The sequence below is a fragment of the Bidens hawaiensis genome, unplaced genomic scaffold (genome assembly GCF_021521415.1).
Source record: "Bidens hawaiensis isolate Kalapana, Puna unplaced genomic scaffold, B.hawaiensis_p1.1 tig00009662_1, whole genome shotgun sequence".
Lineage (NCBI taxonomy): Eukaryota > Viridiplantae > Streptophyta > Magnoliopsida > Asterales > Asteraceae > Bidens > Bidens hawaiensis.
In genome coordinates this window covers 250,713-313,942 of record NW_027491725.1, presented here as the reverse complement: position 1 = coordinate 313,942, position 63,230 = coordinate 250,713, and the positions used below count along the sequence as shown (strand labels likewise).

The 63,230-nt window shown below is 36.6% G+C and overlaps 5 protein-coding genes across 5 annotated transcripts; all 5 read right to left on the bottom strand.

Moving 5' to 3' along the window:
- Positions 1-19,744: 19,744 nt before the first annotated feature.
- On the bottom strand, positions 19,745-23,176 carry LOC143533354 (exopolygalacturonase-like). The gene is made up of 4 exons (XM_077028174.1): positions 22,641-23,176; positions 21,767-22,066; positions 20,687-21,196; positions 19,745-20,148 (listed from the first exon to the last, which is right to left on the bottom strand). The coding sequence occupies exons 1-4, from the start codon at positions 22,782-22,784 to the stop codon at positions 19,906-19,908; spliced, it is 1,197 nt and encodes a 398-aa protein (XP_076884289.1). The 5' UTR covers positions 22,785-23,176; the 3' UTR covers positions 19,745-19,905.
- A 1,960-nt stretch (positions 23,177-25,136) lies between these two features.
- Positions 25,137-26,895, bottom strand: LOC143533355 (cytochrome b561 and DOMON domain-containing protein At4g17280-like). The gene is made up of 3 exons (XM_077028175.1): positions 26,240-26,895; positions 25,699-25,953; positions 25,137-25,455 (listed from the first exon to the last, which is right to left on the bottom strand). Exons 1-3 carry the CDS (start codon positions 26,858-26,860, stop codon positions 25,159-25,161), a joined length of 1,173 nt encoding a protein of 390 aa, XP_076884290.1. The 5' UTR covers positions 26,861-26,895; the 3' UTR covers positions 25,137-25,158.
- A 3,045-nt stretch (positions 26,896-29,940) lies between these two features.
- On the bottom strand, positions 29,941-33,280 carry LOC143533353 (uncharacterized). Its single transcript, XM_077028173.1, has 4 exons — positions 33,122-33,280; positions 31,549-31,748; positions 31,356-31,455; positions 29,941-30,294 (listed from the first exon to the last, which is right to left on the bottom strand). The coding sequence occupies exons 2-4, from the start codon at positions 31,726-31,728 to the stop codon at positions 30,038-30,040; spliced, it is 537 nt and encodes a 178-aa protein (XP_076884288.1). The 5' UTR covers positions 31,729-31,748; positions 33,122-33,280; the 3' UTR covers positions 29,941-30,037.
- A 2,401-nt stretch (positions 33,281-35,681) lies between these two features.
- Positions 35,682-38,524, bottom strand: LOC143533378 (heterogeneous nuclear ribonucleoprotein 1-like). Its single transcript, XM_077028191.1, has 2 exons — positions 37,832-38,524; positions 35,682-36,935 (listed from the first exon to the last, which is right to left on the bottom strand). The coding sequence occupies exons 1-2, from the start codon at positions 38,051-38,053 to the stop codon at positions 35,682-35,684; spliced, it is 1,476 nt and encodes a 491-aa protein (XP_076884306.1). The 5' UTR covers positions 38,054-38,524.
- Positions 38,525-58,177: 19,653 nt separating this feature from the next.
- LOC143533320 (putative serine/threonine-protein kinase WNK11) lies at positions 58,178-60,042 on the bottom strand. Its single transcript, XM_077028143.1, has 2 exons — positions 59,539-60,042; positions 58,178-58,688 (listed from the first exon to the last, which is right to left on the bottom strand). Exons 1-2 carry the CDS (start codon positions 60,040-60,042, stop codon positions 58,302-58,304), a joined length of 891 nt encoding a protein of 296 aa, XP_076884258.1. The 3' UTR covers positions 58,178-58,301.
- Positions 60,043-63,230: the final 3,188 nt, after the last annotated feature.

Sequence of the window (63,230 nt, the reverse complement as noted above, 5' to 3'; positions counted from 1 at the left end):
TAAACGAACCGGACATGCACACAAAAATTTCGTTCGGTAAGCTTAACGGACCAACACGGACAAGGGCCAAGTCCGTTCGATAGTGTTCGTGAACGTCCGGTAACGTTTGTCCGATTACGTCCGGTAATGTCTGACAGGTATCGTTAGTGTTTATATCAATCCAGCATTGTAATTTAACTGCGGAATTTCTAGTGTTATTAATAACACTTTTATATTACTACACATGTTTGATGTCTCTTATATTATAGGGATCCACTTTATGTTAATATATTAAGTGTTAAGTATATCTGAATGTTATATGGTGTAATTCCTAATTTGTATGTGAAGTTGTTTAGATATATGCTTGGTGTTAATATGTAACCGTTTATATTTGTCCATTAGTATTCGTTGTCCATTAATGTTCACATGTTTGTTTGTCCATTAATGTCCATTAGTGTCCGTTTGCCCATTATTGTCCGTTAACGTCCATTTAAAATATTAACGGACGGACACGGACAAACTCGATTTCTTAATGGACGGACACGGACATGAATTTTCGTTCGGTGGAGTGTTCGTGAACCGTCCGTTTGTCCGCCAAAAGCTTAACGGACGGACACGGACATGCTCTCGTCCGGTTCGGTCCGGTCCGTGTACACCCCTAATTAAACCTTATTCAACACTTGGTACCAGGGGCGGGCCCACATAGGTTCCATCGAGGTCCTGGGACACCAATATTTTTTAAATATTCTTTAGAGGTGGTATAATAAATTTTGTAAAGACCTCGTAAAAATTAATACTTGGAACCCATAATATTAAACACTAAATTGATTTAGTGGAAAATTCCTTTGTTTTACCTTTGAGAGGTTGTGGGTTCTCAAGCCTTATTGAACTTACTTGCACATGGTAGCCTTAATAACTATGATCATACGCCCCACTTTGCATTCAGGACCATGTTGTTATGAGTGGAAAAATGTCTCATTATCCAAGTACGTTGGTGCACAATCCCAACTGAAAAGGAACTTACTTGCACGATTATTACACTTGTCTCAGGAAATTGTATGATTTTTATGTATTTATATAAAACTGTGTGAACTCACCAACTAATAAGTTAGTTGACATTATTTAATACATATGTTACATGTACCATTATTAGAGGATGGCATGGATGAAGACACTAGAATTTAGGTTACTTAAATAATAAACAAAGTTGATGTTCGTTTTATTTCCTTCCTTTGTCATTTTTTATTTGAACAACTTGTATACTTGAGATTAGAATGAATAATGATAATATTATCACTTAATAGTGTCACATGTGTTTTGAGCAATCTGTACGTCACACCCGGGCGTTTCCGCTTAAGCCAGGGTGTTACAGATTGATATCAGATCCGTGACTATAAGATAGAATATTAGACGTAGTGTTAATATTAGTTATTTAGTTATGGTATTGATGCCTTTCGTTAGTTTCTCTCATGTAGTCATTATATATCAACATGCAACATATATAATGACAACATGGGTTTTGCATATTCCTTTATTATTTATCTTGTTTATGCATATTAAATTAATTGTTTCTTTGTGTTATATAGACTTATAGTTAGTTTTTCATGTTGTGGTTTTGTATGTGCGACTATATATATAGCTTACGTTTATGTTTTTCGGGTATGAATTAAAATAAATTAAAAGTCTATGTTCTATCTAGTTTCTAATTTGGATTCTTTCTATTTTCTCGTTTTGAATGACACTGTATTTTTGTGTATTATATTATGTTTCTCACCTCGATCCGACCCGAACAACGACCGACCCAAAAATTTTGTAAACGGAAAAAAGGGACCCTATTGGCAAAAAATCCTGGGTCCGCCGTTACTTGGCACTACTAAGCCGAAGGTCCTTTGATAAATCAATTAAACTTATCTGACTTGCAATCTTCAGTTGACCCGAATCCACGATCGATGACCCATTAGTTTAAGTCATCTTCAATACCCTCACGTAATTAACACTCTTTTACTCCTATCATGTAACCAAAAAAAATCAAACTTTACACAAGAGAGGGCGTTGGTGAGTACATCTCTACTGCTTGTACATGTGTACTACAATACTAGATCTTAATTGATCGCTCCTAATATAAAATGATACCTTAGCTCTATATGCTTTGAACGATTATGCATCATGAAAATCTTACATAAGTATGCTCCATTTTCATACAAGCGGTCATAAAAGTTTCCTGACGAGTCCTTATCGGTTTTGTTCGGGTCAGAAAAAAACTAACAACGATAGTTCTTTAATTTTTTTCCTGAAATAAAAGAACAGAAGAAAAAAACAATGAAAAATAATTAGACTGGACCGAATTCTTTGCTCTCTAAAAGGTGTTAGCAATCCAATGTTTTCCACTTCTGTTGTGAAGCCCAATCCATATGCGAACCATTAATCCATTATAGTCATATGGCCCAATCCAGTGAAATAAGGATCGCGGCTTGTATCGTATTGCGCCCGATATTTATTGTTAATTTGTTATACCAACTTTTTAGTGCGTGTATTTAATTACTTTTTAGTAGTATAAAATATTGTTAGTTTGTTAGTTTGTTACCGTTGGATGTTGGGTATAAAATTGTCTTTTAGGTACATCCTAGATTGCATAATATATTGGTCATGCAAACTTCAAACTAAAAAACTTATGACTAAGATGAGGACGAGCTGAATTTTACTATTTATAGAAAGAATTATTTTCAAACTTGGCATAACACTTTGAATTCGTTATGAGAATCCAAAATCACACCCGAACAACCACCAACCATGCACGGGAGTAAATGCTCAATATCCAATCGGCTTCTCAAATGCATCCTTCGTCGATCCTATAAATACCTAAGCATCAGACTTGTTCATCAAATAGAAACATAAACTTCTCTTATTTGAAATATGAAGATCAGATCATCAGTGGCGGACCCAGGATTTTTTGACAATGGGGTCCCATTATTTTCGCCGTTCAAATTTTTTTGGTCGGTCATTGTTTGGGTGGGGTCGGCCGAGAAACATAATAAAAAACAATATCATTACAATAAAACACACAAAATACGATGCCATTCGAAACGATAAGAGAAAACATTACAAATTCTGTTTGTGTGAAGTTTCTCAATAAAAAAACTGGGCTATATCATTCAAAACAGTAAAGATACTCGTTAAAGATACTCAACATGTAAATAGCTAGACCATCTAAGTTATGCTTATTTAACTTATGTTTTTCTTTCATAAAACAACTCAATTCAACAAGAGTCTAGAGGTCAAAGCCAGTTTCGACCCGAACAAAATTAAAATAAAATAAAAAATCGTTTTGACCCGACCAAAATTGAAACATTCTTAAAATGAACCGTTTTTTGCATGATCAACCCGTGCTACTCTCCTCAAACCCTAACTCCATAGCATGGCTCATCTCTAAATCTATAAACAATACCCCCATCTTCAAACCTTTTCCCCATTCTTTTCAATGATTCTTGCATAATTAACTCTAAAAGTCAAGTTTTTAACATAGCAAAGTCACAATCTAACAATAATATACAACATACAATTGCCAATCCAAGTATATAATTGCATAAAAATCAATATAAAATCAATCAATTGGACATTTTTATATGGAGTAAGTTTTTTTAGCCCTAAAATTACCTGAGAGTTGAGGCAAAATAAGAAAGCAGTGACGACAGAGGAGTGCCGAGAGGGTGGCTGGAGGCGGAAAAGCGCGGCAGCGGCAGGGGTGGGCCGGTGGAGGCTTGAGCAGTGTTGAGGAGTTGAGGCAGCAACGTTCTTTTACGTTTCTGTTTCTACTAGTATGATGAACTTAAAAAACCCTAATTACTATATTGACTAGTTGACTAAAAATTAGAAAAAAAAAGGAATAAGCAAAACCGGTGTTCAGGAGCCTCGAACCTGGGACACTCCAGAGATAAAACCGGGTTTCTTCCAGCCAGAATAGATATATAATTTGTATATGGGTTACAAATGCTAATTTATATGGGGTCCTTCAAATTTTTTCTATATCGCTTCTAAAGAAATTTTAAAAAACATTGGTGTCCCGGGACCCCGACGGCCACTATGTAGGTCCGCCCCTGCAGATCATTTACACTTGTATGCGTTCTATTTGCGCTTGTTCTTCTGGTCTCATCGACTTCAGAGCTCGAAACATCTAAGGATGAAAGATATGGTGAGTCTTAGTTGTTTATGAGATCATTTTTGTAGTATTTAATGAATTAGTTAATGGTGTGTGTATACAATCTAATAATGTTTTCATGGTTGTAGAGCAAAACGCTCCAGATGAATATCATGTGAACCAAGGGTATGGTAGTGGTGGTGGCGGTTGGGTGGCTACGGTGGTGGTGGATATGGAGGTCCTGGTGGTGGTGGTGGATGGGGTGGGCATGATGGAGGATCAGGTGGTGGTGGCTGGGGTGGGCCTGGTGGTGGCAGTGGATGGGGTGGACGTGGAGGAGGATCAGGTGGCGGTGGTTGGGGTGGGCCTGGTGGTGGCGGTGGATGGGGTGGACATAGAGGAGGATCAGGTGGTGGTGGTGGTTGGGGTGGGCCTGGTGGTGGGGGGGGGGGGGTGGTCGTTGGGGCTGTAGATTTGGGTGTTGTGGACGTTGGTACCGTTATAGAGGATGCAGTCAGTGTTGTCGCTCTCTTACCGAAGCAATAGCCTTTAACGAAAACGAAGCAACTCCTTAAGATGGCAAAACCATAGTTATAGAAATAAATATATGCATATCACATATATGGTAACAACACAATCATCCATGTTTAATGTTTTCGTGTAATAATGGTTTTACGATGTGAAATAAAGTCATGGATGTTTTATCTTTTATGGTTGTAAAGTGTTATCTTTGAATAAATTTTAATCACCTTTTGTTCTTCATTTATATTGATTTAGAATTGTATTACTTTGATCTTGTACATTTATTAGACGAAAGATTTATGGTTTGTGTTTAGTAATAAGAGATTTAATATTTCTAACAAGTTTCTAATTCACATATAGTTTTAATTCTATAGTTCCAGATGCACAAGTTATGCCTTCATTTTTGACTGACCATAATCTAAAATCGCTTGTACCATTCTTAAATTTTGATTGAAACAACTAAAACAATTGCTAAATGTGAACTAGCGAAAATGAAACACCTCGAACACCAAAGAGCAACATATCAAAGAATCAAGCATAATGTGTTCGCCAACATTACGAATCCTATTAATCCCATAGAATTGAATTTGAGAACAAAAAGATTGTTACAATCGAACACAAACGTTAACTTGAATTATCTTCTAACCGTTGCATACTTCTGTCTAGCTAGGAACCAAACGGTTACAATAAACTTAATGGCCAGAATCTTACTATTACACTTTGATAGGAAACACCAACTATTAAAGTCTTTATTCTTAACATCCTCGGTAGCCAGTAGCGAACTCCAACATCCCGCGCGGTAGCATTTGTACACAGTCAATAATTTTTCTACAATCCTACCTACCATCTCAGTTGACTAATTGTTGAGTCTGACTATATTCCAGTAGTTTAAACCGAGGATACGACATACAAAGATGAGGATTCCTAGGTTACATATATTTGTAATATTTTATATTCCAACATATCTTATACAAACAAAAATATATGGAGACCATAAATAGCAAGATTGGATTCGGAGACTGAGGAAAGAATTCCTAGTTATAATCACTGTTGCAAAATTCCCGACTTAGCGTCGGTTAATCCCCGATTAATCGCTAGTCCTTACTTCACTGATTAGTTGGGCTAATCGGCCAATGGTCAAATCCGGCCAAAATCGACGATTTCTGGCGAGATTCCGACCAAAATTAACATTTTCCGACGATATTCCGACTAAATAAGCGGTTTCCGGCGAGATTCCATAAAAAACTAGCGGTTTCATGCGAGATTCAAGCCGATTTCCGGCCAAAATTTGTTTATGTAAGTATAAAACTGAAAATTATATATAAAAATGTGTGCATGTATATATAAACTTTGAATTTATACATTAAAGTCCCATCCGATTAATCGTTAATCCCCACCTCACCGCCCGACTAGCGATTTTTACAACACTAGTTATACTCATCAAATGGAAATGATAGATCAAAACTATGCTATTATGATTTAGCAAGAATCATATAAAAAATCTCACCGGATTATATTCAGCGAAGGATTACCGTAAAAAATTTCGTAGGTAAAGTATAGCTTCCCACACCAAAAAAACTTAATGAGACTTTTGTTGTCCTAGCCAATGTCACTAAATCGATGGAATACCCGAAATCTGTTTTCTAAACACTTTTATTTTATTTGTTTTTTTTTATTTTGTTGTTATTGGCATCTGTCGATAATTGCCAACTGGACGTGGCCGTTGGAAACCATTTGTCTTTGATGCTAATTTGTTAATTTGTTTAGCAGTGATTATAAATTTATATATATATTAAAAAGCATTATGTTGTCAGTTTCACAGTATATTAGACCATCTCCAACAATGGTTTTTGTTTGGTTCAAACCAACCCAAAAACCAAGTAAACCATTGGAGTGTTTGGCTTAAACCAAAAACCAAGACTTCAAGTTTGATATTTCAAACCACCAAAAACCAACTATTGTGGGCCCAAGCATCACATCTTTCACCCCACATATATATATACCCATATTTATATTTATAAAATATATTTTAATTATACATATATACATATTTTCTTATATTTATTTCAAAACTATATATTTTTTGTTTGTCTATTTTTTACGCAACGGCTAGTTTTTTTAACAATTTTATTATCTATTTTACAACGCTTAATTCGAATAAAAAAAATATTACAAAAAGTCCTAGAAAAAAAACGTTATAAGAAGTCCTAGAAAAAAAACGTTACAAGAAGTCCTATAAAAAGGTTACAAGAAGTCCTAGACATTACAAAAGGTCTTAGAAAAAAAACCTTATAAGAAGTCCTAGCAAAAAAACGTACGTGGAACGGTTCAGGGATTTACATAGCAATGAAGCTAACCATGAATTTCGGAATGATTTAATGGAACATTTGTGAACGGTTAAGAATAATAATAATAATAATAATAATAATAATAATAATAATAATAATAATAATAATAATAATAATTCATAGGATTTTATTATTAGTCAAAAGTTTCAATATATCTCTCCTTATTTTAACCTCACACTATATCTATAATATATATAAACGAAGATATAAAATCTTATGTGTCGCGATGTGGTCGCTCTCCATTTTTTTGGAGTCACCATATTTGCTTGATTTTTAAATAAAGGCTTCTCATGCATTTGACCCAAATTTATGGGTATGGGTCTTACCAAACCCAGATATTCCTTAAACGGGTTATAACATCTCATTAAATTAAAAATTATTCTCACCAAATTATTGATGTAAAAATCATATAAAATAGGATATAATAAAAATTAATATATGATTTATTTTAAAAAGACATATATATTATTTAAATTAAAAAACTAATTTGATAGTAAGATATTCCTTAAACGGGTTACAACATCTCATTAAATTAAAAATTATTTTCACCAAATTATTGATGTAAAAATCCTATAAAATAGGATATAATAAAAATTAATATATGATTTATTTTAAAAAAGATATTTATATTATTTAAATTAAAAAACCAATTTGATAGTAAAAAAAATAAACAGGTCTTGGGTCTCATCAAACCATACGTATATTATTAACTTTCAAAAATATTATTTATAATTAAAAAACCAATTTTATAGTAAAAAATATAAACGGGTCTTGGGTCTCACCAAAACCATATAGCTTTTAAACCGGGTTATAACATTTCATTATTTGTGAAATAATTTATTATCAAACCATAAGTATATTATTAACTTTCATACAATAAAAAAATATGAATTCAAAAAATAATTAAATATTAGAACAAACAATATAAAACAACCTCGTAATACGAGGGTTAAAAACTAGTATATATATATATATATATTATCTATTTGCTATATTTTAGTTAATCTATTTTTTACTAAATTTTAATTATATTGCTATTTATTTAAATAAAAATTATAAAAATTAAATATTTTATAGTATTGTGAGATTCTTATTTAAAATAAATGTAAAAGTAATTGATGATGTGGAAATGTAAAGATGGTTTGAGAATGTGTATTGTTGGAGAAAAAAATGTGGTTTTTAAGAAAGCTGATGTGGCAGTGATGTGGCTGGTTTGAACCAAAAACTGCTGGAGATGATCTTACTATTCATGAAATTGCTTCACCTCAACCACACATATTTTTCTATCTTTTTTTACAGCCACACATCACTGTTGGGTATAATCGTGATGTTATGGGTCGAGTACGGTTCAAGTCGGGTAATGAAGCGGATACGTGTCGAAGATCTGAAATAGGTTAGCAAGAAAATGGGTTACCCATGTCAGTTTAGTGGGTTTGTGGAAGATTTAGTCTTTGTTTGACCGAGTTTATTGGGGGCTAAAGAACGTTAGTTTGTTGCTGATTTAAGGGAATCGTGGACTAAGCTTTTGGCATGTGCCTTATTTAGTTTTTTTACAAATAGGAGTAGCTCTTGTATTTTTTTAGTACCTTCTTCTTTAATATTATAACAGAAGCTTTCTTCAACCTTTTGCATTTTTGTTTTCTCATACTACATATATATATACATACGTGAATTATTGTGTGTAGCTTGGGGCCTGAACCAACACATCACACATTTGCTGATCTTCACGAGACTTCATCTTCTCTCTCTCTCTCTCTCTCTCTCTCTCTCTCAGCCTTATTTCGGCGATGCCTGTATAATCATGTCTCTGACACCATATGTAGTCGGAACCCTTGGTAGCGATGGAAGAGTGGTTGCAAACACTTTATGGCGATGTGGTGGTTCGCTGGCCGTCATTGTGGCCGACTTCGTCTTTGTTCTATAAACTCTGAATCGCGCCATTTCCGGATTTCGATTCGGAACCTTGGTGGTGGCCGCATGGCGGTGATGTATCGAAGACATGTGATAAATCTTCACTTTATTCTCGAATATCATATATTTACTATTACTTTGGTTAATTTTGTGGGTTAAGCTTGGGTTTTTCATCTTTCTGTCTAATGTTCAATAGGTAGAATTTGTTGCATGTCATTTTAGTTTTGGCATCTTATTATTTAGTGTTGCTTCATTTGATTTTTATCTCAATTGCTCTTACACAATTTTAGTGTAGTTACAGTAGTTGTAGTTGAGATTAGTTTAGAGTACCAATTTTTATAATGCTTCTGCTGTGTAGATTTATCACTTTATGTTATGTTGTTTGACTTATCAACAGCTTTATTTTTTTGTTAGTTTGATTGACAAAGAAAAAAAAATTGGTAACCAGGAGTGGTCATTGATGTTCAGGTATTCTTTTACTATCCATTTATGTAAGACTTATTTAGAAGTATGTCTATGTGTTGCATTCATGTTAACCATTATGCGTCATTGTTTATTACCTTGCAGTAGAGATTCATATTTGCTACCATCAAGTGATGCTCATATTAAGGTAATTTGTTTGGTCATTTACTTCATAAATTCAGCTGTCTTATGAGGTGGAACGCCTATGTTTTGGTCTTAAGACTAAAAACGATGGTACTTATCACCTATAAAGAACAACAATATTAAGGAGGAGCTTTTTTTTTTTTTTTTACTTCTGAGACATGACCCATATGCCAATAATTAATAATTTTTTTTGATGACTTAATTAGATCAGCATCTTGATATCAACAACAAAACTCAATGCAAGGTTTTATGAAACTTTAAGCTACGTTGAAGACAACCCTACTGCGCCACACACAAAGTACATTTTTCTATATTCCCTTTTTTGTTGCAGTGGTTATATGGTGTATGTTTATACCCATAGACGCGTTCATGTCGGGACATGTTTGATTCAGGGTTATACCTATCAGTGCACAACCTGAACCTGAAATGAACCCGCACACGACCTGCTTGACTTGCCAAGTTTTTTTTTTTGAGGTGTTAATAGTTGGGGTGTTAAAACAGGTTGCGCTTGCTGGTTAGCGAGTCCAACTAGACATGAACTCTAAAACATGAATTGATTCCGAACATGACCTGAACATGTATGTTTATGCCTATGTACGTGTTCGTGTCATGACAGGTTCGTGTCGTGCTGGGTTAAGTTTTGTAAATGTGAACAGGTCGATCTGGGTTAGATTTTATTTCTAACATGAAATTTGACCCGCTAGCAAAACTCAAAATCGATAAAAAGTTATGTTTGGGTCAGAACAAACTAATTGCATGTCTTAAAAGCCTAATAAAATGAATCTCGATGCCAAAATTTGATTACAAGGAAAAATCCAAACGGATATTCGGATACTCCTGTGAAAACGATTGTAGTGAAAATACATTAGTCGGTAGAAGTTGCGGATGGCCTGCCCTGTCTTAGATTCAACCAACACTATTGATTACTGCCAAAATATGTAGCTTGACTTTCATAATTTATGCTGAAATTTTATGCATGCATGTTTACAATTTGTTGGCAATGTAAATAAAAATCATGGAAGGTAATATGCGGAAACAATATTAAATTCATATTCAGTAATTTATGACTACTAATCTTAACGACTAGAACATAACCTGTTGGGTTTCAACGGTGGTTCGGAACGAAAACGGTTAAGTTATTTTAACCCGTTTTAGTTAATTATTTTCGTTTCAATAAATATTAATCAATATTAATATATATGTTTAAACGAACTATAAAACGCAGCGGAAAGTTAAACGATTAAACGAACCAAAACCCAAAACCAGGATCCAATTACAACTATGTACGAGCACCAATAATAAATAATAAACAACCATAGATCTCGATTATCGATATACCTCGGTTATCGAAACCGGGAAGACACCGAGGGCTAACGAGATGAGCTAGAGATTGACACAATCAAAGAACCGACAGAAGATCCGGCGAGATCTGCAGACAACGGCAGCTGACGGCGGTCGGCGGAGGCTTCCGGCGACAGCGGCAGCAGCTGATGGTGGCGGAAGACGGCGGCGGACAGCAGCAGTAACATACAGAACAGCAACAGCAGTGGAGAACAGCAAGCTGTGGTGGTCCGGTGGCTGCCACGGTTTTCCGGCGGTTCTCCGGCAGCAACAAACAGCAGTAGCGGCTGCAGACAGACGGACAAGAAGCAGCACCAGCGACCTATGAGTGGCTGAGATGGTGGTGTGTGATGTCCAAAGACCGGAGAAGATGGCGGCGCGAATTTCCGGTGGCCGGAAAAACGTCCGGCGGCCAGAGATGGTGTAAGGAAGGTGGCTAGGGTTTTGTTGAATAATCTCTCTGCTAATAATAATATCTCATATTATGTATATAGTAATATTATTAGGGTTTAATCAAATTAAACCAATTGGGCTTGAGTCCAATTAAACAAATAAAGTCTTTATCCATCATCCGGTCAATCTAATTGATTGTGTCGGGCCCAATTAACATTTAAGTGGGTTTATATTTCGTTTCCCCCGGTGTAACTCATACCGGGTTATATTCGGGTCGGTCCGCGTTGACTTGACCCGAACCGACCACAAAATCCAACATAACCAACTATTATTTTGCCTAGGTACAGATTCACAATGGTTATCTTTCTGCTTCCTTCGAATCCTATCAATAATTTGAATTCAACGTGGCAACTATGCATATTCAGTATCATCATCATCATCGTACTCAGTATATCCCACCAATAGCAAAGCTATGGTAGGGTCTGAGGAGGGTAAGATGTAGGCAGCCTTACCTCTACCCCATAGGGATAGAGAGGCTGCTTCCGGTGAGACCCCCCGGCTCGATAGTAGTTTTGCATCAAGCCTTAGACATAAGGCACATAGCACTCAATCATCGGGACACCGGCTGATCGGTGCATGTACCCTTATCTTTCAGCTATCAACGCCACTACATGATGCCTGATTAACCGTTCGTCACTTTTAACGTTATTTTCACGAGATTAGTAAAATAACGTCAAAATTAGTGCAATTTCACTTTTGCCCACCCGAGGGTTCACACATATATACATCATATATACGTTATTTTCACGAGATTAGTAAAATAACGTCAAAATTAGTGCAATTTCACTTTTGCCCACCCAAGATTAGTAAAATAACGTCAAAATTAGTGCAATTTCACTTTTGCCCACCCGATGGTTCACACATATATACATCATATATACAGTATCTTGGGTCACAAATCATTAGTTTGTAATTCGTTTTCAAACAATGGTTGTAACTACTAAACTCAATATGCAGTAAATTACTTCCTTGTAAATTTGTGACACCCTCATAGTAGTAACACCAAGATCTACAACACGCAGCAACGCGCGGGTCATAACCCTTGTTGTATAATTAAAAACAAAGTTAAAACTTTTTACTCCATTATAAAACTTTAAGATACATTGTTGTAATATATATTTATTTCAAGTTAGAATACGTTATTCCTAAACAAAAAACATGGTCATATTAATTTCAAACCCGGCCAGTGTAAAAACTATTTGCCATATGTAGTCTGGTACGACTTATATGTACGTGTTGGAGCGGGCATAATATTATTATTCGGGTTTTGTGTTTCAAGTTTCAACGACTCCACATTGCTGGGTCAATCAAATCAAGTTTATTCTTCCACCCCAAAACCTTCTACATGATCCGACAAACAACAAATGTATTAGGTGATTCATCACGAGAACATGCAAGGGATGTTTTTGTCCTTTTGTTTTTCTGTGACCGGCCGTGTCCCTTTGTCACCCTAGGAATCATGTCGGATTATCAAAAGTCAACACAAAAGTTTACAGTTCTATAATTAGACATAAGCTTGAATACAAAATAATTTGTTAATTTTTTCATAAAAACAACACTGAAAATTGAAAAATAAACGGATTAAAATATGTTATAGTAAGTTTTAGTTAAGGCACTACAATACGTATGAGAAAAGTCAGGAACGATGCAAATATAACAGTGACGTTGAGAATAAAACTTGAGACCGTCCATCAATTTATATATTTTTTTAATAAATTTAAATGTGTAAAGCAATTCATGCAATGAGTTGGACCGACAGACCAACCAACTGAATACTTTGACTTAAGACCCGGATATCAAATTATACATACTTGTTTTGGTTCTTAGTCTTAATATATATGTGGATATGACTTTGATCTTACTCGGCTAAAAACTGAAATATGAAACATCTTAGCATAACGGAATGATATTGAGTCCCTTGTCCAACCGACATTCAACCACACAAATGTATCGGTCCAATTTTCCATTTTTGTTTTCGATAAATTTCTATTTGTGTTTGAATTGGTAGTCCGGCTTCAACTCTATACACACCGGCATACAGACACAAAGTTAAAATTTAATTTTCTATATTTCCTAAAACTAATAAAAAATTTAGCAAAACACGTTTATTCATGCATGTATATATGTTGACAATTTTACCCAAATTTAAGCATGTTAGGAAGCTTAAAAGTAATAACGTGGAATAGAAAATGTTACCCACGTTTATTGGTGCATGTTCACATGTATACATATATTTATTTGTTCAACAATACAATTTGATGTTTTCTTGTCGCGGCAATCAAATTCCTTTATATATAGAAAATTAAGAGCAATCTCGTGCGTTGCAATGGCTAGAACTCGATCAGTTTCATACACTCATTATAATAAACGAAAAGGAAGACTCCTTGTCTTATATTCAACCACTCATAAACATAAAAGCATTCTCATCCTATCCATTATATATATTTTATGAGTATAGTTTTTATAATTTAATGAGTGGTTTCTGTATATGTTTGAAAAGTAAATGCAGCTAATATTTTTTAAAAGTGGTTATGAATAAAGGAGTATAAAAATATAACGATGTAACGTATAAAAAATATTATTTAATTATAAATACGAGAGAAAAGTTAATGATTTTTTAACTTAACTTTGGATTTGAAGATAGTTTTAAAGCCAATTACAAAAATAAACAAATAAAGAATCATTAATATTGAATTAAGGGCACCACAATTTTAATCCCCTTATATCATGATGCAAAATAATAAAAGGTACGAATAAACGATCAGCGTCCCTTTTAAATACCCTTTTTTACAAGAAACAATGACCATCTTCTTAGGAACCTTCTCTCTCAAAGTGTATGTATATATATATTGCTAACTTGACTCTAAATCATGAAGATGGGATACTTCTGTTTGCAAGCCTTCAAGTTTACTTCTTTACAGCATCACATTATTCATATCAGCATGAAAACTAACCAGTCGACAATAGCTTTCACAGTTTCATGATTTGCAAATTTGTTTTCTTCGGCAAATTAAAGAGGAGTTTGCCGGAGTGAGTCATATATAGTTTTTTTTTTCTCTTCGGCGGCGTACATGGGAAGCCAGGCATTGTTAATCTTCCTTTTATTTATTTTTAGTTCTTATGTCCACTCTTTCGAATTGTCTCTTTAATGTTATCAAATTATGAAATAAAAATTTGGCTGGTTTTCCTGGTTAATCGGTCAGATTCTTCGTATTAGCCCCAATATGCAATTAATGTTGTACAATTGTACATTCTTTATATCGTTTCTATGTTCAAGGTGGTTTTATTTCCATATTTAGAGTTAAGAACACCATAGCCAAACCAAATTCAACTAGAACAAAGAAAAACAATACATTAGACAGTTAACCGAACTTAACCAATTTCAACTATAATAAATTTTGTTTTGTATCACATTGTGTTCATGTAGAATAAGATGAGGTTATTTCTATTTCATGGGGATTAAGAAAACGTTCCTTGAATCAAATGGAATTTTAGATCTTGTAGAAATGATCAACATTCCTTTCATTTTAGATATCGAGATTTTTTTTTAAAAGAATTGGCTCATTTTATATTTCATAGAAACATCCAAACGATTTACAATGAAGTGGCAGGTAAGCGGGCAACAAGCTGCGCCGCAACCCCCTTTTGGATATCGAGATGACATTTGTGTTTGGGTCGAAAACCAAATGACATTTTCTCTATCCGTGAATTGTGACTGTACGTGATTATCATTTCTGTTTAGGACAAAGTGTGCGGCAACTTTCCACGGGTTAAATAGATCCCAAACAAAGGGTTTCATGAGTCGTATGCTCGTTCCACCTGCCCTTGCTAGAAGACGGTTAAACAATTTTTTTATGTGAATTTATAGTTATATATGTTCAACAAGTGTAAAAGATGTAGATCATCTCATTGACTTGCAAAAGGACTTCATCGTGGTGTAACTTAGACTTAACGTTGGTCCACGCAATAGAAGAACCAACAATGATCATAGAAGAATGAGCTCCAAATGGTAAATACAATAAGAAACTTTACGCGACGATCATGTTTACCACAAGTCGGCTAACATGGAAATTTCATAACAAACGAGTTTTCAAGAAGGCAATTGTGTTTTTTTCTAAAACAAAACCAAAACGTTCTTGTTCAAAATTCAATGACTCAGTATTTCAAATTCAAATGAATTTAAACTAGAGTAATCAATTCTGAATTTCAATGAATCAATGTTAAAATTAAAATAGGTAGAACCTGGTATGTGATATGGAAACAACCACCCTTCTTGATCCAATATGTTCTTGATTAATCTTGATATTCTTGATTGAATCTCAAATGATCAAACCTAGAAAGCCAACGAAAAACTGATTGAACCCCTTCAGTTTTCGGTTGTTATGTCCTTGATATCACAACCCTTCACTAATTACAATATGCACCATGACTCCTTATACTAATTAATAATAGTTACACAAATTATAAAACTATATGTTTAGTTTAATTTTCAGTATTTATCATATTCTGTTGAGTGTTATCTTTATCCTGATGACCAACAAAAATAATAAAAACTAGTTTGTTTTGTCTAAACTTTTATCTTCTACACAAGAATATGGACAGAGATACAAGACTACAAGAGATAGCAACATATGAAAAATCTTATCACCCCAATCACTGCTTAGACCTTTTTGATTACATCAAAATAACATAGCGCATGCTATCATTAACCATAAGATGGTTAATCTCGGACATCCGTGTAAACTCTCCAGACACCCAAACTCCATCAGTGGCACCACCTATATGTGGATGGGATGACAAACATGATAGAAGTGAGAGTGGAGCTTTTATGATGCTATATATAATCGTAAGACCACTCGAGAAACCTTCCCTTGTATGTTGAGCCATATTTGGAAACTCAGCCCCGCTTCCTTCCCCAAACATGCTTTCGTCGACTACTTTAGGATTCTTCTTCATGTTTCTCATGTTTAGCCTGATCGCAGACGATATACGCTTCGTACTTGAGTGTTTATTAGAGATGGTATGTAGGAATGAAGTAAAGAAAATGGCATATATATGGCCTAGCTAGCTAAGATAGTGGATGTCATGATGGGTTTGTTTGTGCCGGTACTTATCATGAAAATCTTTATGTTAGTGCTCTTTAGCGGATTCTCACTTCAGTCTTTTTCTTTCATATTTTATGTTGTGTAATCTTACCTGCCGCCTATAAGCGTGTTTCATACATGATCTCTTTATTCACAAAGCATAACATATATAGTGTTACACGGTTCGATTGTGTTTTTTCTATAACCGTCACCAATCGTACACGGTACAACATAGGATTTGAACCGTCACTATTTTGATAGGAGATATGCTCATTAGTCCTTATCACCCGGATTTCTCCATAGAGAGAATTATTTTTAAATAGTGACCAAAAATAAAGTTGGAGAATCGGTTAATATCTCCGGATTACATTTGTTATTCTGAGGGTTATGGTTAAGACTTGAGATTCTTAAGATCGAAGTTTGAAACATGACTTAAGAGGGGTTCTCCAACAACGGTGAGTTTTCTCGATGGTGTTTTTGAATGAGTCAAACATAAAGCACCAAAATCAATATGGACACGTCTCAAAAAAGTTCATTAGACTACTCAAGTATTGTGGGCAGTTCCAAACACTATTAAAAGAAAAATAGAATTGATTAACTTTTGCCTATCATTGATTTTTTGCAAGTTGCAATAAAGCTTTGTGCGCATTTCAAGATGAATCAAATATTCCTCACCTTTTTGTTCTTTTGTTTGCACATATATGTCCCTTATCTTTCCACATTATACTGCCTCGTGAAAGCGAACCACTAAGTTTTATGGCATATATACGTACATATGTACAAACATTATATATTACTTGTTAAATAACTTTTAACTAATGGAAAGGAGACCCTCTTGAATAGAGATATAATTAAACTTATTGATACTGTACGATAGGGTAGCATATATATAGCCATGGTGGAATCAGAACCGCATAAGGTATGTTAAATGGCCCGTGTATGAGACGTGTAATTTGGTATTTTCAATCATTCCCGATTATAAAGTTGTATCATATACTCATTTATTTAATCATGTCCCATGTATAAGTTATCCGTTATTCTTTACGTATTAAATTCGGGCGTATACCCACCAGAATCAGGTCTTGGCGTTATCATTTTGTGTGGTGGAAGTTACTCGTTGATAGGCAATTACCTAAAAGGCTAAAACAAATCTTAAACCTACCTCAAAACCGACTTGAAATATCAAATAATTAGCAAAACTATAACTTTAATAATTTCAAGTTTTCAACAACTTGATTATATTCTTCTTATGGTTATATAATATTTTAATATGTCTGAGTAAACAGGGTTGGGTAATGTTATGCAATACCCATCCCAAACCCTGAAACCCATATATTGTTTTGAGTCTTTTGACAATAATCTCATAACCGGTATGATATCCAAATGTCCATCCTTAATATCACGGGTTTCCTATCGGGTTCTGGATTTTATGCCATCCTTTACTGAGCCAGTGATAGATCACAGTATGATGTAACAAAATAGCAAGTCAAGGATATATATTTTTCCGTTATATAGCATTCAAACAAACTAACACATTATGCACCTGTTAATAGTACTGTTGGTGATGAAAGTGGGTTAGTAAAGAGGCATATATTGTAGGCCCTTGCCCTTTGATTGAATGATTGCCATATTAATCATCATTGAGGGAAGAGGGTTAATGGACAACACTAGAGTAACAATGTCAACACCTACACAAATCTATAAGTCAAAGTCCAAGGACCATGATGTTGTAAATATGGGAGCATACTAGTAGCGAATACGATGAATACTATTCAAGATTAGGATCGAACAAATTTTGATGTACTGACTAAGAGCATTCACAATAAGCATCCCGAAAAACACAAAAAAACATATGTAGTCGAATGTCACGTCATAAAAACACAATTATTTAAACACTAAAAACACACCCCTTAAAAAATGTCTTATCAATGAATGGTCTAAACTATAAATTTTCAGGGTCCACTAGTATATTTTAATAGCCCATCCAACTCCAATACTGGATACCATTAACATAGCATTATAGCAAAAGTTTTGTAAAGAGCGTGTTATTTCATTTGGACAATATTATAAGCTCCAAGTAGGTATATAAGATTGTAGCAAGATTGGAGAGATATATGCCGATAACTCGGGGTATAAAGATTAGTTTTTTTTTATTTTTTTTAATCAATGTTATAAAAGTAAGTCTACAAGATCGAGTACTCCCCGAGTAATCACTACAAGGTATGGAGCCGAGACGAGTTTCGTTAACAGCGCATAATTGCTAAGAATCGATTAAAGATGATCAACCTCAGCCAGAATCATATCTAGTCGGTTAACTTAAGCCGATTTTAAATTGATAAAATAAGACATAATTCGTATTTCTATAATATTGAAGAACAAATACCTTTTTTTAATTAATAATTAAACAATTTTTAGAATAATTTAGTATTTAAAAATGTATTTTTGTTATTTATATTGATGCTCACCTATTTTGTTATAATTATTAGTAATCTATAATATTTGACATATATATAACATCCAAATATTAATTTTCTTTGTATTTACCATGTCCGAATATTTCTACGAGTACTGAGTACACCCAAATTCTCAGTCGGCCACCTAGGATCCGCCTAGCGACTTTTGCAGCATTGCTTTTAGTCAAACTCTTTAGATCAAGACTTGCTTATTTCACTTCAAGGAAATAAATGTCATCACATATCATGATTGGTCTATTTTGTTGAGCAAGATTGCAAACTAAAGAAGTATCACTGAAGGTCATTATCCTCCGATAAAGGACATTACTTCGGAAACTCGTCAGTAAAAATGTGTAGAAAATTTACTTTCGGATTCAAATAGTCAATTTAGAAAATTTCGGATATCCGATATATTTCTTTAAAAATGTTAAATAATAATTAATAATTAAAAATTTTGGATATTTTTCGGATATATCGAATAAGTTTCAAATATTTTGGATAATTTTCGGATATCCGAAATAAGTTTTTTAAAGTTTTTAATTATTTCTTTTTAAACCTATTGATTTTCAAGATTCGGATATCCGAACCCCAATCCGAAAATTGGATACATATTCCAAATAGATATCCGATTTTGAACACCTAGCCAAAATAACATAAAACCTAGTGTAAATATACTAGTTTGGGAAAGTCAAAATTGAGAATACAAAATGCAAATCATGTGGAATAGTCAAAACTGTAAATTTCGTAAATAGGGGTATTATAGTCATTTGAATGAGCATGAAGAAATTCATTAGCAGGTCAGGCAGAAAGAATTATCACGGGTATGTTGACCATATTGTTAAACTTAGATCTTCTGTCAATTTTGACTTTTTAAAGGTCAATGCTGAATTTGGGATGGGGTTGACTGTATTAGTCAGGGTTGACCAAAAAGTTAGTTCAAATGCCATATGAATATAGTTGTTAAAAACTTCTCATATTACATTGTGAGCTTTTAAATTAAACTTCTCATATACACTGAACAATTTGGCTGGACAGTTGATGTTTCAAATTAAACTTCTGTATGATGTGACACATTAAGTTGTACAAGCGGTAGGGATGACTTGGCCTACGATTTTAGGCTTGACATTAACACATCGAGAGGTAGCAGTTAGCGGTCCTGGTCCTCCACTGTATGTCAAGTTGATATCAGCCAACTCCAAAGTGTCGCATGGTGACGCTGCGCTGCAATTAAGCTTCACTGCCACTTGAGTGTTTGATGTTCCCTTGATATTCTTAAAGCTCACATTTGTTATCTTTATTTTTGATGGTGCACCTTTCTGTTATTCATAAACGTAAATTAACTTTAGACTAAATTGCATGTGGTATGGCTATATTTTGCATTTTCACAAACTTTTAAGAAATCACAGACTTAGTCTAAAGAAAATAACACATTTACTCCTATAATTATTTAACGAATATGTGTAGTTTGAAACAACTTACCTAAAAAGTTACTTTTTCTTACTCTTAATCTCAATGGATAACCAGTATTTTAAATAAATTAAAACCTAATTTTAAAAAAAAGGTAAAAAAAAATACATACTTAATGCTCTAACATTTATAAATATACTTTACTTGTTAGACTAAATTGTAATTATTTTCTTTTGAATACCCAAATTTATGGACTGAGTTATTTACGAAAATGACTTTCACTTTTCATTTATTTGTATATTCGCTTCGGTTTTAGTCATTTACGCTAATGAATGTTAAGGTTTTCAATTAAGTCATCTCATGTACCGCGCAAATGAGGGCAATTTAGTCTTTTTTTATCTCTTGACACTATTTGTGTGAAGGTAGATGGGTATATATGTATGATACCTCGCAAACACGACCAGCGCAGTAATTTTGATCGATAATTATGGGATTTGCCACTTTGTCCATGACGATATCTTCAAAATGCACATCATTCACAATTCCTGGAAAACCACCAGGCCAAGTTTTGATCCTAACTCCATTATCAGTTCCAATCAAGGTGCAATTCTTAACCCAGATTCCTTGCACAGGCTTTTCTTCCTGGGTTTTTCCTAAGCTTCCTACACTTATCCCATGTCCCGGTCCACAACTCACCTTCTCGACATGGATGTTTGTGCTTCCACCTCCAAAAGAGATGCAATCATCACCCGTCTTTATAATGGAATTGGTGATGTTGAATCCATTTATCGGGCCAAAGTGAATTCCATCGGTGTTGACACTGTCTCCTGGTGCATCAATGGTAATGTGGTCAATTCTTGTGTTGTCACAACCTTGTATATGCATGTGAAAGTACTTGCTGTTGATAGAAGTCAAATCTTTAAACACTGAATTCTTGACGAAGCCTAAACCGATACCCTGAGACAAATATAAACATTCATAATATTCATGTAATTATATGATGCATGGTTGATTTTCAATGTATTAGAAACTAATTTAAAATTTAAAAAATCTTTTTCCTGGCTTAATTATTCCAGGAAATCTACCAAAATAGACAAGTTGAGCAAATTACTTTAACATAATAGACATTGACTTATAATTGCCGACAAAAAGTACAATTGGGTCCATGTGAATAACCACTCAAAATAATACACATGCAAAGCAGGGGATGCGTCTTACTTGGTATCCATAAGCGAAGGCTAAGCTTTAGCACATGATTAAAGTGTCGGCTAAAACTAAGCTAGTCATTTACAAGTGTACTTATCTGTTGGTTGTTTTTGTGAACCCGTACTACCTTTGATCATGGTTTATTGGTCCAGCTAATTTTTAGCCTTCTACGGTGGGCTTATATGACGCGTGACCTGATTGGTCGGTTATGAATATTATTTTTCATGTCTATTTTAACAATTTTTCTTGTTAATTTGTGCATGTTGATGATTTTCCCAATTCTAAGATGGGTTTAAATTATCTTAGATCTTTTACACTTACGACTGGTTTTTGGCAGTTATTGCATTTGGTATTCCTCCATGATGATTGGCCTTGGCCGTCAAATGTACCTCCAGTCATAGTTAAACCATCGATATAATTAATGCAAACCCAAGTGTCGGTTTTGAACTTCTCAAGCTCCGGTGGGGCCTTTATGATAGCCCCGATGGCCTTTATCTCAATCGGACCTTTACACGGACCAGTGAATTTAAGCTCAGGAAATGCCATGTAAGTCCCCGGTGGCAGTACCAACGAGCTTGGTGGTGCTGCATCACATGCTTTTTTCCAAGCGTTCATTATCACCTTATTTTAACACACTAGAAAATATAAATGAACAATATATGCAAGTATATATATCATGGGCATATGTTTTTGAATCAATATTATTTCAAAATCTACAATAAGAACCGTATAAACATGTTACCCTTTGCTTCAAGTGTAACACATGGGGTTCGTATGTGTCACCTACCCCACTCTACCATATTTTATACAAATGGATTATGTATCATATTATAAAAACAACTCATTTTCTTACGAAAATTTCATACAAAATTTCTTTGTAATATCAACAAATTTCTAACAAAAAAGACTACCTCAGATTTGCTACAGTATTACATAAAGTAGTAACAATATTTGTTGCCAACTCTCCAGAAAATTCCAATAAAAATATACGTTTACCCTTTATGTTTATTATTTTCGTTGGAAACTCTTTGAGGACATTATATTTTGCTATCTATTGTATCTACTTTTATTGGAAAGTTGTTGGAACTACTTTACTTCTCTAACAGTTTGCAAGAATGAAACTAATATAATATTGATTCTGAAATAATATAATAAGAAACACATGAAAACTTAAAAAGATGTATGCCGTTGTTACCGGGCCATCATCGGTTATGCCATCGCCCTTCGCACCTTCAACTTTCACATCAACAACAATCGCTTGGTTACTTACTATCAATGTCATAAGAGACAAGAAGAAGTATGTTGCACTTCGAGTTGACTTTGTTTTACCCATCTCCATTGATATAATCAATGGCTGGATTATAAGTTTATAACTACTTGCACTTTACTTTTTGGACTTTATAAAGTGATGAAGATGGTAAGAGAATTGAAGCAATTTATTGGAAATTATGAAGCACCTATTTGAGGTATCGAGCTTCTTTAGGGAACTCCATATATATTCTTTCTTCAACGGTTTCAATCACAAGACATTGAGTTGCCTAATATGTACTCTTCTAACATGCACCTCAAATTATAAACGGACTTCGGCACGTCAATTATTAACGGACTTCAGCGCAATAAATCAGATAAAAGGTAAAGGTAATGGCGGATCTAGAAGAAAAATTCAGAGTTCCCCAAAAAAGTTGCATATCATCAAGAAAGTGTTTTGTTATATAAGTTATATAAAAATGACGGATCATAAAGTTTTAGGGTATACGGCACATAAAATTACACTTCGTCAAGAAAGTTGAGGACAGACACGCACACATAGATCCGCCACTAATAGGGTGTACCGTGTGAAGGAATAATTTTATAAATATTTTGACATGTTTAAAACACTAAATATCAAAAAGAGAGCAAATACTTTTGTTCTATCTCTAGTTTTTATAAGTTTTCCTACATATATATGAAAATAAATATATGGAATCTGTTTGTCATGATATGTTTCTCCAAAAACATTTCTGTATAGATTTTAAGTACGTAAAAATGTCATAAAAAGAAGTGTTGGATTTGGATTAACATAAATATAAAATTTATTTATAGTTCTTTATATTTTTTTAACAGCTACACATATATATCTATCTACTATCTACTTCAAGAGAAAATCTACTATAATATCAAGTTTTGAACTCTGATCTTCCTAAAACTAAAGTTTTCAAAAACCCGTCAACAAATTTTAAGATGAGAACATGTAACAAATCTATAGAGTTCCACTAAAATAGTTTAATTCTACATTAACTGATTTCATTAGAACTCTGTATAACAGCCAAAGAGTTTATTGAAATTGTGCTTAGTGGGTTGGTTTACCTTAAAACATCATTACATATGCCAAACATCTAAAAGGCTTTTGTATTCAATACGAATACTATAAAAGATTAAAATCCCATAAACATTGGTGCTATTGGTGACACGTATCTAATTGTTGTATCCTCTACCTGTCACCACCACCTATATTTATAGAAACATTGATTGAAATATGTGGAACGTTGAATTGCAATTATGGCTCAAATGTTTTTTTGATCAGACCAATCATGGAGAACAATTTGAAGTAGAAGACTATAAGGGGAAATGTATCTACGTTTGGGATATTCATCAAATCTACGGTCTGATCTAACTATGTTAGTTAAGATAATGTTACCTATATAACGTTGTTCCCTGTATTTTTAGTCATGGCTTCAACTCGTATGATTTTCACTTTGTTTAACTAGATTTTAATCTTATAGATTTACACTTTTCTATACTATATTTAATATAAAATTCGAAAAACAATTGAAAACTTGGAATACTTGTACTGTGAAAACGATCCTTCTGAGTTCTTTGAACCCTTTCTTTCGGCCTTGTTATCTTCCGTTAATTTATACCCAACCGACAACCTGCCTACTTGAATTTGATGTGCCTAGCTAGTTCCTTTATTGCTGCCTAGCAGTTGGATTTTAAGTTTTGCTATCTTCTTCATCAACTTGCTTTAGTTGGTCCTAATTATGTTGGTAGAAGATACAAGGTTTGCTTAAGTCAGCCGGAATTTAGCTTTAATGTTTGGTTTACTAAACCCTTAAGAGGAGCTGATTCTAATATATAGCAATCACATTAAAACAAGTTGGTTCGAAGCTAGAAAGGACTCCGATTAAAAGCAAATTGGTTAGAAATCTGAACAAGTGACTAAGGATAACGGTTTGGTTGTAGTTAAACCTCGCTCTAAAACTGAACCGAAATCCAAAACAAAACCGAAGTATGTAACAAAGAACAATAAACTTGTTTGAATCTTTGTTATTGGATTTAGGGCCCAATTTCTTAGTTATGGGCCAACTTTTTTCAGGCACAAACACTTGAAACGTTAATGTAAAATCAAACAGGCCCAAGCACCCAGCCAAACTTAACCCATACAAAGGAAAACCGGGAAAAAAAATATCTGCACAAAATATCAGAATTATGATGGTAGTAATTGAGATTCAACCATAATATCTAAAATTTCATTACACAAAATAATAACCGTATAACAATAATAATAATCTGATTACACTTTAAAAAAACTATTCACGGTTCAAAGTTGATTAAAATACATCTCCTACGTACAGTTTGGTCTCCAAGTTTAAAAGTATTACATAGATCTCCAAAAAGAATGCACAAGTTTTGCCATGCAACATCTATCTACCAGTCCCATATCTCTCCATCTTCTATGCCATTGCCGACTGACCGTTTGCTTCATTACTTCTTGCTTGTTTCTCTTCTCTCTTCCTCTTCAAAACGATGAACCATGTTAAAGCTTCACATAAAACTGTAATAACCGCCAAAGAACTAATTATGCCGGTGTATGCGTTCTTCCATTTCTTCTCAGGCTCCAAGATTCCGAGTCCCTCATAGACGTTGTAGACGCTCAAGATGATTACAACATATCCAAGACCGCGATGGTAGATGTTCCAGTAGATTCTGTATTTGTTGTCTGGTTTAGGCCTCAACAATAGAGCAAGGACCTGCAAATTTTACAACCAAACAGTTAATTTGATCCAATATGTTACAAATTTTAAAGTTTTGGAATTTATGAAATAATAAAAAAAAAGATGAACCCAATATATGTTTATTATATTTGATTTCTCTTAGTGTAAGACATGAGAAAACTTCTTTTTACACAAATTGAAGGCTTCCAAAAATATGAACTTAAACGGGTAATGAATTTCAATTAATTTAAATATGATGTAAAATGTCAAAGATAATACCTGAAGTGTTCCAAAAGCGAACAGGATGATTCCAATGTTCCTGTGAGCATTGTATTTGACTCCGGTGGACTCGCTTCCAAGCTTGAGTCCGGTGGCCCATCCGGCTACACCGACAACATAGGCTGATGTTTGGGTAGCGGCATGGATGTAAAACCAAGCTGGATTAGCCACATTAAACACCTTTAGATATCTTGCTGACATTGCTCCTATCGGCATCAATACTCCCCAACTAAACGCGTTCAATACTCCATGAGTCTGCATTCAAAACATTTTTCATCATCATTAGTATCGAACAAAGTATTTTATATACATTTCAATTATTGTTGTAAAATTGTAGATTTAAATTTAAAATACTAATATGCAAAAAAATCAAATATGAAAAACTGGCTTAAACGTTTCATAGTCGTGTTCATGAATTTATATTCATGTTGTATTCGGGTTAAGAATACCATGACATATTATGTTTATGGTTAGACGCGCCAACCCACAAACACGACCAGTTAAACACCCTTAAATGAAAAATATAACAAAGACGACTCACGTTTTTCTGCCTCTGTCGTGAACCACCAACGTTACCACCACCACCAGAAACCTTCGCCAGCCCGGTGATAAAATCTACTTCGCCAACAGCATTCCGATTATCTCGGCTCATCGAATGAATCCCCAGAACACCATTATTAACAAGACCAACCTGCCACACATGATTAAACCTCGTCCGACCATTAGGCAACACCAAACTCGCATAAACCACCAAATCACCATTAACCCTCTCTGCGGACATGTTTGACACGTTAAAACTCAACGAACTCTCTTGCAAACCGGTCGCATAACCCTTTATCGCCGAAGTATAAACCCGAACGGCTCCATCAGTTGAACCCGTAACAGCAACAATAGCCTGAGCACCGATCATACCCGACCCATCAACGTTGAGAGCCCATGAAACCCATTGAGATGTGGTTGCTCCGGTGTGGCGGAAAGCCACGTCGACGGTGCCGTTGGGGTGGTAGTTCCAGTGAAGATGCGAATTCAAAACCGGCAAAGAAACACATGTAGCGTAAATTTGGTTGCTAGAAAACGTGAAATTGTTGCAACTTTGAGCGGAAGATAGTACGGAAAAAGACGATAACAAAACGCAGAAAAACACATTCAAGATTTTAGCCATGTTCTTGAATGAATATCGATCGACTCTAGCAATAAGGAAGTCGAAAGCAAGGTTTGTGTGTTTGGGATGTATGAATGTGATGAAAGGTTTGTAAAGAATAATAAAGCCTAAAGCTGTTAGTAGTCTTATATATAGATTACGGTAGTTGGACTAGTTAAGGAAACTACCTATGTATTAGCCTAAATATAAGGTAACTTTACGCGGTTATTTAATTTAAATAAACATATATGAATATATTATCAATTTTAAAACTAAGGTTATGTATTAATAAATATAAATAATTCATCTATAAAGTCGGGAATGTAAAAAAATATTTATTTCCAAAGGCAAGAAAAAAGTCAAAACCACCATCGTTTTTTCCTTCTTTTTTCTTTATTTGCTTATGTTTATTATCATCTTTTAAAAAAAAATAATTAGTGGGATGTTTAAAATTTGATTCGAATTTGAAACATTTGAAATTCTATTCGATTTGAGTTCGATTATTAAAATTCGAATTTGTTTTTAAAAAATTTAAATTGATTCATATTCGAGTATAGTAATCAATTACGAATTTATAATTTATTATTCGATTTGACTCGACTCGAAATTCGAATTCATATTAATATAACTTTTTGTTTGGGCCAAATCCATTAATAATGAATGTTCATTACTTACAAAATATTTAAACCCAATAGCACATATTATTATTTTTTGTCCCATACTATATGTATTTTAATTTTAAACTTATTATCACATAATATTATAGCAACTTTAAACTAATATTTGTGTGTTTTACGATTATAATTTTGGTTTTTAAAATTTTTAACATAGATGAACTTGAATAAAATCAAACTTATCTGATTCGGTTCGTATTGGATTCGAATTCGAGTTTCAAATACGAATCGAATTTCGAATATGACATATAATACGAATACGAATTTGAATCGAATAATTCAACTTTTATTCGAATATGAATACTAGCAAAAAATAAATTATTCGTATTATTCGATTCGATTAACTTGAAACTTCGGTATTCAATCCGATGAACACCCCTAAGAATTAGATGAGTTTTGTAATGCCTAAGAAAAGGCAAGCAACGAGCCATACTTCCACTTTCTAACATTTTTTTCAAATTTTAATTACACTTCGAATCATCGGGTCCCACGTTCCAAACCAAAATAAGTCGTCTTTCGGAATGTCAATAGTTTATGTACGTTTTCGTTATATTTATATTATGAGAATCGTATATAGAAGAAGAACACAGTTTTAGTCCCTCAACGAGTAGTACCACTGGGGTAAGTAACCGTGCACTTTTCTTTTCTCTTTTTCTTTTTTTTTTTGAATGTTTAACGGTAACGATCCAAAGCTATCTAGGGCCAAGATATAAGTCTAAACAAAACCCATATTATAGAGATCTTAACTACTCGGGCATGGCCACAGGTTTTGCCTAGTCAATATCCAGATCAGATGAGGTAGGGCTCTTTGGTTGTAAAAGTCATACACCATTCCCTGCCTATAGTCAAGCATGGCAATATATTAACATTCAGTTATGTGGCATGCAATTAATGACCATCGAGTCAAAACAATGGAAATTGGAAACCTAGCAAAATGGTACCCGAAGGCAGGATCAAAGTCGGTAAGAATCAGAATTCCAGGTGGCTTGGGAAAGGATCATGAATTTTAAAGAGTTGGGGCTCTCAGTGTGTGTTACATATTCAAATTTGGCCTTGCTCAGGAAATGGTGGTGGCAGTTTAAATCTAATATGGCACGTCCCTAGGCTAAGGTAATCGATTCAATCCATGGAAACATGATGAGATGGTTCAAAATGACCCTATTCAAGAAAACTATTCCCGGAGTTTGGAAGGACATAGGGGGAATTGATGTGGAGTTTCTAAATCAGAACATCAATATCCGTTATAAACCTTAGGGCATAGTGAGGAACATGAGAAATGTCAATTATTGGTTCGATTATTTAACGGGAATGGGGTTGCTTTGAGAAACTTTTCTGGCTACCTTTGACCACGCGGTAAATAAAAAGGTTATACCATCATATTGCCTCAACAAAGAGCGAGAGGAACTAGGCTTTTATGATTGGGCTTCAACAGGTGGTCATCTCTAGCTTATGTAGTTATGTGACAAATGGCCGGGTTTGTGAATATAACAAGGGTTAGCTTCTAGGTTGGAACAATTGTAAGAGAACTTGCCATAGCATGTGGCACTGGCAGTTCCCCTGGAATAGTTTGGTTCCTATAAAGGTTATTATTTTCGTATGGAGAGCGAAAATGAATAGAATTCCTACTAAAGAAGCTTCGAAATGATAGGTTTGTTACTAGATAACTTCATCTGTTAAGGTGATATGTATTTTATATACCGGTTTATAAAATATGGTTTTGAAGTTTCTACACAAGTGTCATACATTTAGCACAATCATCAAAGAGAAATTAAAGTATATATCTCAATAACAAATGTAGGTTTTCCTCAAAGTCTATTTATCGCTCAAGGACTCTATTTTGGTTATTGATATTCATCATTCAGGTTTAGACTTTCTGAACAACTTATGTGACGAATTTTGTTTCCCGCTTCTTCGTAGTCGGGACTCTGAATTCGTTATTGTATGCTATGAAGACATACAACATGCATAGCTTAAAGCGGAGACGACTATATCTGGAATCAAGTCAAGCAACAGTCACAGAAGATGGGATTCTACAGATTAAAAAATTTGCGCGTTGTACTATTTTCCAAGGCAACATAACTAATATTGGTCCTTAATAACCGAGTCAACATCATCATAGTACAATGTTAATTGTATATAACATAAAATGACTAAGGGAAGTGCTATAAATACAAACCATCAGTATTATAGGTTCACGCCAATTTTTAAGATTCTTGTCAGGTTCAAGTGTTCAACCACCAACCCAATGCCACGACCCATTTAATACCCCTAGCTTTGGTTGGAGTGTTTGGACCATTAACTATAACACCTTACACCGTTTAAAGATCATAGCTTTCGGGTTTCAACCAAGTATATAAATTATAAGACTACCACCTGTGCTAATGCCAACCCATTTGCAGGCAGGTACCTTTGTTAATCAACAGGAAGTTTATATTTCTTGTCTGAAGTTTAAAATATTTGATACATAACTATGTAATGATAACCTGGTACATGAGTAAAAGTGTTCTAGATTTCTGAATTACGATTAATCAACAGGGAAACCAAGATGCTTATTGATTAATTTAGCAACCGGATTAGCATCACCAGGTTCGTATGGAACAATAGTATCCAAATTAAGCGATTTGATAACCTGGCAGAGTGTTTGAGGGCGAGCACAAAATAAATGTTTTCTTTCTGCAAGTTCTTCAGCAAGCTCACTTTGATGGTTGTCCATTAGGTCCTCGTTTACTACCACTATTAACGGTTTTGCCATCCTTAGTGTCTCAAATATGCTCCCTGATCCTGCAAAGAAAAAGAATTTAAAATAGTATTATTGGGAAGAATATTCGAATATTCGCGGCAGGAACCCGAAAATCATGTCAAACACATGAAGCGGAACATGACACAAATATTCCCGAATTGACAGGACCCTTTTATCCCAAATTTTCTTAATTTTTACCTTTTCCATATCAATACTTGAAAATTACAAATTTACAACATCATCATCATCATCATCGTACTCAGTATATCCCACCAATAGCAATGCTATGGTAGGGTCTGAGGAGGGTAAGATGTAGACAGCCTTACCTCTATCCCATAGGGATAGAGAGGCTGCTTCCGGTGAGACCCCCGGCTCGATAGTAGTTTTGAATCAAGCCTTGGACATAAGACACATAACACTCAATCATCGGGACACCGGCTGATTGGTGCATGTGCCCTTGTCTTTCGGCTATCAACGCCACCACATGATGCCTGATTAACCTTCCGCCACTTTTAACGTTATTTTCACGTGATTAGTAAAATAACGTCAAAATTAGTGCAATTTTACTTTTGCCCACCCAAGGGTTCACACATATATACATTATATGTGCGCACCGCAAGCAGGGCGTATAAAACAATTACAACAAAATAATACAAATGTATATAATATATATAAAACAATTACTTTTGAACTATAAATGTATATAAGGCAATTACTTTAAATTATAAAACTTGTCAATTTAACTTTAATTCTTTTGTTTTTGACATAAAATACCTAACCATTTTGAGTTATAACATAAAAACACATTTTAAAGAAACTAAAAAGATAAACAGATTATACGTGTCAAACTTTACACAATTGATTCAGCTAAACGTGTTTGCGGATTCAACCTGAAACTGATATGAACCATTAAGACTTAACCCAAACAGTGACTTTTGTGCTAGGTTCGTGGCATGTTCCCGTGTCGTGTCAGAAATTCACACCCATAATTATTAATATAACTAATTAACCTTAATCTTGGGTCATATACTTAAATCTAATTATTAATATAACTAAAAAAACCTTTAATGTTGAATTATAAATCAAATAAGGTCAATAATACCTGCATGGCTTATAACTAGAGATGCTGATTTCAAATAGTCTGCAATGCTCGATGAAAAAGTAAAGTAATCTACAACCAGCGATCCATCTTCGCCACTACACTGAAATCCATTATCTTAATTTAAATCTTTAATATCTAAAAATCAAAACTTAATTCAATAAAGATAACTACAAATCGGTTCGATGCAAGATACCTTTTTAGGGATGTAGGATCCACGGCCCATTTGAATGACAAGATGAGTGTATCCTTTTTCGGACAATGCTTGTTTGACTTGGTCAGAGTCAACAGTTTTAACAAGGGAATCGAAAGAAGTTGTGCCAACAGTCACGAAAACGGTTCTTTTAGATTCGAAATTCTTATTTATATCGCCCATCTTGTAATGTGTTCCACTGACTGTCAAAATTTAGGAAAAAGAATAACCAAATAGTTTATATATGATTCACTCTGGAGCAATCAAGAAGATAAGCTACAACGGCTCCACTGTCATCTGCAAATTCAAGTTCGAGAACAAACTAGAAAATAGCAAAACTGGGATCCAGAATTTTTCCGGGTTCATCAAAACGGGTCAAAATAGTTACACATTACAAATAATGAGCTCTAAATATAGATAGATCTTTACTTGCCACCCGAATAACATCAATTTTGTGAAAAATCTTAAAGCAATTAACACACAACCATGAGACAGTTATTAAGAATGCACAAAATTAACTCAATATACTTATATACCTATTACTAGGGGTGTTCAAAGTCGGATATCCGGAGTTTCGGATATCCGAATGTTTCGGATAGTCGATTTCACTATCCGAATCCGTATCCGAAATTTCGGATATCCGAAGTTCGAATATCCGAAATTTCGGATATCCGTTCGGATACTGAAACGGATATCCGAAAAAATTAAAAAAAAAAAAAAAAAATCTTAAACATTACAAAAGGTAATAACAGATCTGGATAATATATAGCTCAGGAATCAACAAATCTTTGAAACAAACCTATATCAAACAATCTAACATGTATTTAACAAACTAACATAAATAGTGAAAGATTCGCCGGAATGGAGAGGGCCGGAGTTGAAGAGACTTGAGATTGTGAGAGACTACAGTGGAGGGTTGTAGTGTGGATCCAGAGTTGATGATATGACGGTGGAAGGCTGGATGTCGTTGATGGAATGAAGGGTCATGGAGGATTGGATGGAAACTGGAAGGCACAGGCGCACAACATGCGCACAACTGCAGTACATGTTCAAGAAATAGGGTTTTATCTCTTTTATTTGGGATTTTTGATTATGTATATATAATTAAAAAATATTAAATTTAATAGTTCAGACTATCCGAAAAATCCCAAAAACACTATCCGAATCCGAATTTTCGGATATCTGGGATTCGGATATCCGAAATTTCGGATAGTTCGGATTCAGAATTTCGGATACAGATTCGGATTCGGATTCTTTTGAACACCCCTACATATTACCTAACTAAATCAACCTAATTAACCTTAAACTGTTTAAATAAACTTCTTTGTCATTAGCTGGTGTAAATTGGTCAATTATTTTCCTATAAATCAATTCACAAGCATTACTAATAATAATAATGATTATTATTATTATACCGGTAACGATTTCCAAATCTTGGCTTTCGATATCTGATAACGTAGGTTCAAGTCCTATGGCGATGAGATTTAACAAGATAACATATGAAATGAAATCACACAACAGAAACAGCAATCATTGCATCAAAACATCTCAGATTCAGAAATCTCTACTGAATTACCTGATCGGAGTTGTAAAAACCGTTCCTAGGCGGCGATTAATAGCTGATCAGAGTCAAATCGCTCGTGTTAGGCGGCGCAGGTGAGCATACTAGGTCAAAACTGAATCATAATGGATCAAAATTAACGTGTTTTACGAGAGCAAGTCAATTTGGGGCTGGTTGGTGCCTACGCCGTGTGATGAACTGATGATATTATTGAACAAGTTTGGGAGCATTTAACTTTAACCCCTCTGTAATTCACTATTTTACACTTGCCCTTCAATATTTAATTTTATATATTTTAAGTCTTTTGACCGGAGTGAGAATACAAATAGATTGATGTAACACTTAATATGAAACGGTGCTCCAAGCAGTTTGATTTTTGTTAATTAAAAGTATAAACACCAGAATTGAAGCATCCTTTAGTTGTTTGGACCACCGTTTTGAAGTAAGTTTTACATTAATCGACTTGTATCCTCATTCCGATCATAAGCTCTAAAATATCATACTGAAATTTGAAAAAACTTAACGTTGTTGAATTGTTTTAACGGAGGTCCAATGAAAACAAAGTGTATGAAAGTTGGGACTTGTGACAACTATTTTCTACGGCAAATTGCATTAAGTTAGGAGTATTAAAATCCAATTTTCCTTTTATATATCAAAGGCATAACCTTAACTATATAAATATATATCTAAAGAAAATTTAAAAATATACATAAAAAGTCCGATCCGATTGATTTTGATTAATCCTGAATTGAATTAGTCCTAGTCGGGTTGCCACCGTCCGACTAACGCCTGGCATTTTCTACAACCATGCTTTGTAAAGTTTTTTTTATAGGAACCATTAACTTTTCACTTTTTTTAGAAGACAAAACTACCCAAAAAAAAGTGGCATCGTTTTCGGCTTTCTTGATAGTTGAACACACAATTTACTTAATTTTCGGTACGTTTTATAGAGCTTTATGTTTAGAGTTCGTGGTTTTAGTAACAATCATCTTATGGTCTAATACCTACTTACAATTCACTAACTTTGCTTGATCATAAACGCATACTTTGCTTGGTTGTTTGCGGGTTTAATCCCTACCTACATTACACATTTTACTCAAATCGAATTACAAAGCATGTCAAACTAAACAGTAAAAACTTATAAAATAAAAACAACAAAATCATTAATTAAGCGCGCATAATCTAAAATATTATCCAAAGTCTTAAATCTAAATGTATATAACTAAACCACCGTTAATGAATAGATTACATCATGTTCACGAATGTAAATAAACATATATTCATACTTACTGATTTAATGAAACAAACATAAACGACATGTTTGTTAAACTGACGGTCATGTAAACGAAAAAAAGAAAAAACTAACAAGGTCAAGATAACTTATTAATGGGAACCCAAGATGAGTATCCCTCAAATTCTTAACACTAGTAATAAAAACCAACAATAATAATTCTAGTACAATTCTGAGTTTAAACAAAACTCATTGCTGGCAAAACCAAATATAAAAAACCAAACCCTGGAAACGACCATAACGACACGAAACTTTGCAGTTTCACTAGTACAAGGAAAAGAAAAACCAAAAAACCCGAACCTTAAACCTTGCCCAAGCAAAACATCGTCTTTTGTATCACCCGAGAGATGCAAGATGACACATTTTTCTTTTTTTTTACTATACGCCGCAAACCGATTTTACATCTCACTCAAAAAGGACCAAAAATGTAGGTTAAAAATTCAATCCATTAAAACATAAATATTAAAAAAACACTTATAACCCTTCACATATCACCTCATAAAACCAAACTGCAGCTATAACTTCTTGCATTCTACTACCCTGTGATGCCCGTAACAAACAAAAACGAGTATGTAAGTATACAAAATGCGATAATGTATGCATAGGTCATCCAAATACTTCAATACAGTAAAATGATAAAATAACCCTAGGTTGTCACATCAGGCTTAGTAAAAACTTCTAAAACTTGGGTCGCCTATACATAAAACATCTATTTATATTAGGGATGTTCATAAACCGCTGCAACAGACCAAACCGCCAAGATAGTCGGCCTTTTAAAACATGTACGACCCGGTTCACGGTTTGGTTTGAAGTTTGATGGTTTATAATCTAGACTTGGAACCAGGCCGTGAAAACCAAACCACTGTTTTAACATTTACTATTTATTTTTTTTCATTTTACAAATATAAAGTTACATATACATACTGTTATTATATTCATAAACAATCCTTATTTTTAGTTCGGTTCACGTTTATGCTTTTAAAAAGTAGCAAATTTTTTTTGTCTAAAACCGCTAAACAAACAAAACCAAGCCGTCAAAACGTGAAAACCAGCAAGTTCGGCGAACCCAACCAAGCTAGGCGATTTGGTTTGTCTTTTCTCAAACCAAAGTTAGTGATTCGATTCAAATTTTGTCAAAACTAGCCAGACAAGACCGAAAAGATCTAAAACTTATATATTAAATCTCAATATATATCTCAATATAACTTATAATACTAATCCGCTAAGCTAATGGGCCTAACCCTATTTTTATTCTAGCACAACTAAACTATCACAATGGTTACATTACCAGCACATAGTTACTTCTAAAATATTAGAAAAAATTATTAATTTACCAAAAACCATACCTCGGCTTTCTTGCATCTTAGCAACACCATAACCACCAATATAACCAGAAGAACTTTTACCTTGAATATCAGCACCACCACCTAACCCGTACCCGTTAAACGGTCCAGGAACCTCTCGCTCACCATTTCCCGACCGCCAAGTAGGGTCAACCCCATAAACCGACCCGCTACCACCACCACCGCCATAGAAATCAGAAAAAGGGCCATCATAACTTACACTCGAACCATCATACGATGATGTCGGGCCCACACTATTACCAGCATTTCTGCCATAACCCGCACCTCTTAACTCATAATTGTTATTATTATCCCCACCAACATAACCAATATTACCACTAGAACCACCATTGCTTGAACCTTGAGAAGACCCCCAGTTAACCCCATTATTCCCCAGAATACCCCCACCAATTACCCCAGTCGAGCCCGTTGAGTTTGACCCGTAGTTGAGCTCGCCATTACCCCATAAATTACGAGGATTGGTACTGAAAAAAGAAGTTGAGTTTGACCCATCAAAACCTACCGGATTCGCAAACCGATTCGAGTTCCCTCCATAATACGGGCCTGGGCCTGGCCCTGGCCCAATTCCTCTTCCGTAACCCGAAACACTATTAAATCCAGCACCACCTGTGTAATTCCCGCCCATCCCAGGCTCAAAGTTCAAACCCATTCCATACCCAGACCCAAATGGGCTGACCCCGGCCCGACCAGAAGAAATCGGGCTGAATCTCCCGTCCATTCTAACCCCATAGCCCCCAATCCCAACCGCACTCGGAGAATAAACCCCGTTAAAAAAGCTACCGGTTCGGGTCAACCCGTAAGGATACCCACCGAGTGGGCTTCGGGCCGGGCTCGGTGAAAGCTCTTTCGGGACGGCTCGTTTGACCTCAACCATTTTACCGTTAAGCTCATGAAACGTCTTCAACAATACTGTATCGACCGCGTCTTCTGAATCATAAGTGATAAACCCAAACCCACGTGGCCTTTGGGTACCGTGATCGTACATAACGACAACGTCCGTAATCGTTCCAAATTGTTCAAAATACCTCTTGAAATCGCTCTCGGTTACAGTTGATGCTAACCCGCCTACAAAAATCTTCCTGGTTCGGCCCTGACTTGGTGAACCCTGAATGCTACTACTTGATCTACTAATAGTGCTTTGATCGTCTCTAGGAACCGCCTTTTTGGCCTCAAGCTGCAACAAAGTTGGTTCCATTGTTGAATCTAAATCACGCAAAACAAACAAACAAACATACCAAGTAAAATCCCACTCATAGCAAGCCGTTCCTCTATCCTAGAGGATAGAGAGGTTGCTCGTGTTGTTACCATCGTCTCCGAAAACTTTTTGTTGACACATAAAGCATAGTGTCCAGATAACATAAAGTGTGACACAAGAAATTAAAACAGAAACGATACAAAAAGTACTAAAAATTATAGCACTAACTAATTAAAAAAATTAATAGTGACAAACAAAGGCGCATGAATGAGGTACTAACAATAATAGAAGTAAACTACTGATAACACAAAAAATGTTAGAAAAACTATAATGGGAACAGATAAAATAGTTGAGACATGAATAAGGTACTAAAAATTATAGCTGTAAACTACTGATACCATAAAATGGTAGAAAAACTAAAATAGCAACAAATAAAGTAGAAGAGAGACATGAACAAGGTACTAAAAGATTATAGCAGTACTTAACTGATAATAATAGCAGAGAGCAACATGAATAAGGCACTAACGATAATAGTAGTAAACTACTGTAATACAAAATGATAACAAACAAAATTGCAGTAACGTACTAAAAATACCAGCAGTATACTATTGATAACACAAAATGGTAGAAAAACTATAATGGGAACAAATATAATAGCAAAGAGAGACATGTATAAGGTACTAAAAATAATAGTAGTAAACTACAGATAACAAAAAATATAATAAAAAAACTATAATGGTAGCAAATAATATAGCAAAGAGTCATGAATAAGGTAGCACAAATCCTGTTCAAAGTACCCATTCGTCATACGCGCCCCCTAAGACATACCCAAAATGCAAAATTTAAGAATGAAGATCGAAAAACAAAAAACTTACCATTCGGCCATCGATGTTGTGTTTCTCTTTTGTAACTCGTTCAGCAACGCCAGGGTCCGAGAAAACAATAAACCCGAACCCACGAGCCCGGCCTGTGCTGTGATCCTTCATGATCACAGCTTCCAAAACCTGACCATAGCTACTGAAATACTCTTTCAAACGCTCGTCATTCGTGTCCCACGATATCCCACCAATGAACAGCTTGCCAAGATCAGATTGCATTTTCTAAACACCAAATTACACAACCACCAACACCAAAACCAATATCAAAATTCAACATTCACAAAGCAAAAAATGTAAATCAAGATTATCACAATTAAACAATCCAACGTACCTCACGATGATCAATATTCAATCAAACAACAATTAGTAAACTTCAATTATCAATTACCGATTCAATCAGAAACCATCGGATCAATCAAACAACAACCCTGAAAGCAAAACAATCAAAAAAATTAAAAACTGAATAAACAAAACGAATCTTGATCAAAAACCCACCAAAAAAGATTAAAACTTGAGGGTTGAATTAGGATTTGAGAGGAGGTATAATAAACCGAGGGCACGTTCATCCTCCTCAAGACTGCCCCCTATGTGATTCTGGTGATTCAAGCTGTTGATGATAATAATAATAATTAAAGGAAGAATGAAGGAGGAACAAACACAAAATGTGTGAATAAATAAATACTCTGATTGAATTGAATTGATATAATAATAATAATGAGAAATTGGGGGTGATGGTGAATACGTGTGGATGGATGGGTGGGAAGAAATCAAGAAATAAAAAAGATAAAAGATAAAAACTTTTGAGATTATGATAAAAGCGAAGGATCGTTTGGTCTCCAACTTGAGCTTTATATACTTAATGGCAAAATCCTAGGTATAGATCCTACGTATGTCAGTGCATGGGTTACCCTGTGACCCACGTGGATCTATGGCTGGTTGTGCTTTCATCAATGGTTGATATTGTTTGTTGGTGGTTCTTCGTAACAATGTATATGCATCACATACACTTGATTACGAAAGAAGAGGCATGATATGTGTAATATGTTTCTCTATAATGTTTTGTATTTGAAGAAACACATATCCACCCCTTAAGGTCTAACACGTTAGTCCGAGGGTAATGGTTAAGTATTCTACACGATGGGTTATAAAACCTTCTTGGCGCAGACAAGTGTATCCTGTAAAATAGAACACCGTGAGCTCGTTACGAGGAATGAGGGGGATTCTCTCGTAACCACCCTCCGGCGTGAGAATCAGTATTTGATAATACGAGAGGGTATAATTTGATAGTGATAGTGAGAGTGAATATATGCTTTACCATTTGGAGGTTTACTGGTATTTATAGCCGGAGGAGAGAGAGTGTGACCAACCACGTTGTCAGGTTCTCCACTAATAATATTTCTCACTCGTGCGGTCGTGGTGGTTGGTGGAAGTTGGTGGGCATCATGGTCTTTTGACAAGAATTTGATTGTACTGTTTGTACCATCCTTTATGTGTTGTCCAATCCCCATTGGTTTGGTGTTTATCCCTATGTGGGTTAACATCTTTTTGTCCCATGTTGGTGGGACATTTGTATTACCATTCCCGAGGTGTCAGGAAAAGCTACATTGGACTCCACTATTCGCGCCATGCACTACGCCTTGCGTTAGTGGCTTCCTGGCGCCTAGTGTTCCGCCCGGTGTATGCAATTAGTGTCATACTTAGCCAAATGGTGGGTTTCATACCCTGCCTTTACAAGTCCCCCAGTCCATAGTCGCCCTTCCTTCAAGAAGTGGGGGCTGTGGACTTATCATGGGCTTTTGGCTTTCACCTTCTATCCCTGTTGGTTTGGTTTATTTTCGTGGGTATTTCCACATACTGGACGGGTGACTTCATTAGTCGTAACCGTTGGTTGACGGTTAATTTGTGTTGAGTCATCCCGTTTGGTAGTATACATTGGCGGGTGATTTATACTAAATCATTTCGTGATGTCGCCTATTTCTGCGGGTGATTTATCTTAAATCATCCAATTTTGGCGCCTGCTTTGGCGGGTGATTTATCTTAAATCATTCCATGATGGCGCCTATTTTGGCAGGTGACTTATTTTTAAATCATTCCATGATGTCGCCTATTTTGGCGAGTGATTTCTTAAATCATTCCATGATTGCGCCTATTTTGGCGGGTGATTTATAATAAATCATTCCACGATTGCGCCTATTTTGGCGGGTGATTTATATTTAATCATCCCATGTTGGCGTCTATTTTGGCGGGTGATTTATAATAAATCATTCCATGATTGTGCCTATTTTGGCGGGTGATTTATCTTAAATCATTCCACGATTGCGCTTATTTTGGCGGGTGATTTATCTTAAATCATTCCACGATTGCGCCTATTTTGGCGGGTGATTTATATTTAATCATCCCATGTTGGCGCTTATTTTTGGTGGGTGGTTTATAATAAATCATTCCATGATTGCGCCTTTTTTGGCGGGTGATTTATCTTAAATCATTCCACGATTGCGCCTATTTTGGCGGGTGATTTGTATTTAATCATCCCATGTTGGCGCTTATTTTTGGCGGGTGATTTATATTTAATCATCCCATGTTGGCGCCTATTTTTGGCGGGTGATTTATAATAAATCATTCCACGATTGCGCCTATTTTGGCGGGTGATTTATCTTAAATCATTCCACGATTGCGCCTATTTTGGCGGGTGATTTATATTTAACCATCCCATGTTGGCGCTTATTTTTGGCGGGTGATTTATATTTAATCATCCCATGTTGACGCCTATTTTGGCGGGTGATTTATAATAAATCATTCCATGTTGGCGTAACCTTTCTGCCAACATTTACCGTTTTTGTTTCCTTTATGTGGATGACGTGTAGTTTGGCGTTGGTGAGTGAATTAAATGCAATTCAGTGAAACGACTACTGGACGTGACAGTTTGACGACGGTTGCTCTGCCCTGCAGACTTTCTGCCTGTGTCAGGCGAGTGGGCGAGAATCCCAGTGACGCGCCCAGCTGTAGTGCATACCCTCTGTCACGTTATTATCGTGGTGCTTTCCGATTGGGCCACGTGTTAAATATCCTTTTTGTACCCCTGTCCCTTATAAATTGCGATTAGTATAAATAGGGGGAGGTTACACCGCCTTAAAGCACCATTCTCATCGTTTTCTTCTTCTCTCATTTCTTCTTCATTTCTTTTTTATTTTCATGGCTGAGTCTTCCCAAACCTCCAAAACTAAGAAGAATAATTCTATGGAGTTCGTCGGTTGTCGTATGTCAGCCGAGGACTTCAACGATATTGTCAGGGTGTACAATCTTGCCCCTGAGCATGAGCCCGAGTTGCCTGCCCCTGGCAGGACTGCTCGAGAGGCTCTTGCCTGCAAGATTGCCGTGTATCGGGAGTATTTCTTTTTGGGCAATCTTCGTTTGCCCCTTACCCGATTTTTGGTGGATGTTATGGGTGTTTTTGGGCTGCATCTTAGCCAGATTCATCCGTTCGGAATGGCTCGTCTTCGCCATTTCGAATATACCTGTCATTGTCTCGGTATTACTCCGACGGCTGATAGGTTATCGGCTTTTTATCAGTGGCGTTTTGCCCAGGGATGGTATAACTTGCACACCCGCCCTGGTGCAAAGGCCATTGCTCTGGATGCACCACCCAGTTTGCATGAGTGGAAGAGTGTGTTCTTCTACGTCTCCGCTCGTGTGGTGCCACATCCCATGTTTTTCAAGGATTTGAAAGAGCTTCCTGAGCCGAAAGTGGTTTCTTATTCCGGTTCAGACTGGTTCACCACTTTGCAGGCTAGCCTGTCTCCGCTCCGTCATTATTCGGAGCGCGCGTTTGTGTTATTCGGCATGAGTCGTGTCTGGGATGATGCGGCTTTCGTACCGGTCATTCTTAATGGCGGTCAAGGTTAGTATTTATTATTATTGTTATTATATATATATATATATATATATATATATATATTTGATATCGTAACTTGTTTTTCTTCAGAGGTGGATGACCGCATGCTCCTCCTGCAACCTGCAGCTAAGGGCGTTAAGATGCTGGGGCGAAGGGAGTTAGGTCCCCGCGAAGAGCCGATCCTTACTCGGACCGCTCGAAACTTTGTGTTTCCTCTTACTATGGGGCGATCACCTGCCTCGCGGCCGCTGCCACCTCCTAGCTCTGTTACCCTTCAGAGTGGTAAGTTCTTCAACTGTTTCCACCGTTTGCTTTGTTTATTTTACTAACGTTTCATTCTCCTTTTCAGGTAGACGATCTAACGTGTGCGCTTCCTAAGTGCAGTGGTAGGGGCGCACAACGCAGTGGTGGGGAGACGGTTGCGTTTCCGATAGACGCCGCCGCAAGAGACACCGTGGATAATGATGACGATGGTCGAGGTCTCTGCCGTTCCCTTTGAGGTTCCGGTGTCGTTGTCGGTTTCATTGCTTGAAGCAGTCGGTGTGAGTGCCAGCGTGGCGTATTCCTCAACCACCTTCGCCCAGGTTTCTGTTGGCTTCTCCTCGCCGACAGATTCATAGCTTGTGGTTGCTGTGTCTGCGCTAACCACATCGGTTGCCACTCCCATTTTGGTGGCGACTGATGTGTTTTCTGCAGCTGCAGCTTCTGGAACCGTTGTGGATACGAGTTTCGTATCTACCGGTCCATCTTCTTCCTCTTCCTCCTCAGCGGGTGGGGCGTTCACTGTTCCACACCATTTGGGTCCCATCCCTGTGATTAATGAAGATGATGAAGAAGTCTTCCGCGCCGTCAAGAAACCTCGTCTTGGCGGTTTTGTCAAGCGTGGTCTTGTTAAATCGTCAGGTATATGTTTTTCTACTCTTTCTTTTGATTGAACTTAGACCTTCTCTGAAATCATTTGTTTATTTCAGGTTTAATGGCGATTTCTTCATCGACTGTTTCTCCTGCAACTTGTGACGTTACATCTTCTCTGGCGTCTCCTTTTGCCAGTTTGCCGATGATGACAAGTGTTGGCAGCTTGTCGGAGGCTGGGCCAACTGTACAGATGCTGAGTTTGCCAATGATGGTGGGTGTGGTTGGCCCATCTGAGGCTGAGACCATTGTGACGACTGTTCGTGCTTCAACTGGTTCAATTCCAGTTGTCTCGCTGCCGGCGTCGTTTGTGCAACCAATGAAGGCGATTGTGGACGAATCGCCTAAGGTTAGTCTTGAAACAGCGGGTCTCTCTGTCGCTGATTTTTTGAAATCAAGACAGTCCTCACCGGACAAGACTTTAATTCTTGATGGTGATGAGGCTGTGCCGTTGCCTCCTTTTCTCCTTGGTGCGACGGTGCAGGGTAAATTTTTCGAAATCCCAGGCAGTAGCAGCGGCGGTTTCAGCGGATGTTTGAGTGGGGGTTTACTGGATGTGGATATGGACCCCCGCGACTCCATGGAGGCGAGCCAAGTTTTCCGCCCCCGCTGGAAGGTTAATTGTGGGGCCAATTTTGAGGATCCCGCTACCTGTTCCGAGTTTTTGGAGTATGTTGTTCCTCCCGGTGAGCACATTGCTCGTAAGATCCAGCCCTGAGGCACTTTGTACTCCGATGTTTTTTTTCACCAAGTCCAGGCCTTCTCTTGTTTTGCGGAGTTGCTGCACGAAAACCGTGCCCTTCATGAGGACAAAATCGATGCCGGTGTTCGAATGAGAGAGATGGAGCAGTTGGTGAAAGACGCCGAGGTCGGCGCCTGGAAAGCGGGTAAAGAATCGGCTGATCATCGCCAAGATTTAAGCGATGTTGAAGCGAAATTGGCTAAGGCTGAGGCAGACCTGGCGGAGTCTGCCCGCGACCGCGCTGCCCGCCATAAGGAGTTTGAGGCTGTGTGCAAGAAGTCAAACGCTGATCTTGCGGACGCACGCAGCCGCGCTGTTGCTGCCAAGGAGGCTTCCGCTCGACTCGAGAGTGAAAACGCTGACCTTCGTAAGCGTATTGAAGAGTTGGAGACGGAAGCCGCGGTGAGGAAGGCGGATGCTGGTAAGTTGGCTGATACGCTGGCTTCTAATGAGGAGGCCATTAAGGTTTTGACCTCTGAGCTTGCTGCCATCGCTGCTGACCGCGATTGGTTGCTGAAGCATGCTATTTGCAAGGTATTATCTTTTTTTCGTTGCTCTTCCCCCCTTATTATTATATATATATATATTTTATTTACTCTGATGATGTTTTCCTTTGTTTAGGTTGCTCAACGCATCATTAGTGATGATGATTTAACGCGCTGTGTTGGAGCCCTTGTCAATGCTTCTCAACAGCTTGGTCATAAGGCTGGTTTTTATGATGGTATTGCGCATTTGCGCAACAACCTTCCACTTGAGGCCTATGCCCTTCACGCCATTGACGTGGAAAAGGAGTATGCTGCTGCTGAGACGGACTATGATTCCCTCACGTTTCCTATTCTTTCTGAAGTTGCTCAGTATGCCAAGGAAGAGAATGGCGTGCAGCTGTTGAGGAATTTGCTTGAGCCTTCGCAGGTTGGTCCTTCCACCGCTCCTGCTGGAGATCAAGAGGATATTTCGGTCGTTGACTCTGGAAGGAGTGTCAACGATGTAGATTAGGCTTTTTCTTTTTTGTTCTTTTCTGTATTTCTCCTGTTTTTTTTTGTGTGGGCGTAAGCGCTCGCTTGTAAATGTTTGGTTATAAATGAGAAGGTTTGTTTTGTGAAATGCGGAGTATCGTTTCCATTCATATTTGACCCTTGGCCTGTTTTTACAATTGGAATCGATTTACATATAACATCTTCGTAATTGTGTTGCGTTCCATGTTCTAGGAATCGCTGAACCATCGAGGTGCATCAAAGTACAGGCGCCTTTTCCCAATACTTCCTTGATCTGGTATGGGCCTTCCCAAGATGGCGCTAGCTTGCCTTGCGGTTGTGCTCTTGATGCCTCGTTGTTGCCAAGGATGTAATCTCCGATGTTGAACTCACATATTTTCACTTTAGCGTTGTAATACTTTTGTAGTTGGCGTTTGTAATTTTGTTCTCTTATTGCCGCCAACTCTCGACGCTCTTCAAGAAGCATTAGGTCTAACTTCCTTTCTGCGTCGTTGTCTTTAGGTATTGTGATTCTTGGCGATGGGACGCCAACTTCGGCGGGGATCATTGCTTCGGTTCCATAAGTTAGGCTGAACGGCGTTTCCGCGTTGCTTGTGTTTTTGTGTGTTCTTATGGCCCATAGTACGTGAGGTAGCTGATCGACCCATCCAGATTTGTGGTTTGCTAATCTTTTCTTGATTCCGCCAACGATTGTTCTGTTGGCGCGTTCTACTTCGCCATTCCCTTGTGGATGAGCAACAGAAGTTAATGTCTGCATGACATTGAGCTCTTTCAACCATTTTTGGATATGTTGGTCAACGAATTGTGTTCCGTTGTCACTGACTAAGCTCATGGGTAATCCAAATCGACAAATTATAAACTCCCAAATAAACTTCTTGATGCTCGTTGCGTTGATTGTTGCCACCGGCTTTGCTTCGACCCACTTTGTGAAGTAATCGATCGCTACGATCAAAAATTTCACGCGGCCTGGCGCCTCTGGAAATGGTCCAGTTATATCAATTGCCCATTTCTGAAATGGCCAAGAAGCTGTTACCGGTATCATGGCGTTTTCCGGACGCATGGTGTTTGGTGCATGGCGTTGACAAGCACTGCATTTTCTCAATTCTTTCTCGGCGTCAACATGCATGCCTGGCCAATAGTATCCCGTGTTCATGATTTTTGCCCCCACCATTCTCGGACCTGCGTGTATGCCACATATTCCTTCATGGATTTCTCTGAGCAGATAATTTGCGTCTTGCGGGTCTACGCATCTGAGAAGTGGACCCAAGTATGATGCCTATACAGGATATCTCTTTGGATTGTGTAATTCAACGCTTTATGGCGGATCTTCGCGCATCTGCTTTCTTTTCTGGCAAGATACCTCTCGCGAGGTAGTTGATGATTGGTGTCATCCAACAGTTTTCTGTTTCTGAGCAGACGAGAATTTCTCTGTTCATTATTGAAGGTGTTGCCAGGACTTCGATGCGGACATCTTTTGCAAGGTGTTCAAATCCAACGGATGCGAGTTTGCTTAGGGCGTCAGCTTGTTTGTTCTCGCTTCTATTGATGTGTTTCACCTTGCATGTGGCGAAAGTTGCCATTAGCGCCTTAGCTTGCGCCAGGTATGATGCCATCTTGTTGTCCTTCGCGGCATATGATCCTTCAATTTGGTTTGCCACTAACATGGAATCCACATGTGCTTCTAAATGGCGGGTCCCTAGTTTTTTAGCGATTCTCAACCCTGCCAACAATGCTTCGTACTCGCCTCATTGTTTGTGCTTTTGAATTCTAGGCGTAATGCGTACGTAAAATGTTGCCCTTCTGGGTTGGTTATTTTTAGGCCTGCTCCCGCGCCTTCGTCGTTGGAGGCTCCGTCTGTGAACATCTTCCGGACTTCGTCTTGCTTTTGATCCACGGGGGCTTCGATTTCTTTTTTACATTCTTCTTCTTTTTCTTGAGGGATTTCTGCGATGAAATCAGCCAAAACCTGGCCTTTTATTGCTGGCCTTGGTTTGAACTCAATGGCATATTCTCCCAATTCTATCGCCCACTTAGCGAGCCTTCCAAACAATTCTGGCTTGCTCAGTACATTTTGCAATCGAAAGTTGGTGAGAACATGTATTGGGTAGCCTTGGAAGTATCTTCTTAAACGTCGCACTGTCTGGACCAAGGATAAGACTAACTTTTCCAAGGTGGAGTATCTTGTTTCTGCATCTGCCATAGTTCGGATTATGTAATAAATGGGCGTTTGAATGCCATTCCTTTCCACCATTAAGACTGCGCTGACTGTTTTTTCTGATGATGCTAAGTATACTACTAATGGTTCTCCAGCTTTGGGCGCTATGAGCGTTGGCAGCACTTCCAGGCGTGACTTGATTTCTTGGAACGCCTTTCCGCTTCTTCCGTCCATCGGAACTGAGACTTCTTGAGGCAATTTCTCAAGGTTGAGACGAACGGGAATGACTTTTCAGCGTGACTAGACAAAAACCTATTCAATGCAACTAACCGGCCATTGAGTGTTTGCACTTGTTTAACTGATTTTGGCGACGGCATTTTTCGCACGGCTTCCAATTTTTCTGGATTGGCTTTGAAGCCACCATTCGTCACGATTACTCCTAGGAATTTTCCCTCTTCCATGCCGAAGGAACATTTTCCTGGGTTGAGCTTCATGCTTATTGACCTTAAAGTGTTGAAGGTTTCCTCTATATCTTTTAACATGGTTTCTTCTGTCTTGCTTTTAATGACGAGATCGTCCATGTAAACTTCCAAATTCCTCCCAATTGATGTTTAAACTCTTTGTCCATCAACCTTTGGTACGAAGACCCGGCATTCTTGAGGCCAAATGGCATCATTTTGTAACAATATGTTCCGCTGTTTGTTCTGAACGCTGTTTTGTCTTGGTCTTTTGTCGCCATGTGGATTTGATGGTATCCCTTGTAGGCAATTAAAAAGCACTTGAATTGAAAGGGTACCAGTGCGTCAACTTTAAGGTCGATTTCTGGAAAAGGGTAGCAATCTTTCGGGCACGCCTTATTCAGGTCCTTGAAATCGATACACATGCGCCATTGGCCATTCGCCTTGGGTACCATTACCGGGTTCACTACCCAAGTTTGGTACTGAATTACTCTGATTATACCTGCATCGATCAGTTGCTGGACCTGCTCATCACAGGCTTTTGCCTGTTCTGGCCCCATCTTTCTTTGCTTTTGTACGACCAGGACGAAATTTGGGTTAACTTTTAACTCATGTTCCGCCTTGCTTCTTGGGACTCCCATCATATCTGCTGGCGTCCAGGCGAAGACATCGATGTTTTTGAGTAATAAGGTTTTGAGCGCTGCGCGTGCTCCTTCTGAGATGTTTGGGCCAATGGTTATGCTTTGCTCTGGGAATCTCTTGTTGAGCACCCACTTTTCCGCTTCTTTGATCTTGTTCGTTTTTTGCACTTTTGGCGCTTTTCTTTCCGCCATGTTGCATTCTTTGTTGGCGTGGATCATCGCCATCCCGGTCGGGGTTGGTACTCCGACTATCCCATGTGTTGTTGACGGGGTGGCGTTGAAGTCACCAATGGCTTCTCTTCCCAAGATTATATCGTATTGTGGGTAAGAAGTTTCCATTACTAGGAAATCCACCTCTTCTGTTCGGGAGTGGAGCCCATCGCTTAGCTCGACTGGGAATGTCAGCTGTCCTAGCGGGTATGCGATACTCTGGTTGAATCACGTGATTGGGGCGTTAACTGCTGTCAACCGGCGTTTGTCTCCTTCGTTTACCAGGTCGAAACACTGGCGGTACATGATATTGGACGTTGCCCCTGTGTCGATAAAGAAGCGCGGCGTTCTGTAATTACCAAAAACGGATGTAATTACTAAAGGTTCCCTTTTGTTCCCCCCCCCCATCTGACTCTTGGAAAGATAACTTGTTCTTCCTTCCATGGCGCCCATTCTATCCTCCTTTTCTTGTTCTGAACGTTGCTCGAGATCATGTTAGCGTGTAGGTCTTTGATCTTCTTTTCTGGTCTTCCGCCATCTTTTGGAGGTGCGCGTCTGTACTTCCCTCGTATGTTTCTCACAAGGTGATCCAGTTTGCCATTTTTGACACATTCTTCGATCGCGTCCTTCAAGTTGATACACTGATTTGTCGTGTGGCCATGTTGCTCATGAAAGTCCCAATAACTTTTATGTCTGTGCCCGGCCCCTGTTTAACTGGTGTCGGCTTCTTCAATTGGATCCCTTCGTTGTACATTATATGGGCTGGGCTTCTTGTCAGCGGGGTCCATCTGGATCCATTCGTTTGGGGCGTACTTGATTGACCTTTTTGTCTTGCTCCGGATGGATCAAATGTGGACTCTCTTTCGCTGTTCAACCTTAACCATACGGAGGACATTCTTTTGCCCTGTCGGGCCCTATTAATGTCGTTCCTGGCATCGTTCTTTGCCAGTTCTTTTCCCAAACTTTTTTCCATTCGCGCGTATCTCTTGGCCGCGGTCATAACATCGTCCCATCTCTGCGGCATGCCATCTCTACCCGTAAGGTTCCGTATGAGGTGGTCGCATTTTACGTTTTGGCGAAAGGCTGCCCGCTGAAGTTCTTCGCTTACTCCACCTATGTTCAGGCCTTCTTGGTTGAATCTAGTGATGAAGTCTTCAAGCGTTTCATTATCTTTTCTGATGACGTTCAGAATATCTGCTGGGTCACTGATGTGTCGCCCAGCTTGTGATTTGATTATCCGGTAATCTTTCGAACCATGCTCTAGCGGCTCCTACTAGGGTTAGCGTGAAGATATGGCACCATAACGGCATGGTCCATTCTGATACTAACCCCGCCGCCGTGAAGGTTTGTAAGTGATCATCTGGATCTGAGATACCATCATATTGACCCACCGTTGGCGGGATTTTGGGATTTTCTGGTAGTTCAGCTTCGGCTATTCTTGCCACGAACTTTGATTTTCCCGCCGATGTTGTTGGCCGGTATGGTTTGGAAAAATCTACCGCCGCTTCTGGGTGGTACTTTACTAATTTTCTGGTCTCTGGTCCTTTCCAGCTCTCTTCATAGTCAGGGTCGTCTAGGCGTGAGTCTGCCTTTTGGTTCGACCTCTGAGATTTCTCTCCTGCTTTGCTGTTCTGCTTTGCAGGAGACGTTTTGGCGAATGGTGTTTTCGCCCGAGCCGGTGTTGAGTTTTCTTCAAATTCTTCTTCCTTGTTGCTACTAGAATTTGTATCAAACAGTGATCTAGGTTTTACAACGGACGTCATTTTTTCTTGTACTTTGTCTCTCAACTTTTGTTGCTCAGCCTCGAGCCATGCCATGATGTCTGGCGGCAAAGTTGTTTCTGAACGCGCTTTTGTTTGCTTTTTATCTGTCATTGTAGGGTGAACGGTGGAGGTGTTAAGGAGACCTCCGTCCGTATTTTCTACGTCCAGGTTTTCGATGTTTCCTTCTAGGTTGGTTTTTTGACCAACCTCCTTCGGTGTAGCCTTGCCACTCATCTGAGCCAAGAACGAAGTGAGTTACTATTCTAGCTATATGCACAGATGGCGCCAATGAAGAAACACAGATCCACCCCTCAAGGTCAAACACGTTAGTCCGAGGGTAATGGTTAAGTATTCTACACGATGGGTTATAAAACCTTCTTGGCGCAGACAAGTGTATCCTGCAAAATAGAACACCGTGAGCTCGTTACGAGGAATGGGGGGGATTCTCTCGTAACCACCCTCCGGCGTGAGAATCAGTATTTGATAATACGAGAGGGTATAATTTGATAGTGATAGTGAGATTGAATATATGCTTTACCATTTGGAGGTTTACTGGTATTTATAGCCGGAGGAGAGAAAGTGTGACCAACCACGTTGTCAGGTTCTCCACCAATAATTTTCCCCACTCGTGCGGTCATGGTGGTTGGTGGAAGTTGGTGGGAATCATGGCCTTTTGACAAGGATTTGATTGTACTGTTTGTACCATCTTTTATGTGTTGTCCAATCTCCATTGGTTTGGTGTTTATCCCTATGTGGGTTAACATCTTTTTGTCCCATGTTGGTGGGACCTTTGCATTACTATTCCCGAGGTGTCAGGAAAATCTATATTGGACTCCACTCTTCGCGCCATGCACTACGCCTTGCGTTAGTGGCTTCCTGGCGCCTAGTGTTCCGCCCGGTGTATGCAATTAGTGTCATACTTAGCCAAATGGTGGGTTTCATACCCTACCTTTACAAGTCCCCCTAGTCCATAGTCGCCCTTCCTTCAAGAAGTGGGGGCTGTGGACTTATTATGGGCTTCTGGCTTTCACCTTCTATCCTTGTTGGTTTGGTTTATTTTCGTGGGTATTTCCACATATTGGACGGGTGACTTCATTAGTCGTAACCGTTGGTTGACGGTTGATTCGTGTTGAGTCATCCCGTTTGGTAGTCTACATTGGCGGGTGATTTATACTAAATCATTCCGTGATGTTGCCTATTTCTGCGGGTGATTTATCTTAAATCATCCCATTTTGGCGCCTGCTTTGGCGGGTGATTTATCTTAAATCATTCCATGATGGCGCCTATTTTGGCGGGTGATTTATTTTTAAATCATTCCATGATGTCACATATTTTGGCGAGTGATTTCTTAAATCATTCCATGATTGCGCCTATTTTGGCGGGTGATTTATAATAAATCATTCCACGATTGCGCCTATTTTGGCGGGTGATTTATATTTAATCATCTCATGTTGGCGCCTATTTTGGTGGGTGATTTATAATAAATCATTCCATGATTGTGCCTATTTTGGCGGGTGATTTATCTTAAATCATTCCACGATTGCGCCTATTTTGGCGGGTGATTTATATTTAATCATCCCATGTTGGCGCTTATTTTTGGCGGGTGGTTTATAATAAATCATTCCATGATTGCGCCTATTTTGACGGGTGATTTATCTTAAATCATTCCACGATTGCGCCTATTTTGGCGGGTGATTTTTATTTAATCATCCCATGTTGGCGCTTATTTTTGGCGGGTGATTTATATTTAATCATCCCATGTTGGCGCTTATTTTTGGCGGGTGATTTATCTTAAATCATTCCACGATTGCGCCTATTTTGGCGGGTGATTTATCTTAAATCATTCCACGATTGCGCCTATTTTGGCGGGTGATTTATATTTAACCATCCCATGTTGGCGCTTATTTTTGGCGGGTGATTTATATTTAATCATCCATGTTGGCGCCTATTTTGGCGGGTGATTTATAATAAATCATTCCATGTTGGCGTAACCTTTTCTGCCAACACTTACCGTTTTTGTTTCCTTTATGTGGATGACGTGTAGTTTGGCGTTGGTGAGTGAATTAAATGCAATTCAGTGAAACGGCTGCTGGACGTGACAGTTTGACGACGGTTGCTCTGCCCTGCAGACTTTCTGCCTGTGTCAGGCGAGTGGGCGAGAATCCCAGTGACGCGCCCAAATGTAGTGCATACCCTCTGTCATGTTATTATCGTGGTGCTTTCCGATCGGGCCACGTGTTAAATATCCTTTTTGTACCCGTGTCCCTTATTAATTGCGATTAGTATAAATAGGGGGAGGTTACACCGCCTTAAGCACCATTTCTCATCGTTTTCTTCTTCTCCCATTTCTTCTTATTGTCTTCTTTATTTTCATGGCCGAGTCTTCCCAAACCTCCAAGACTAAGAAGAATAATTCTATGAAGTTCGTCGGTTGTCGTATCTCAACCGAGGACTTCAACGATATTGTCAGGGTGTACAATCTTGGCCCTGAGTATGAGCCCGAGTTGCCTGCCCCTGGCATGACTGCTCAAGAGGCTCCTGCCGGCAAGATTGCCGTGTATCGGGAGTATTTCTTTTTGGGCAATCTTCGTTTGCCCCTTACCCGATTTTTGGTGGATGTTTTGGGTATTTTTGGGCTGCATCTTAGCCGATTTTTGGTGGATGTTCTCGTGACACTTTCGTTAATTAAAGATCGATAAACTGAACCACGAGTTCCAAGAACAATGTTCTTTTAATATAAAACTTAATAAAAAATTAAACTAAACAATAAACCCTAACATCCAATTTATAATAAAGACTATTTTTCTTACTAAATTAGAAAGATAAATATTAAGAAATTTGAAGATTAAACAATTAATAAAAGATATTAAAAATCTAATATTCAAAATAAGGAGATATCCTACATCAATTAGCTTCTCCGTATTATTATCTTCCTCCGTCATGGATTTTTGTTTGGAGCAATACGAGATTGGACTCTTAACTAATGAGTTTATAAGCTCAAGGCCAGTATGGAGTGCTAGCTTGTCAATGTGGTGAAAATGTTTAGAAGGGTGACGAGGTTACTGTCACACCCCGACCAAAGGCGGCGGAACATGTCGGGGCGTAACGTATTGATTGGACAGTAGCTCAAAAGACACTAATTAAAGCGACAATAATTATTTAACTCATTAATATCAAAACGAGTACACAATTATAATAATCAAATCAATACATCATACTTCTTGGGTTTTAAATAATATCCTAAGGTAAAACTAATTTCTTCGATCTTTAACAATGTAAATTTCTTGTACCTGTAGCATGTATAAAATTAGAGTTTGTCAACACGAATGTTGGTGAGAGTACATAAGTTTTAGTTGAGATATATATATATAAACCACAATTCATATGTAAATGATAAGTATTACAATTCATATGAAAATGTAAACAACTAAATAGATGTGGACCCGTTCTTATTGATACGAAATCAAAGTACTTGGTAAGTGTATGATCATACTAGATGAGGATAGATGAGGATGAGATACCAACCACCAAACATAAAATAAACAATTAAGCACATAGAGCATTATCATAGAGCATGCAACAATCACTCATAAACATATATTGAATTGTGTTATAAAAAGATAAATAAATAAAATGAGTAATTTAAATAGGGTATACATGTCACCCCAAAAATTTAAAAGATGAAAAAGGGGGATATGTAAACTCACATGTTAGGGAGGCAAAAACGAGCAAATAAGCGAGAAAGGCTTAAGCGAGTGAACCGACCGAGTCCGGTTCAATGAGCGACCCTAGATAAATAAATAACTAGGTTAAAAAAAAGGCTGAGAAAAAAAAATAAGAAAAAGGTGGTCGACATGTCCGGTTTATAAATATTAAACGAAAAGTTTGTTAACAATATATTTTATTCTACTTTTTATAAGTTACGAGAAAAAGGCTAATTACTTGATTTATAGTCAAATTATTTTAGTTTTAGGAAAAATATATGTTACAATATTTATTAGTTAATTTTTATGCGTTTGTTTCGTTTTCGAACCAAAAATTATTTAAGAAAACAAGTTAAACGAGTGGTTCATTTTGGGTCGGACATGAACCCGGTTTTGAGTCGGGTTTATGTCAAACATATTTGAAATTATAAGATGAAGTGACATGTTGGAAATGTTTTATTTGGTTTTATTAGTTTTGTAAAAGTTAGTTTCTTTTTTTTCATTAACATAAAACTTTTATAACCGAATGTTAGATGAGCCGAAAAAGTGGTAGTGAAACACAACCACGACTATCGACAAAAAGTGACAATATGGTGATGAACACAGGATGTGTTGTAGGGAAAATAATAACTTACCCGATGATGGAAAAAAATAAATAGAAAGAAGAACTTGAACGTTTTAACTTTCTTGGTCAAACTTGCTCTTTAGCACAAATTGGAAAGCAAGAACACAACTGAGAGAGAGGGGCTTTGAGTGAGAAATGAGTTGTGGTGCAAGATTTGTAGAAGTAGAGGCTAGTATATATAGGCCAAGAATCGTTAAAAACAAAGGTCAAAACGAATTAAATTGATGGCTACTCAAGTGGCAAGTCTTAAGCAAAAGTTAATAATGAAATTAAATGGTTTGACCGATAATTGATGAAAGATAAAGATGCTATACATTTGAATATAGTCTAGGTGAATTAATGATCTTCAAAACCAAGTCAAAAGGCGAAACTCATGGGGGAAAGTAATGAAATTTGTCAAATAAATAAATATAATTGAATGTCATCAAAAAAATATGAAATTAATCATATTTAGTGAAAGAATAATAGATGAAACGTAATCAAAACATAAATGAACCAAATTAATATTGACTCAAATTTAATGTTTGAGATAACAATATTAATAAAACATCATGATAATCATAAGCAACATGATGATCATAAATATTCAACAAATTAACCGTCTTTAATAATAACTGAATGTCCGAATTACATCGAACATTTTAAAGGGTCGATTTTCGGGTCCGAAAATTGACGAATGTTACAGTTACAAAGGAGAATAACTCTTCATCAATCTTTAGACCTACTAATATGAACAAAACTATCAGTCTCTCCGTAGGAGGGGGCATCACATGATGTGAAAAGAACCCCATGTTTCATAAGAGAGTAATGTATGAGGGTTGTTAGATATGAGAGTATTGAAAGTGTGGAAGATGATATGATACCTTACATGCCTATTTATAAAGGGCCCATTATCGTCTTTCGGCTCGACGCATCCTTCTAAGTGACCGTTATTCTAGGTAGCATGCATGACTTTATTTGAGCCTTGCGATTTTTCCCTTTTATCTTTCCTGCAAATGAGATTGTTTCACACTCTATTGTGATTTGTAAAGAACCTCAACCCCTTTCATCCAGTTGACTCATGGAGATGTCATTGGCAACGCTACCGGTATTTGTGTCTATATGACTAGTTTGAGTTGACAAAGTTGTTCTTTCGTCTTTAAGCTCGGCTGTTGACTTTAGTCAATATTCTACCAACAAACTTATATTGTAAAACCAAATTGAAGCCTAACTGTTAGTAACAGTTGTGTTTTATCTCAAATCTCAAATGCTTGATTTTGGTTTACAATAATTAAAAACAATTACTAACGGTTTTCTCGTGATTTTGCTTAAAAACCTCAAAATCAAACAATGAACACCGTAGTTTGCATATAAATTCTCCAATATAATTTAAAGTAGAACATTTGAGACCTTTTAAAGGAATAAAGTGAGAAGCCAAAGTGAATAAACGACAATGATGTTACATAACTCATGGCTACATGTGTTAGTGATCTCTAATACCGCTGTAAATGACAAGTTGCCTAGAAAAAATAATAACTTTCATGATTTTCTATTTAATAAAAGTTTAGAACAACTTGAATCAAGGCAACAACTTGATAAGGCTACATAGTACATACGTTGTGGAAAACGTTTAATAGACATAAAATTGTACACGAAAGGATTTATCATATGATTGAGTGTCATGTCAAAATTAATACATCAAGCTCCTTTTCACATTAAGTTTTTGGATTTTGTAAATAACGTCAGTCTCACATAGGGGTGAGCAGAAAACCGAATAACCGAAATAAACCGAACCTTTCGGAAAAACAATTTTGGGGTTTAGGTTCGGTTATCCATTTTAAAAAAACGAACCGAACCGATTAATCGAACCTATGTTTTCTACGTGTGTTTTTAAGATGTTATGACCGGAAACAAAACACCAAAAGAAACTATCATTGACGGTGATGAAAATTACGAAGATGATGAAGATTGGGTCTAAACTTTGAAGATGAATAAGATAATGAATGAAGATTCGGGCCAAACTTTTAGTGTTTTTATATTAAGAACTTTGTTGACTTTTAAATTATACTACTAAAACAACTTTGTATTTGTTCAGTTTCACATAACATGTGTCTATTTTTTAACGTCAACTCACAAAAAAAAACTGAAAATAACCGAAACCGAATAACCGAGTAACTAAAAACCGATCGATTGGTATTCTAAAATAACCGATAGCTTCGTTTTCGGTTTGGGTTTCACCCAATAACCGAACCGAACCGAACCGAACCATGCTCAGCCCTTGTCTCACCCATATAAATTTGAATGCTAATTTAAGAAGTGAAAAACAAACTATCAATCTAACGAATTGACGCAACTCCTGATATACTTGTTAATCAAAGTTAATCTTCAAAATCATGTTAGATTTATTTGTCTTTTCACGTGTCATTCACATTCTCACCGACCCATCGGATAACCATTCGAGTTATCAGTCCTTCACCACAACTTCAACCTTAAAAGCTATAAATCACATTTTATAGAAACAGTTTTGTGCTCGCTTTCTCTTCGCCTGGAAGAAGTATGGTGCATAATTTACTTCACATGAAAGAAGTATTGTGTTTGGTTTGATTCTTGAACTTTGACCTTGTATGCGTAATCTTGAGCCAAGAATTCCTCGTCAGTGATGACAATAGTACAGGTATTTTTAATCCCAGTATATATATCAATATCCGTTGGGTATATGTTGGTAGTTACTCTTCGGGTATCGGGCATACCTGTAGATATCGGGCATACTAAAGTACACGTTAGTATTTTCAAATAAATTTTTTCCTTAAAATTCTAGTTTTTATATATGTTATGTTTTTAACAACTACAATAATTCTAAATATTGATTTATTATATTCACAATATCAATCATATAAAATCTTTGAAATAATATGAAATTCGTGATAATATACTTCCAAAAGATAAGTTAATAGTAATACTTCATAAAATAATAATATAAATACTTCATAAATATATAAATTTTATTATCATGCATATTCTAAGAAACACTTGATTTTTACATAATTTACTAGACTAGGTCTAAGAAAAATAAATGTAAACATGAAAAATGTCCGGATGTATATTTTGGGTACATGGTTGGGGTAAACGGGTATATATTTTTTTCCAGACAATCAAGTCGGGAATCACTTTGTCCCACACCCACGAAATGATGATGAAATGAGAAAGATAAGATAATGAATAAAATATTGGTCAAAACAATAGGCAAGACCTTTGAGTGAACTGCTTAACGTTGTCTTTCGTGGCCTAAATCATAAAATCCATTAAAAGAACAAAGTAAAGATATAGATTTGATGATGGTCTTTAGTATAAGATATGTTTTATACTCTTACAGTCTTACTCAGCCTTTATTAAGTTGAGATTAGATGTTATTTTCTAAATGGCAACTTTATGATATAATCAGCTTCATTATTTCGTTGCAATATAGGACAGATAACACCCAGCTAGAATGGTTTTGTAATTTATTAATATATCTGGGAATTTCCGTTGCTAAATAAAGTTTTTGAAATGAAATTTGCCGTTCAAAACAATAAATAAGTAAAGTTTTTGAAATCCCCTATTTTCGAAAAAACCAGCGCGTTTTATTTAACTGTCCCAAACATGTTTAGACTATCCAATCTTCTTTGGCAGTTGGGTGTTATTGGGAATGGGATTGATGGCCGACGAGACAAAAACTGGACTTCTAAGTGGGGCGTATATGTTTGTCGTTAACACTAAATATGTTAATGAACATACGGTGAAGAAAATCATTTAGCTGCATTCACTAATCGCCAATGGCACGATGATTGTTCTTCAGTTTCTCACTGTAGTTTATAAATATAGTGTTTGATTTCTGAGGCTGATTTGATGTATCGCGACTATGCTACTTTGTATACATATATATGCAAAGCTAAGACAGTCTTTTGGTTTTGTCCGAGCTGTAAACTAACCGAGTGGTTAGTCAACTGTTTGTCAGGATGTTCGTTTATTTAATAAATGAATGGACATTAATACAATTTTTTGTTCATTTAATACAACGAATGAACATGTGCAGTTCATTCATTTGCGTTCGTGAACATTTGTTCATGTTGTATGTTTATTATATTCATTTGCTTAAGCATGTTTGCCAATTTCATTTATGTTTCTTTCCGTGCATTCAGAATATTAGTGAACCGACACAAACAATCACTAACACTTTCGCTTGCTTAATCAACGAACACAAACAAGAAAACTTGTTCATTCAATTTCATTAAAGGGTATGATCGTGAATGTTACAAATTTGATTGGTATTTTCATGAAGAATGATCTTGATCGATCTTGAGGTCACCAACATTTGGAGAACACAAAGGTTACATAAAAACATAAATACATATTTAGGCACTATTGTCACTCTCTTCACTATTGTTTTCAACGAGAAACATGTCCTTAAGAAGATCAGATGCAGAAGGTCTTACCCGTGGTTGACCAACACATCGTATAATAAACGCTTTTAGTTCAAGATCGTTGACTTTACTAAACGCTTGAGGCATAACACCGCTTGTAACTTTTCGATATATTTTAGCAATACTGTCACACTCGCTATACGGTATTTCCATTGTAGCCATTTCAAGTAAGCACATTCCAAATGAGTAAATGTCCACTAATTCATTGTAGTCTTCCTCGTATAGTTCAGGAGCCATGTATTCGGGTGTTCCTAGTAATGTATGAGCCGCGTGGTTCTTACCTACCACCGCAGCTAAACCTAGGTCACCAATTTTTACCTGTCCAGAAGTGATTATGCATTATTGATTAATCAGTAATTAGTCATAGCAGAACGGGTGCAACGAAAAGCAAGCTTCAATATCATGACACGGATGGCGAGTTTGGGCAATGTAAAGAGGTTTTAGTTAGTTTTAGCTTGAACCAGTGAACACGCTTAGTTACACTAGTCGTGTTCAAGTTATCCTAGTGGGTTCACGCATTGACCTTTTTAACTTTATACTATTACATGTTACAAAACCCGTGTATTACACTGGCTGAATGAAAGAAATATTAAATAACTTTTTATTTTAATTTTGCAAACTTGTAAATTTGTATATTACAAATGGTTGAAAGATGAAATAAGAGAAACAGAAAAAAGTAGGTTGGGCTCACAGAATTGTGACACGTGCATTGTGTTTATGGCATAACGTAAGAGTTTTTATGCCCAATTTTAAAATGTAATTAACAATTTCATGATTTCAGATCAAAAGTTTGATGCCCAAATTCATTAATAGGTGATTAACAAAAAATTTAGACCAAAACTTTTAGACCTAAATTTATTAATTTGGGCCATTCTTTTCAAACGCAAACCTAAAACCGAAAGTTGACCCATAACTGAAATGAACCCATACGAAAAACCAAAACTTTGTTTCGTTTGGTTAGAACCCTACATTTGTACTTTTGGTTGTAAATTGTAATTTTAAAGTATTAATATGCAAAAATATAAAACAAAATAAAATTTCGGGTTAAATGGTTTTATGTCTGACACGATTTCCAGGTACGTGTCTGGTCGTCAACCCACGAACATGACCAATTTAAGATCATAATACACAAAGAATCTTATAAACCGGAATTGAAGAAAATATTTACCTTTCCAATGTTCCCATTGATGAATATATTACTGCAATTAAGATCCCTATGAATAATACACGGTTCATGAGTATGCAAATACTCCAACCCTCTCAGAATCTGCCTTGACCAGTTCTTCATAGCCTTGAGCGACACGCGTCTATGTTTCTTCCTATAATCCCTCAAATTACCGGACGCACACGCCTCAGTGATAAAGTTCAAAGTATTATTTTCAACATCCCTCCAGAAACTATACAGAACAATGATGTTTTCATTCTCTAGAGTTTGCAACAGTTCAATTTCTGATAACAGTCTTTTAAGGACCGTCAGATCGCCATTGAAGCCTCTTAGTTTGACCTGGTTCCAGGCCACATCTCTGCCTTCTTCTTGATCAAATCCTCTGTAGACCTTTTTGACAGCACCGGCTCCCAGCAGGTCGCTGTATCGCCCGAATCTTCCTGATGGATCCACCTCAACGAATGGTTCTCGGTCTTGATCGGATGCTTCAGGATTCGCAGATGGCATTGTGAATGGTGCAATTATTATTTCAAATAATATTCTGCAAATTAGATTATGGTTGAATAGATATCATAATTCATATCATGATGATGTTTCAAGTCAAAATTTTTAAACATATAAATAAGCAAGCAATTAAGATTTGTTCTATGAATTCAAAACTTCAAATAATAATATGCAATTACCTGAATTCAGATGCTTGAATTTGTCCTGATATTGAAGAAGAGATTGCAAGATGGGTATATATATGGAGTGCAAGAGATGGCCCACAAGTTAAGATTATGTGAATTAAGTCAAGTTGATTAGTAAGTCTTTTTCTCTTTAATAACGTTATAACGTGACATCTTTTCTTTTGGGAATAAAGTGACAAATATCTAAAAGGTATTTTACTAAGGTTTGTCTACTAAAAATGTATTTAGAGAACATGACCAAGCTAACATGATTCTTTTGTAACTCTTATTTAAAATGTGTGTGCTTACAAATTCATTGGATTGAACATTTGGACCTAACCGACAACGATTTTTTTTTAAATCTAGAACTTGTTATTAGTTGCGTTGAGCTTAATGTATACTTGAAGGTCGGAATGACCTGATATTATACTTTTAGATATGTAGACTTTATATAGTTTTTTTTATTGTCAAGGGTACATCACGAGTAGGGTTGTAAGCAAGTCAAGCCGAGTCTCAGCTCTCTCTAAACTCAAGCTTGGCTTTTTTAACTTATGAGAACTCAGTGCGTTTCAAGTTCAATTTCTAAAGCTCGAGCTCATATCATGAATAATTTATCAAACTCGTGTTTAACTCATATACAAATTATACGTTATTAACTCGTGTATTATTTTTATATATTCAATTAATATATATTATTTAGTTATTTTTACCAAATTTTATGTACAAATTATAGGCTTGTTAGCTTACTAGAGCTCGATAAGTAGCGTTGAGGCTCGTTTATCAAATGGGCTTAGTTAAAGGCTCGGGCTTATTTAAGTTGGCTCAATTTGAGTTTTTACGAAGGCGATCTTAAGTAACTCACGAATGGCTTGACTTGTTTACACGTTACACCTTATACGTGAGTTTTCGTAACCACAAATATGAAATCAAATATAGCCAATATTAGTCTAATATTAGTTTGTTTCCTCTGACTTTATAAAATTTTGGCAAACTTTTACACACCTCGAACTTTAAGCAATCAAAGTCTTGTGAATAACCAGACTCTACATAATTGTTTATTTAAGTGAACAATAATTTTTTTTGTGAAAATAACAAAGGATGGCTAGAAACATGTTTCATTAAAAAAAGTTAAGCTCAAAAGGGAGGGGAGGCAAAACTCATGTGACACCCAGCCAATGGAAACACTTATTGAAACACATTAAATGATACCCATCAAGAACTGCTGCAACCCCCTACATTGAATCAAATTATTTTTCTTGCCCATCACATGAATCATACGAAAAACCGACCCGAATCTACGGTCTAGACATCAAAATCACAAATGGCTTATCTGATTGTTACGGGTCCTTCGAGATTCTTAACTAAAATCACAAATTCACAAGTATCGTGTGTTATTGGTTGCAAAGTTGACTTGTTTTCGAATCAATTTCGAGGCATGTGATTGTTACATGTAGTAAATGTAACGATTCCGGCAAAATCAGGTATACCCTAACCGGTATATACTATTTATGTGTTATTTAATAATGAATATATGAATTATAATGCGTTTATACGAGTATGTATGATTCACAGTACGGATTATACTCGATTACACAGTAAATCGTATTGGAAATACGATTAACCGATTAACGGTTATTGAAGCCCGAACGAATCAAGGATTACATTATAGACGAGATATATGATATTTAGTGATATTTACGAAGTATTTAAGCTTCGGGATAAGTGAATTAAAGCACAGAAAAAGAATTTTCGATTTAATGGTACGTCGGTACGTTAAACGAAACCTTTAATACCAAACCGAGCAAGAGACGATCGATCAAGCCGAAAAAGATGCGCAATTATTAATAATATGATGTTTTAAGTTAATAAATGTCATGGTTTAAGTTTTTTAAAGTTTTTAAATCGGTTTTATATAAATTTCATTTTTAAGCCGAAAACGACCGTTTTAGCCTCGTTTTAAGCTGAATTAAACATTTAACTGAAAAACGAACTGAACCAGATTATCCAAAACATTATCCGGATTTCCAAAATCCAAATGAGTGGCTAGAAATAGAAAGGTGGGTCCCACCCCACCTCCCCTCCCTTCCGATAGGCTTGGGGTATAAACCCCTTGCCTTATCATTTTTTTTTTAAAACCAAGTATTGCAAGATCCTTCTTCCCTTCCACATTTTGATCTAAAAACCCGGATTTGTAGCAAGAAAAGCAAGGTAAAAATCGAGTTATTTACGTTTTCATCTTCTTTTCTTGAGTTTATTTGCAAGAAAATGAGGTTTCAAGTAAAAAGGGTGAAAACCCGAGATGAAAACCGATTCTTGCATGATCAAGTGATGTATACGGGTTATACAAGGAATCTTGGTCCAAGAAATGAGTTAAACGAACCAAAAACGAATTTTTACGGTTTAAATCTTTGTTTTTAAATCATAACCGAACCCATGAAAGAAATGGCTTGATTGTGGGTGTAACTTGCTTGGTGTGGTGTTATTGTGCTTGTAGGTGTTGTATCTAGTTGTTAACAAAGGCTAGAAAGCAAGATCCTTGCGATTTGAAGTTAAAAACACAAGGTAGTTCGGTTTTTATATGGTGTATGTGTTTTGGACAGATTGTGGTACATTTAGAGTTAGGCTACGAAATTTCACAGAGATGATCTAAACATGAAAATATGAGATCTGTGAAAATTTGGTAATTTTTGGACAAAGGATGAATATTTGGTGAATTTAATGCTCGGTTTTGGCTAAAAATGGTGAAAAATATGTAAGTATCATGATAAATTCTGGAAAATTCCATATAAGCTTTTTATAACATGTAAAAGTCACACACAAAATTTTAGGTCAGTTGGAGAAGTCTAAGTAGGCTTTTCGGTTAAACGAGTTCTAGGGTTTTCTAGCTCGATTTTAGTGAAAATGGTATGTAAAAAGAGATTTTGGTTCTGGAAAAATTACAGGGGACTATGTGGATGTCAGGGGTCATCCAGGAAAAATTTGGGATTTTTCTAAGGTCGTTTGGTATTTACGACATATTTAGTGTTT

Excerpts from the sequence above, each read along its gene's own strand:
- LOC143533354 (XM_077028174.1), bottom strand. The coding sequence starts at position 22,784 with ATGGAGATGGGTAAAACAAAGTCAACTCGAAGTGCAACATACTTCTTC. Across the intron at positions 22,067-22,640 it reads GCATAACCGATGATGGCCCG|GTGATAATGAACGCTTGGAA; the intron begins GTAACAACGGCA and ends TGTTAAAATAAG. Across the intron at positions 21,197-21,766 it reads ATAACTGCCAAAAACCAGTC|GGTATCGGTTTAGGCTTCGT; the intron begins GTAAGTGTAAAA and ends TATTTGTCTCAG.
- LOC143533355 (XM_077028175.1), bottom strand. The coding sequence starts at position 26,860 with ATGGCTAAAATCTTGAATGTGTTTTTCTGCGTTTTGTTATCGTCTTTT. Across the intron at positions 25,954-26,239 it reads CACGACAGAGGCAGAAAAAC|ACTCATGGAGTATTGAACGC; the intron begins GTGAGTCGTCTT and ends TTTTGAATGCAG. Across the intron at positions 25,456-25,698 it reads TCGCTTTTGGAACACTTCAG|GTCCTTGCTCTATTGTTGAG; the intron begins GTATTATCTTTG and ends TAAAATTTGCAG.
- LOC143533353 (XM_077028173.1), bottom strand. The coding sequence starts at position 31,728 with ATGGGCGATATAAATAAGAATTTCGAATCTAAAAGAACCGTTTTCGTG. Across the intron at positions 31,456-31,548 it reads GATCCTACATCCCTAAAAAG|TGTAGTGGCGAAGATGGATC; the intron begins GTATCTTGCATC and ends AATGGATTTCAG. Across the intron at positions 30,295-31,355 it reads TCTAGTTATAAGCCATGCAG|GATCAGGGAGCATATTTGAG; the intron begins GTATTATTGACC and ends TTTTCTTTGCAG.
- LOC143533378 (XM_077028191.1), bottom strand. The coding sequence starts at position 38,053 with ATGCAATCTGATCTTGGCAAGCTGTTCATTGGTGGGATATCGTGGGAC. Across the intron at positions 36,936-37,831 it reads ACAACATCGATGGCCGAATG|CTTGAGGCCAAAAAGGCGGT; the intron begins GTAAGTTTTTTG and ends ACTTTGTTGCAG.
- LOC143533320 (XM_077028143.1), bottom strand. The coding sequence starts at position 60,042 with ATGCCATCTGCGAATCCTGAAGCATCCGATCAAGACCGAGAACCATTC. Across the intron at positions 58,689-59,538 it reads TCAATGGGAACATTGGAAAG|GTAAAAATTGGTGACCTAGG; the intron begins GTAAATATTTTC and ends ACTTCTGGACAG.